This window comes from Sceloporus occidentalis, unplaced genomic scaffold (genome assembly GCF_023333645.1).
Source record: "Sceloporus occidentalis isolate IW3139 unplaced genomic scaffold, rSceOcc1.0.p SCAF_1, whole genome shotgun sequence".
NCBI classification, from domain to species: Eukaryota; Metazoa; Chordata; class Lepidosauria; order Squamata; family Phrynosomatidae; genus Sceloporus; species Sceloporus occidentalis.
In genome coordinates this window covers 17,038,449-17,100,475 of record NW_028316981.1, presented here as the reverse complement: position 1 = coordinate 17,100,475, position 62,027 = coordinate 17,038,449, and the positions used below count along the sequence as shown (strand labels likewise).

Genomic DNA, 62,027 nt, shown 5'->3' with positions numbered 1-62,027 from the left:
CAGGATCACCGTATGTCAGAGGTCCAAAACACACTGCAGAAATAATCCCGTTTGATACCACTTTAACTGCCCTGGCTCAGTGCTCTAGGATTCTGGGACCTGTAGTTTTGTGAAACATTTAGCCTTCTCTGTCAGAGAGCTCTGATGCCCACAATAAACTACACTTCCCCGGATTCCCTAGCACTGAAGCATGGCAGTTAAAACGGTCTCAAACTGGATTATTTCTGCAGTGTCTTTAGTACCTATAGCTGCATCCGCACTGTTGAAATAATCCGGTTTGACACTGCTTTAACTGCCATGGCTCCATGCTATGGAATTCTGGGATTTGTAGTTCCCATGATTTATTTTATTTCTATGCCGCCTTTCTCCCCAAAAAGGGACCCAAGGCGGCTCACAATATAGAAACAGATTTTATATAAACAATTTAAACAGATTTTTATATAAACAATTAAAATAATCTAATTAGAACCCTACAAAGGTAAAATTTAAAACATCTAGAAGTTAAAAGACAATCTAAAACAACAACACCCCCCCAAAAAAATAAAACCAGGATTGCATGATTTTTTTTAAAAGCCCATAGCATTGAGCCATGGCAGTTAAAGTGGTGTCGAAGTGGATTATTTCTGCAGTGCGGATGCAGCCCTGGTCTCATATTCTGTGCTGAAAATAGGAATGCAGTAGCTATGGTTCTGAAAGCTGAGAAGCAGTGGCACCTATTGGGGGAATAGTGATAAATTTGTTCTGCAATTTAACCTGAATTTCAAAGATATCCAAGGAGCTAAACCTATTAGGATAGGGCTTCAGCGCCTTGGATACTTACTTGAAAGCTTCAATTAAATCCTGGAATAAATCCTTGATTGATATGGAAGCTACTCCCTCAGAGATTAGAGCTGGGGCAAAATGGGAAAATACTATTTTCCTATACTTATTTGGACAGACCAACCCATACCAAATACCATTAGACTTGTATTTGGCATCAATGCCTAGTTAGAGGAGGAGGACTTTCTAGAAAGAGCTCCTTGGTCAGAGCCTTTGTTAACTGAAGCATGTATTTCAGATTTCTTTGTATGGTTGTGGAAAGCAGCACAGAGGCAAAAGCTGGCAGGAAAATAATCCGCTAATTTGAAATGTGGTGCTAAAGGAGAGTTCTGCAGATAACACAGACTGCCAAAAAGGCAGAAAAGAACATCAAGCCGGAACTCTCCTTGGAAGCCAAAATGATTAAACTGAGACTTCTGTATTGTAAAGACAATAATACTCAGGAAACTGGAAGGCAGTAGGAAAAGAGCAGTTATATGTGCATTATAGCTGGATAAACAACCACAGCCCTGAATTTGCAAAACTACTGTATATACTCATGTGTAAGTCTAGACATTTTGGTTAAAAAAATTGACCCAAAAAAAACCCCTGAGTCAATGTAAGTACTGTATTTTAATCATATATATCATAATATATCATATAATTATCACATACATACATACATACATATGATGAAAGGCAAGAGTTTAATGTGCCCTGGAAGCACTGATCCTCTTTTACTTTCTCATCCATCCAGCCTTTAGTATGAGCACATATAGTTATGCCTGCTGGAAATTTGTAAGTTCTTTGCTTTGTTTTCCTTTGCTTCATCCGTTACATCCTCCATTGCATGCGCTTAAGTTTTACCCTCGACTAATCCATAGGCCATATAAAAATCCATAATTTTGGCCCCAAAATCTGCCCTCGACTTGTATACAATGTGCCTGCATTATAAGTGGGCGCAGATTTGAGCATATGCTCAACTCTGCATGGAGCTGTGTGGAAGCATGTGGGACACAAGAGGCGTCGCATTCCATTCTAATGAATGGGATGCATGCCCATGGCGCGCATGTACCGCTGCGCCACTGCGCTACCATGCCACCACCGCGTGCACAAGCCCCATTCAAGTGAATGCGGCTTGAGCATACAGAGTATTTGGCTTACGCAGGGGGATCCGGATCCTCCGCGTAAGCCAAGGGACCACTGTATGAGGACTTATAGTCAAGTATATACGGTTATCAGGGCTGATAATAACAGGGCAACTTTGGAAGTCGCTCAATCGGTCAAAGTTGACTTGATGGTTTGATTAACAGCAACTCTCCTATAAAAAGCAGTTCAGCTTCTGGGTACTTTCTTTAGTGGTCAAAGATAACATTGCTGAATAACAAGTTGGTATTTTTTTTCCAACTGGGAGAGAGCAAGTGTTTTCTCCTACCTTCCTGGAAATCTGCAGAGACAGACTCACAGCTTCGTGTGCAATATGATTTCTTGTTAGAGCAATGGAAGGTTATTGATTCTTGTGGGCCCTCTGATGTTTGGAAAGGCAAGACTTCTGACTAAAAACACTTCCCACAATCTGAGCATTTATATGGTTTCTCTCTTAAGTGTGTTCTCTGATGCCTCCCAAGATCTGAATGATGACGAAAACACTTTTGACATTCCAAGCACTTGTGGGGTTTCTCTCCTGTGTGGATTGCCTGATGCTTTCAAAAGGGGAATGGATCAGCAAACCCCTTCCCGCGCTCCAAACATTTATAAGGTTTTTCTCCTGTGTGGACTCTTTGGTGTTTTCCAAATGTCAATGAATGAGCAAAACATTTCTCTCACACTGGTGGCTGGGAAATCAACGTCCTTGTTTCCATTTTTGTCCATCTCCTGGAAGCTATGGAGCAGGACTGGGAACATGGTGAGTCTGGCACACAAATAGGATGGGGGGGGGGGCACCTCTGTGCATTCAGTGGAGGGACTGAACAGGGGGACAAGGGGACCCTGCCTATGCCACAGCGTGTTTCGGTCCACATCTGTCTCCTAAACTCCCGTTTCCCTTGTTTTTTCCCTTTCATATCACACAATGGAACAGAGAATGGTGGCCATGGAGGGCTAGATGTTCCAATTGCAGGACACTGTCCAGGCCCTCCTATAACACCTTGATCCCCGTCAGTCCTGCACCCCCACCTGCACCTCCCCCTTGTACATTCCCCCAAACCACCAACCCCCACCCCTTTGCCCAAAACATGGCCAAATACATGTACGTAAATACTTATCTGTAAATACTTGTGCATAAAACTTGTTTATTTTTATTAAAATGACGCAGTTTTCATACATGCACATGGGATGGCAGGATAGCAAGTCATAGTAGTGTAAGAGGTCAGGGAGGTGGGCATTTTGGGGATATATAGGGATAGGCTAGTGTGTGGCAGGGGAAGATGCTTGCAGTGACATTGGTGGTGGCTCTGGGTGGTGACAGCCATGTCATTGAGGATGGGTGCTGGGTCGCCTGCCTCCTCTAGCTGCCCTCCTTCGCCGGGAACTTCGCCTTCTCACTTGGGGTTGGGAAGGGGGTTCTGCCATTACCAGTCTGCTTCGGAGTCTGACAGATTCCTTGGGTGGAGGATCCTGGGTGTCTACCTCCACAGTGGCTCCCTGCTCCTGTACTGCAGGGATGCCCCTTCTCCCTGTCCCCTGCCCTACAACTCCCATGCCACCCTGGGCCGACTTCATGGCTTCCACGAGGGTGGCCAGCAGAGCAGTCTGGGCCTCCAGGGTGGCACTGAGGCGTTCCTGCTGCTGAAGGGATCTCTCGTCCACCACCTTCTGGAACTCTACCTCCCTCTCCAGATGTGCCAGGAGGCCCCTCATATGTTCTGAGTTCTGTTCCATGAGGCGATCCATGGCACTATTGAGTGTCACCTCCGCTGACTGCCGCACTCTTTTCCCTTGGATCTCGGCCAGGCAGGCCACTGAGGTCATTCTGGCTGTGCAGTTGGGTGCTTCTTGGTCTGTGGGACATAGCACAGGGCACTGGTGAACTACTTAACACATTCTCCAGGATCCAGTGAGAAAGGTAACAGCAAGGGAGGATTGTTTAGGGGGTCTGGATCCATGCAAGTGGTATTCATGCAACAATGAACCCCCATGAACACTACCCCTGGAGGCCCCTGAGCATAGCAGGAAACAATGGTGGCATGCGGTTAATAGCAGAACCTGCCCAGAAGTGCATAACACATCAAACCCCCGCTATATGCCAACTACAACTACAAGCTTCCATGTGCACATGCAATGCAGTGTAATGCAGTTGTATTTTGAGGGGAGGGTGTGTACCATGTGTAATCACAACTGCATGTCACAGCAGCTCAAAACTGCCATCACCTGCCCCCTCTTTGCCCTGGCTGTCATCACTAGCTGTTGTAGCAGCCTGTAGGACAGGCAAACCGTCACAGTGATTACTGGCCATGGAGGACATGGAGGTCCCCTCCTCACAATGGGATGATCTCATGGGCCCTTATCACGTGTACGTCCTATGTGCTTCCATCCCAAAAATGGTTAAAGTGGTGGCGTCCCAGAAAAGCAATCCCATTTGCTATTGGTTATCACACACAGAGCGCAACAACAGGTTAAAAGCACATTAAAGTGGGCCCAATGCGAATTTGGCTATGAAAAGGAGACAGACAAATCCTCATTGCCTGCTTAGAAATACCTCCTCTGAGCATGCTCAAAACTGTCATTTCCACAAGTGCACACACACACGGTCCGGGGAGGGGAATCCTCTTTGCCACAGAAGCCCCAAAAGGTGTTTCAGAGTGAGGCTGCCCTTTGCAAACTCCTAAAACCACACACAAAGACACACACATGCACATATAAGAGAGTGAAGGAAAGGAGGAGGCTGGGGCCATAAGCCTGCCTGATTCCATGTCCTCCTTTTTCAAGGCATGTCCTCCATTTCTCCCTCCTGTCCAGGAGGATTTCCAAAACTCTTTCTCTCTGCCTTCTCCCACGAGCTCTTTCCTTAATTACAGACTGCAAAGAAGAGGAAAACAGAAAAGAGGAGGAAAGCAAGGGAAGCGTGTGTCCCTTTAAAATTCTCCCTCTTTGGCAAAAAAAAAAAAAAAAAAGGCATCCTGGAAAATGAAGTCATTAGAGGCTTGCTTTCCACATGGCTGGCATTACATGAAAGGAGTAAATTTGCAAGCAAAATGGACTTGTAAATCCGGTAGTTTTGCCAATTTACTTACTTCCTGATTGACCTCACATTCACCCTAGATTCATCCCAGATTGGGTGCGTCGTCATGTGAAAAGCAGCTGCAAATTTGTCCCTAAACCCTGAATGACCCTGCATTGGCCCCACTTTAAACTTCCAATTTTGCCACGTGTAATAATGTCCATGGAGGAGGTGTCCAAAGCTCTCTGATTGACAGAGGTTCCATCCAAGTCTAGGAGGTGTTCCTGGTCACCTGTGCAATGAGGGATCAGGTTCATGGCTGTCCCATGCCCACCCGGTGCCATGTCCTTCCACTGTGACCCCATACCATCCCTTCCCCAGGCCCTGAGCCGTGTTACCTGGAGTGGCCTTGAAAAGCTCCTGGGAGCAGTCTTCCTGCGGGGAGGCCTCCCCAACTTTGGCTTTGGCTGGCTTGCTGCCTGGGAACTGAACGATTTCGGCACTGGTGCCCACTCTGCTGGGTCGTATGCTGCAATCCCGACAAAGGAACGCGTGGAGCTCCTTATAAAAGGGCATGGTGGAAGCATTCTGGCCGCTGCGCAGATTGTGCTTTCTCACTTTGTGGTATTTTTCTTTGAGACCTTTGCACTTTCTGCGACACTCCTCACCCGTGCGTTGATGGCCTTTGGCCCTCATGGCTTCTGCCACCTCATTGTATGTCTCAATATTCCGGTGGGATTGCTCCAGTTGTTCCAGCACACTGGGTTGTCTCCATATGGCTATGAGGTCAGCTATCTCCACATAGGACCAGTTCACCCCTCTCCATATTTTCTGCTGGCTCATTGATATCTCTGCCATTATGCCCCCTCTGGGTGACAAGGGTTGATAGCGCACAGGACAACGGTGCTCACATGCGGTGTTGTGAGCGATGGCGCCACAATGTGCATGGACATCCAGCTTGGAAATGAAAGTGATAATTTATAATTCCTCATCACTGGAACATCCAGTACAAAAAGTTTCAGTGTCCTGTGACACACACGACACATGCTCCTATGAAGGGCTGTCCCTTTTAGAAGGGCTCCTGTGTCGGTGTGTTTACATGCAGGATTAGGGTTAAGGTTAGGATACATCAGTCCCCTGGGACCACTCTGGCATCTGACTGTTTATATGTGGGATCAAAGGTGCGCAGTTTCAGGGCTATGTCTGATTATCCTGGGTAATTTTTAGTCTGGCATTTCCCAGTTTAGTACGGCTGCGGTGCAGTTTCTGGCCACTTTGGGGGCATGTGTCATGTAAACGCCACACTCCCAAAGCATCCAAAAACCACTTTATTTGGCACACATTTATCAGGCCTTTGACTTCTGAATAATAGGTCCCACACATAGGGTGCTAGCGTGCTTTTTCTCATCAAGATCCACTGGGATAAAGAGCAAACAGAAACAATGGCTACTTTGAATGACAGGAGAAGGACATTTACAGAACAGGTGACATTTTGAATTCTAGCCATTAAAGCATTGAAACCACTGAGGCAGAACAAGAAGAAATGTATAGATTCTATAAAGGAGTATAAGAAGAATTGACAACACACCAATACAGGATATCAAGTTGATCATTGGAGACCGGAACACAAAAGTTGGAATCAAAAAGAATAAAGAACAGTAGGCATATTTGGACTAAGCAAAAGAAATGAAGCAGGTGAGCATCTGATAGATTTTTGTGAACTATTCATAGGTTTGGTCTGAGGCCAGGGACATAATAAAAGAGGAATGCACAAAGACACTTCCAACAGACAAAAGGAAAGTGAAGAAACCATGTATAAAACACTACAAGCAATAAAGAAGAGAAACAAAACAAAAAGGAGATAGGAATATATTAAGAACCATGAACACAACAGTGCAACGGCTAGTGCACAAAGATAAGCAAAATTACTACAATGAACAACACAGAGAAATTGAAGACAACAACAAAAGAGAAACCTATTCCACAAGATTCAAGAAATCAAAGTAAAGTTCAAACCAAGGACCGAGACACTAATAAAAATAACATAATTCAAGACCAGGAAGGAATAAAAATATGTTGGATGCAGTACACAGAAGAGTTATAAAAAAGAGATGACAACATGAAGGACACATGGAATGAAGAGATCAAGACAACAAAGTGTTAGCCGAAACCAGAAACAAAACAGTATGAATAAACAGAAAGGTCTAGGGGAAAAAATGTTCACAGAGTAAAACATAAAAATAATTTTAATGTCTAAAATATTCTGATGATGCAATGACAAAGAATTCCCTTACATCAAAATAAACAGTGTATAAACAGGGCAATACACTGTGCTAAAATGCATAAAAGACAAGGAGTATCTAAACTTCCTAAATGCATTAAAAGTAAAAAGTATCAAAATATCCAAATGGGTTTTGACAAGAGTCTTCCTCAGTGGTAAGCAAAGCTAAAAAATGGGAATATAGTAGAGTTAGTATATAATTCACATATAGACACACCATATTGTAAAATAATAATCAGACAAATGTACCTGTAGTAGCAGCAAAATAATTATCCTATTGCCAAAGAGTCATCCAGTATAAGTGATAGATCAGGCTTACAATAATTCCTGTAAAAAACATATAGAAAACATATATAAATATATATGTTTAAAACTTGGAGAAATATTCTAAATTATTTGAAAATGTTACTTCCCCCTACTTAGTGTATCCTGGATGCTCAAACAAATTGCAAGGCTATTGTAGATGTTTCCAAATGGAGGACTTTGTCTTCCCTCCTGATTTACAATCTACACCACGTGTTACAGAGTAATTAAAGTTGCTTTGCAGGGTGTGCAAAGCATTGCACATGCTTAAGCCACAATGCTACCAAAAAGATAATATATAGCTGAGGGAGAGGGAAAGGGGGGGGGGGCTTGTAAAGTGAAAATCCAGAAAAGCTCTCTTCTTTTCAGGTTCTCTCCAGTTCCAGTCAATTTCTCAACTGTCCAAAATGTCCCTCTTTGTATGTTTATGTTGTAGAAAATGCTGGCCCATAGGTGCAGTGGTTCTGTGATTTAATATACAGCTTTTGTGTTCATGGATCCTCATTTTTACTTTCCTAATGGTCATTCCAACATATAGAAATTTACATAGACATTGGATTGCTTATGACACCCTTTGTATCACAAATATACATGTTATTCATAAAATAGATTTTATAAGAAATTCCGTGGTCTTAACATAATTTCTGCAAACGCTACAATTATAACATGGATAGTTCCCTTCGGTTTCTTTAACATAATACATGACTGAGCCTTCTGCATGTTACATTTACTATGGACCAGGATATCCTTTATACAAATAAAGGTTTTTCTTAACAACCAACAATGCCCTGAAGTAAATCCCAATATTTAAGGACAGTTGCCTGAATGGATCTTGTATGTCTGTTAAACGTCACAAGTAATCAATGTTTAGTTCAAATTTTATAGTGATGTGTACATTGTTTAGATATGTATGGAATTCAAATAAATCAGTATCTGTACCACTCCATATGTTAAAAATATCATCCAGAAATCTTTTGTATTCAAATATGTTGGCTTTGAAAATGTTATCTTGGTTCAATATATATTGATGTTCAAAGCCATCCATATATAAGTTTGCTAATTCGGGGCACCCCATTGCAATACCAGACACCTGCCAGAAGTAATGATCCTGAAAAGAAAATTAATTTTGTTTCAAGGTAATCTCAGCCAATGTACACAAGAAATGTGTTGGTGGATATAAATAGTCATTTCTCTTATTGAGTGTAGACTCTGTCACTTCCATTGAGTCATCATGGACTATATTGGTTTAAAGAGATGCCACATCAAGGGTCACTAAAAGACACTCACTATTGGGTAATTTTATCTGTTCCAGAATATGTAGAAAGTGTCCCATCTTTAATATATGCTGATATTTGTGGGACAAAAGGCTTTACGTAGAAATCCACATATTCAGGGAGGGGTTCTAATATAGAGCTACATCTAGATATGATTGGTCTGCCGGGAACTGGGTTTATTCATATGAATTTTAGGTGACAAACAGAATACAGTTATTCTCTCTTCTGATTGTAATTTTAAACATCACGTATGCTTTTGTTAATGTATCCATCCAGAAATGCTTCATATACTATCCCGGAGACAGATTTCTTAATTTCTTTAGTTGGATCCTGACTGCATAGATCATAGTGTATGAAGTTGCCTAATTGTCTATGAACTTCAGCTAAATAATCCTTTGTATTCCCATACTACTATGGCTCCTCCCTGATCTACTGGTTTAAAAACCACATCTTGAAGTTGGCATAATTCCTTTAAAGCCAAATTCTCTTGTCGTGTTAAATTATGCCACACTGGAAGGGATAGATCCTGGGCTAATTTTAATCCTTTGAGAATCATATCTTCAAATAATATTATAATGTGTAGTTACTAGATTAAAAAAGGATTTGGACCTAAAGTTGCCTTCTTCTCTTTCCTTATAAGGCTGATTAGTTTTGAAAAAATCTACAATCTTGATTTTTCTAAATAATTCTTGCACCTCAATCATTATTTGGAAGCTATTTCTTTGAGGATTAGGGACAAATGATAAACCTTTTTAATACCTGGAGTTGGTGGGGGTAAATCCTCTTGCAGATAGATTAACTACCTCCTGGTCTTTAAAATTATTTTGCACGGGAACCTGGTGGAGATTGTATCCTGTCTTCTTCTCGTATTGTATGTGTGTGTCTGGTAGAGGAATGATTTCTATTCTGTAAACTTCTATATGTTGGAATGACCACTAGGAAAGTAAAAATGAGGATCTGTGAATCCACTACTGTCCAGAGCTGCCTCTACCTTGTTGTAACAATTATTTAATATTTAATTGTATTTTATTGTGGATGGGTGGGTTTGGGAGGGTTGGGATATAATGATGATAACTGATTTATTGTGTTTTAAGGGTGTTTTATTATTGTTAGCCGCCTCGATCTGCTTGAAGAGGTGGGATACCTATTATTATTATTATCATTAGAAATCACAGAACCACTGCACCTATGGTCCAGCATTTTCTACAAGATAAACATACAGAGAAGGACATTAAATTTTGGACAATGTGAACACTTTTTTCCTAGACCTTTTTGTTTGTTACACATGGAATGAAGAGCCATATGAAGATGAAACCCAGATTCTAAAAACAGGTGGAAGCTGCAATAAAAGAAATGCAAAAAACAAGTCTATTCCAACAGAACTGTTGCAATCCACATTGACAGAGTCAATTCTGGTGCTAACCAACATATGTCAACAGATATGGAAAACAAAACGATGGCCAACAAATTGGAAAAGATCAACATACATCCTCATCCACGAAAAAGGAGACACAAGAGACTGCAGCAACAATAGAATCAAAGCACTAATCTCCCATGCGAGCAAAATCATGCTCAAAATTCTGCAACATAGGCTCCAACCATACATGGAGAGAGAAGTCCAAGGAGGATTCAAGAAACGAAGAGGCACAAGGGATCACATTGCAAATGTACGATGGCTAATGGAGTGTAGCAGGGAGTTCCAAAAGAAAATCAGCATGTGCTTTATAGACTATAGCAAAGCCTTTGACTGCACAGATCATGAAAGGCTATGGAACCCCCTTAAAGACATGGGAGTGCCAACACATCTGATAGTCCTGATGAGGAATCTATGCTCAGGAAAGAGGCCACTGTCAGAACAGAACATGGAGAAACAGAATGGTTCCCAACTGGCAAAGGAGTCAGACAAAGCTGCATCCTATCACCCTATCTATTCAACTTATATGCAGAATATATTGTAAGAAAAGCAGGCTTGGACATGGAAGAGGGAGGTGTGAAAATAGGGGGAAGAAACATCAACAATCTGAGATATGCTCATGACACCATTGTAGCCAAAAATCTATATAGGGGGATTTTACTTCAGCTCAGAGTGGGCTAGGCAGCAATAACCAAGAGGAGTTGGACCAGAGGAATTGTGCAGAGGCAGAATTCTTATAATCAAATTTTTCTTTTATTGGGGGAAAATCACACAGCAAATCACTAACACACACACACATTCATACAAGGCTCAGTAAATAAGAGAGGAGGTTTGAACAGATGGAGATACTGTACTTACACAAGCCAAGACTTGCTTCAGGATCCAATTGGTTGAGTTGGCATGGGACTCCGTCACTGAGTGCAGGACCAGGTCAGAACTAATTCAGAGAGCATAGTGACAAAGTGTCTCTATGAACTCCAAACTAGCACACTAAGCAAGGACTTCAGGGACCTTATAGAAGCCAAATCTAGCCTCTGGGCAAAAGTGATTCCACATCTATGGGTGGTCTGGCAGTATTCAAGGTGGGAATGGGTCCTTGATTAAGCCCATCAGGCTCATCCTCCTCCTGATAATGAAGGTGTTAATGTCCCATTTAGCAGTTCCCAAACTACCTGCTGGGCCTGTCCTAGGCGTATTGTTCCCAAAAGGCCCCATTAGGCTGACCTCACCTGGGTAGTGTGTACATGTTCCCTTGCCTTGGGGATTATGGTGGACTGCATTGCAGGGTGCATCTGGGGTCATGTGGAAAATTATACACTCCAAAAATCAGAATTATTCCATTTGTGGTAATCCCATAATACCAGCAGAGAACCTCACAGATCTGGAACTACTACTAAGGAAGATCAAAGAAGAAAGTGCAAAGGCAGGCTTACTGATGTTGTGTATTGTTGATTTGCTGTTGTTCTCCACCTCGATCCATGGAAGAGATGGGTAAGAATTATTATATTACCCCATTCTTGCTTACAATGGCACACACATACCCTAGGCTAAAACAGGAACACAAATTGTGAGGCCTGCAAAGTCCATGCAACTGGGGGCAGTTTTGATGCAGTCCTTGGTCCCTATCTTTCAACCACCACCCAGAACCCCAACATTATATTAGAAAAAATGGGTTGAAAATATTGTGTTTGGTCTGAAAAACAGAGTACTAGCTTTTCTCAATCCCATCCCCAAAACAGCAGGAAACGCTTATCTGGAAGTGACCAGATGTGATTTCCAGCTGACTGAAATGTCACTTCTGGTCACCACTGAGCATCCCAAACATCTGGAGGAAATGCCTTTTGGCATTTACTCATACCTGAAGTAAATGGACTCATTCCAGTGAGGCCAATAGAAGCATATTATTATTATTATTATTATTATTATTATTATTATTTTGCCCTAAGAGAAACAGGTCTGGGAGCTGGGTATGTTTGGCCTTGAGAAGAGAAGTTTGTTTTCTGCTACTCCAAAGACTGGGACTTGGAACAGTGGATTCAAACTACATACCTAGTTTACATCCCATATTGGAGCCAGATAGGAAGATTACCTGGAGCAACTGGCTTCAAGGAATTATGGGTTACAGTGTGTGTTCTCTCTTGCTCTCCTTTTACTTTATTCCTTGCAACAGCAACAACACCCTCCCTAGCTGGGCTTTATAAAAGTACAGAGCGCACACATTAAATATATCTTGGGCTTCTGTCAGCCTAGGTTGCCACTGACTGTATTGTGGATCAGAAATAATACAAATGAGATCATCCTGATCTGTCATGCAAGAACAAGAAGCGATGGACAGAAGAACTCAAGACATTAATAAATAAAATATCATTACAAGAATTGAAGAAATTGGGTACATGTAACAACAGACAAGAGCATGGCTGCATTTGCACTGCAGAATGAATGCAGTCTGACACAGCTTTAACTGCCATGACTCAGTGCCGTGTGATCCTGGGATTTGTAGTTTGTTGTGGCACCAGCGCTCTCCAACAGAGAAGGCTACATATCCCACAAAACTACAAATGGGTTCCTTTCCCATTTCCATCCATGTTCCTCTCTTTCTTTCTCTCTCCTGTTATGTGTTCCACCTAAAGAGAGTCAACAGTCGAACACACTCCCTCAGAGTGTGTTGGAGTCTCCTTCTTTGCAAATCTCTTTGGATGGTCAACTGCGGGGGGTGCTTTGATGCTGTGTTCCTGCATGGCAGAAGGGGGTTGGACTGGATGGCCCTTGGAAGTCTCTTCCAAGTCTATGATTCTTCCTATGCAGTCCCCCCATTCCAAAGGGCAAAGAAAAAGCCAATAAGCAGCCATTTGCTTCCTCGACTCGCAAATAATTAATGTTCATTATAAATGTTGTTGTTTTGTGCCTTCAAGGCGTTTGCAACATATGGAGACCTTAAGGCAGCCCTGTCATAGGGTTTTATTGACAGGATTTGCTCAAAGGTAGTTTGCAATGGCCTTCCCCTGAGGCTGAGAGAGTGTGACTTGCCCAAGGTCAACCACTGGGTTTCATGGCCAAGCTGGGATCAAACCCTGGTCTCCAGATGGTAGGGATGACTATCTGCAGGCTGGCACCTCCCCCTTTGGGCATGCAGTCACTGGCAGATTTTCAAAGTCAAGGAAATTTAATGTCCATTCGCAACTCAAAGAAGATGTTTCCTTGGAATCCAGCAGGTCTCCTTCCTTTGTCAAGCCACAGGCTCCTATGTAGGTGGAAAACACTGAGTTTCTTAAGAAGCCTTCATGTTTTGCATCAGGAAAACTTTAGGTGATGTAGGGGCAAAGCGTGCCAAACAGTCACAATATTAGAAAAATTGCTTTACCTTTGTTGGAGGCAGAAGCCTCAGATGGCAAGGTTCCATTACACCGGCTCTTTCCACTGGATTCCCCTGTCACGGCTAAAATTCAGTATCTTGAAATCCAAAAAGACATCTAGGGGTAGCCGTGTTGGCCACTGGTAGGGGAGGGCTATCTGCAGGGTGGCGCCTCCCCCCTTTTTTGGCCATGTGGTCATTGAGAGATTTTCAAAGTCAAGGAAATTTAATGTCCATTTGCAACTCAAAAATGTTTCCTTGGAACCCAGCAGATTCCAGGTTCCAGAATCCAGGTAGTCCTCTCTACTATCTGAACTAAGACCAGAAACATAATGCAGGCCAGTGACTAATATCTTCAATTTCTTTCTCCTGTTTGTCTGAGGAAGAAGCCAGTGTGACTTTGAAGGCTTGCAACATGTAATTGTGCATTTTGGTTGGCCCAATGAAGGTAGCATTGTTTGGATGTTATTGGATTTGCTATATGGCCAACACGGCTACCCCTAGATGTGTTTCCTGGTCTCCAGAGTCATAGTCCAACACTCAAAGTACTCTACCACTCTGGCTCTCTTAATAAATACTCTAAGCACTACCACTATATGAAACTCTGTACTGTAAAAATTATACTCATTACACTTATAATGGTCAAAAGGAAGAGCATGTTCAGGGCTTTGCATACCATTTGGATCAACTTGGATCTCAAGAGAAGCATTTGCTTTTGTCTTGCTAAGAATCCTTTAGTACCCACATTGCCAAAAGGAAGAGGGGTCAGCCTATATGAATGCCCTTCCAAAAAACCAAAAACAAAACCTGAACTGAGAACAGAAACATCTTCAAAATGCAGCCTTGTGACTAACATTGTCATTTTCCTCCTCCTGTGTGATTTTGAAACCAGTGGAACTTCCAAAGCTTGGAGCAAGGATTTTGTGGATTTTGGTTGGCCAATAAAGGTATCCCTCTTTTGGGGATTTTGAATGTCATTGTATTTTGCTACATGGCCAACAACATGAACAACAACATGGCCAACACGCCTCCCCCCTGGATATGCATTCCTCTCCATGACACTTTCCTAAATGATAGGATGAAATCAAGGCTTGGGAAAGTGGTTTTTAGGACGATTCCTAGGCATCATCCCACCCAACCAGGAAATTTAAAGTCGATTTGCATCTCAACAAGGACTCATTTTGCAATCCAATGTCTCCATTCCTGTGAGGCCACAGGCCTCTTTGTAGGCAGAGGACAATGGATTCCTCAAGAAGTCACCATGTTTTTGTATCAGGAACATTTTGGTAGGTGTAGAGGTAAAATATGCCAATCTGGTCCAAATTTGAGAAGAAAAAAAATTGTTTTACCTTGGTTCACTCTTCAGGGTTCCCCTGCTGCAGCTACAATGTGGCATCTCACAATCCAGAAAATGTGCCGAGGTAGCTGTGTTGGCCATTTAGTAAATTCAAACAAAAATCCACCAAACAGCGATAGCTTTATTGGGCAACCGAGAAATGCACAACATACTTTTTGAAAACTTTTGAAGCTCCACTGGCTACTTCATCGGGTCTGGTTCCTTGCATTTTACTTCATATTTCAAGCAGAACTTTGCCTGATATTACAGAATATACTTCTAAGTTAAATATATAAAAATTATCATGTGCAGACACAAAATAACTCGAGAAGCCCCATCCTATCAGTGTATCAGGGGTGTTTGTACTATAATGGGCAAAATCATTTCTCCTCAAGAGATGAATCCTTGGAGACTTTGTTGGACAATGTAGTTTCTCATTGCAGGCGTTTTGTTTCTTCACCTAACATCAGAAGCTTTGAAAGTCTGTGTTGCATTATCAAACAGGGACAAATAATGAATTATTGTGGCACGTGATAGGAACTAATTAAAATCAATTAAGTCCTCAATTTTTCTAACAAAAAGTATTTTTTTCAGCTGTATTGACTGGCTGCTTTCATCATTAACTTAATTCCAGATCAAGTTATTAACTGATGGCACAGCAGATACTGTTGAATTCAAGATATCACAACAGGTTCTTAAAATACAAATAGCTACAGGAAGATTTATTTTCATGATTAGAATATAGTTGTTTAGATCATTTCAAAGGTTAAAAATTTTTTAAATGAGTGTGGTTATTTTCATGCAGGCAGTCCTCCTGCATTGCCACCAAATATATGTTTCTCATTGATCCCGTGAAACTGAATTTTGAAGCTCTTCTTCATGGGACCTTTTCAGGGATCCTCAAAGGAATCGGTGACTTTGTAAAAGGCAGAGGTTAAGGTGATGAGATTATAGGGGGATGAGAAAAAGAAACCAAGGGAAGAGCTGTTGGTGTGGTGGACAAGAAATGAGGTTTTCAAAACTCAATCCAGCTGTTTCCTTGTCTCCCAAACTCAAGGCAGGATGAGTAAAATCACCAACAGCATTTTATAACTTAATTCTGGTAAGTCTGTTAGTGCAGATTGTTAACTTATGTACTTTTGAAAACCTTGGTGTTCTCCAATGTGGACAGTACCAGGGCTCCTGAGAATTGACACTAGAATAAGGTGGGGAGAGATGCATTATCAGCTCCCTCAAGACAGTGGCAAACTTAGCAAGTAATTTATGGGGTGTGTGAATTCTACAACCTTCTTTGGGAAGCCAGCAAGCTGCTTTCTCTCTTTTTGCCATCTCGCCATGATTCTATGATCATTGTGAGCGGATCAGGCCCTGTTTGCTTTTCTTCTCTGTTGGAAGTCCCTGACCATCCTGAAGCAACATCTCAAGAGGCCAAATGTGAGCTTGTTCTTTTCAGAACTTGGAAATGTTACTTTGTTGGGGTTTCTGTCACCAAAAATCCCCCAGACAGCATGGTCACTGGGTATCAATGAGAGCAGAGTATCAAAACAAAAACAAAAAAAATTGCATGTCCAAAGTCAAGGTCTAATGCTATTTCCTACAAAGACTGTAAAGCAATACCCATGCCACAAACCTTAAGAGGACTACCACCCCAGTCCCCAAAGCATCAACAGAACCCAATACACACCAGTCATATTCACTTTAAAAACTACGTCTGTTAGGAGGTGCAGGTATACTGCAATTTGTGTCCAATTGAATCAGGGCTGTGAAGTTGAATGCAAGCAGAACTGCAAAATGTACCGACTCTGGCTTCAAAATAAAAACTTATATTGTTGTAACAGTATATGGCAAATATATCACTTTATACCTGTATTTTACCTTTTCAGAAAAAGATTTTTTTTTTGCATATTTAACTTTCACAAGAAGTTAGGAATGTTTCTTTGTTCAAAAAAGTTAAACAAATACATTTTACATTCTATGAGTAGTCTGGTGATTTGGGTGGTAGTGATGTCTTATGCTACCCTTTTATTAAAATAAAATTGTTATTACAGATTGAGTCTCCCTTATCTGAAATGCACAATTCTGGATTTTTTGGGATTTGGAATGTTTGCAAATAGATGATATACTGGAAATGGGAACCAAATCTAAACATGAAATTCATTTATATTTAGTATACACCTTATACACACAGCCTGAAGGTGTATTTCAACCCACCATGTGGACAATTTTGGAGTATTTCAGATATTCAAATTTTGGTAAGGGATACTCAACCTCTACTAAATAATATACATTTGTCATTTACGAAGACAATAGAAAAACAGAGTTGGAGTCAAACATCTGGTGTACCGACTCCACAACCCTGACCAACAGGATTTATTGACAAACGGGGAGATAGAAGAAGCATGACAATGGAACACCTTAATTTTTTATTATTATTATTTTATAGTGCTCAGTTTTACCACATTGCATAGCAAATGGAGCATGCTACATGTTTGGTTTTATTTAAATATTTTATACATAGCCTGTGCATGCATTAAACAGGGCTTACTATTTTACACAGGAATCTTTAACAAATACAGAATAAAGTGAAACTGAATTCAGTGAGGTGATTTAGAACAGTTAATGTTTCAGTACAGTCAGCCATCAGGTTAGTTAGCATGAAGACCTGCAAATCCACATTTGCAAGTTGGATCATAACTTGCAAAAGGTAAAGGTTTCCCCTTGGCATGAATGTCTAGTTAGAATAATAGAATCACAGAGTTGGAAAAGACCGCAAGGGCCATCCAGTCCAACCCCCTGCCATGCAGGAACTCTCAATCAATCCCCGACAGATGGCCATCCAACCTCTGTTTAAAGACCTCCAAGGAGGGAGATTCCACCACTCTCTGAGGGAGTGAGCTCCACTGTTGAAAAGCCCTTACTCTCAGGAAGTTCCTCCTAACGTTGAGGTGGAATCTCTTTTCCTGGAGCTTGCATTCATTGTTCCAGGTCCTATGAGCTGGAGCAGCAGAAAACAAGCTTGCTCCCTCCTCAATATGACATCCCTTCAAATATTTAAACATATCACCTCTTAACCTTCTCTTCTCCAGGCAAAATATACCCAGCTCCCTAAGGTATTCCTCATAGGGCATGGTTTCCAAACCCTTCACCATTTTAGTTGCCCTTCTTTGGACATGCTCCAGTTTCTCAACATCTTTTTTTAATTGTGCCCAGAACTGGACGCAATCTTCCAGGTGGGGCCTGACCAAAGCAGAATAGAGTGGCGACCCAGTGGGTCAACCAATGGGTTTCACGTTCAAGCTGGAATTGAATCCTGGCCTCCAGAGGTGCAATCCAATGATGCTATAAACACCTCCATTTATGTCACAAGCTAGCCAATCACAGAAGACTAAAGCTCCCTACTCCTCTCCCTTTGGTACACAAGGCACATGGTATACAGGAGTATCATTAGGGGGGTGCAGAGGGTGTGGACTGCATTGGGTGACACCCCAGAAGCAACTGTACATCCAGTGGGGTGGCACATCCAGTGGGACTAACACAGCTGCTAGGTGGGTGAGAAAAGGTGTCACCTCCCTTTCTCACTTACCCAGCAGCCATTTAAACATTTTATGATGAGTTTAACGGATTCACTTTGTAAGATGCTTTAGATCCCATTCTGGGATAAATAAGGTCTCTTGCCTCACCTACACAACCCTCACCTTCTCTCTCACAGGGTGGTGGAGCCATGAATCCGTCACTGGTGCAATAGCAGAGACATCTTAGGATGACAAGGAGAGTATTTTGCCTCATATAGAACTGGTTTTATGCAGTTTAAAACCTCAAATTATGAGGGTTCTTCTCTAAATATCCCTCCTGCCAAATCTTTTAGTGACTCCCCAGTCTGGTGTTTGTAGTCCAACCACCCCCTGTCTCAACTCACATTTTCACCTTTCTGGACATCTTTCTGATCTAGGTGGATTCATTAGTGACATGGGCCTAAATCCAAATGCTAGACTCATTGAATCAATGTAATTTAGAATAGTGTTGATTTATCAACCAGCAGTTGGTTCAATTATTCTACTTTAGTTGGCACTACAAACTGTGTTAGGTCTAAGTATTTTTTTAATAGTGACAAAAAAATTTACTAACTGTATTTAAAAAAGAATCAACTTACCTGTATACTCTTTTTGCTGTTACAGTATGTGTCATTTCCTACCGTATGGGGAAAGGTTTGAAGACTTTAAAGGATTTCCCATCCACATGGATTGTCTGGTGTCTTATAAAGGATGAGGTATAAGCAAAACACTTCCCACATTTCAAGCATTTATGGGGTTTCTCGCCTGTGTGAATTCTCTGATGCTTTGCAAAGGATGACGTATGTGCAAAACACTTCCCACACACCAAGCATTTGTAAGGTTTCTCCCCTGTGTGGACTCTCTGATGGTCCTCAAGATTTGATTTAGAAGAAAAACATTTCCCACATTCCAAGCATTTATGTGGTTTCTCCCCAGTATGGGTTCTTTGATGCCTTGTAAGGTTGGAACGAAGAGCAAAACACTGCTGACATTTTAAACATTTGTAGGGTTTCTCTCCTGTGTGGACTTTTTGGTGGGTGACAAGATACAGTTTGCGTGTAAAACATTTCCCACACTGCAAGCATCTATGAGGTCTCTCCCCTGTGTGGGTTCTCTGATGTCTCATGAGACCTGATTTTTTAGAAAAACACTTCCCACATTCCAAACAACTATGGGGTTTCTCTCCTGTGTGGGTCCTCTGGTGGCTTGTGAGACTTGATTTTACAGAAAAACCTTTCCCACATTCCAGGCATTTATATGGCCGTTCCTTTGTGTGGATTCTCTGGTGTATCATCAATTGTGACCTATAAGCAAAATACTGCTGACAGTGCAAGCATCTATAAGATATCTTTCCTGCGTGAAGTCTCTGGTGGGTCTTAAGATTTAACTTATGAGCAAAACACATTCCACACTCCAAGCATTTATGGGTTCTCTCTCTTGTATGGACTCTTTGATGCTCTGCAAAAGATGTGTTATCAGCAAAACATTTCCCACACACCAAGCAAGTACAGAATTTCTCTGTTGTGTGGATTTTCTGGTGGCTTGTCAGATTTGATTTCTGAGCAAAGCGTTTTCCACATTCCAAGCATTTGTATGGTTTCTCCCCTGTGTGGACTCTCTGGTGGACAATGAGACTCGTCTTGACAGAAAAACAACTTCCACACTCCAAACACTTATATGGCTTCTCCCCTGTGTGGGTTCTCTGATGATTTACAAGGTTTGAACGATGGCGAAAACACTGCTGACATATCAAGCATCTGTGGGGTTTCTCTCCTGTGTGGATTTTCTGGTGGATCATGAGATTCGCCTTTTGAGCAAAACATTTCCCACACTCTAAGCATTTAAATGGTTTTCCTCCTGCATGGATAGTCTGATGCCTCCTAAGGTATGAATGATAAACAAAACCTTTCTGACACTTCAAACATTTGTAGGCTTTTTCTCCTGTGTAGATCTTTTGATGACTCACAGGATGCAGCTTCTTGCTAGAGTGGACATGCTGATGATGGTCAGGAAGTCTTGATTTCTGAGACAAATGCTTCCCACTCATAAGGCGTGAGTGCTTTTTCCTATACTCACCTGCTGGGATAAAGAACAAAAAGAATAACATTTTATTCTGGAGAATGGGAGAGAAAGAAACCTAAAAAGCAGGGTGAAGGAAGAACAGAAACAATGAGCTCAGTGGAAGTGGGTTAAAAATTATACAGAAATATCTCAAACCCCCCACTCCTTTCAGGTTTTCATATATCACCCCAACAACGCAAGTGCTGATTTAACTCATAATTTACCATTTAAAAATAAAAACATCAATCAAACAAAAAGTGGAGGAAATAGTTTTGAAAATGTGATAAAAGCCAAAAGGCAGGATATCTGATAACAATTGGACTTGATTTTGAAATGTTTATGAAACGATGGCTGAAGGACATCTTTCCTTGCTGCCCTCTGAAAGGAAGGACCAAAGTATCAGAAGGGATCCCAGCCTTTTATCACAAACGGATCCACATTCACCTAGAGCCCTCACCTGAGTGGGCATTTGAGTTTTCCATTCTGACCCATGGTTCTTCCCCATGTTCCAGCTGGGAGATGAGTTGAGGCTTGGCAACTGTGATTCCTTCCCAGGAAAGAAGAAAACAAGGAAGGTCAAAAGGTGCTCAAAGCATCACAGTATCCAATTTATGCCATGCTATATCCTCACAAGAAATCTCAAGAACATAAGATCCCAAAAAAAATTTGGAGCATGAATTATTGACAAACATGGAAAGGATGGTAAACAAGCATCTCTTGAGAGATGCTGCTTAAAATCTTGGAAGAGCTCGAACCAGTTCTCTGGACTGATATTGGTCAGTGATATGTCTGCTAGATTCACAAACAAAGCAAAGGCAGAAGTGTTTGGATTTTCAGATTAAAAGGAACATGCAGGAAAGAGGCACCAAACATTTCCATCCTATATTGTTCCCTCCATGTTTCAATCCATTGGACTACATTCTTTGGGGGCCACATGTCACTAGTGGATAATCATCTGCCAAAAGTCAATTAAGCAAAAATGTAATGGCATGGAGTCATTCCTCCCCATAGCCAGCTTTCTTACACACATACCCTCAAGCATAGCATTCATCCATTCATTCTTTCACATCATGCACATACAATTTTTTTGCATCACCTAGGGTGGCTCCATAAATTATGACTTCAAGATGGTCAACAAGATAGATATTAACCATCCTGTTCCTCCCTCCACACACATTGTAAAAAGGATCACAAATAACATACACTGGGAGATCAGGGTTCAAATCTTCACTAGGCCATGAAGACCCACTGTGTGACCCTAGGCAAGTCATACCCTCTCAGCCTCAGAGGAAGACAAAGACAAACCTCCTCTGAACAAAACTTGCCAAGAAAACCCTGTGATAGGTTCACCTCAGAAACATAACAACAAGGGCAGATGTATGAAGAAAGGTTCTCTCAATTTTAGGTCTTTCCTTTCTTCAAATTAGCCCACTAGAAATTTGGAGACTTGAACCCTGGTCTCCCAGCGTCCTAGTCTGTTGCTTGTCACCCTTTTTGCATTACATGTGGCAGGAGGAACAGGAAGCTTAACATCTATCTCCTAAACTATGAACCATTCTGAAGTCATCACTTATGGAGGCACTCTAGGTGTTGCAAACAGCAAATAGCAATAGTAAGTACATTTCTATAGTAAGTACATTTCTATACCACTTATCAGTGCACTTAAGCACTCCCTAAGCTGTTTACAAAGTGCCCCCAACAATCTGGGTACTAATTTTAGCGACCTTGGAAAGATGCAAGCCTGAATCAAGCTGCAGCCCTTTTGCTAGTATTGAACTCGCAGTCTTATGGTTTGTGAGTGAGTGGCTGCAGTACAGGCATTTAACCACTGCGCCACCAAGGCTGTACAAATGCATGCGAAAAGTATTCACATTTTGTGCATGCACAATGTGACAGAACAAATGGATGTGGTTGGGAAGAGAAATTCGGGTCACCATGATTTCTTGGGTTAGGGTGAAAAGATGGCAACTGAATGAATAAAAATGTTAATAAACTAAGAGTGCCATCATTTCAAAAACACAGCAATGATCAAGCAGGACATCAAGACTTCCAGACTCTTACCAGATGAAGAACCAAGTTCTTCAGCCAAAGAGGCCACATTCTCATAATTCTCCATCATGACTTCCTTGTACAAGGCCCTTTGATCTGGGCCCAGCAGAGCTCCCTGGCTCTCTGTGAAATACACAGCCACATCTTCAAACATCACCAGCCCCTGAAAAAAAAAGAGTGTAAGGGAGCCCATCTCATTCTCTGTGGCATCCCCTGGAAAGCCCAGGGGGTGCACCCCCTCCCAGGATAGCAATGTCTACCGAGAATAGGATGTGATGGCCTCGCTGGCAAACCACGAGGTCATGACTCACCTTCTGGTTGACAATGCTTTATCCATAATTGGATAAGCCCATGTTGATTCGGCTGAGACAGTGTATACATCCTGTTCCCTTTGCTAATTAGAATTCTCCTGAACACACATTGGTCCCTAATTCCGTAAATTGCCTTCTGATTTACGATGAGATACTGTAAACCTAATGTAACCCTGATGTGAATAAAAGGGGCTGGCCAAGACCTGGCCAGCTAAGAAGCTTTGCACCCCTATTCCTGTCTCTGCGTCTTTCTGCCGCGACAGCTGGTGACCCCGACGTGATACGGAGAAGGTGGCTATGGCCCAGCTCACTCGACTGGAATAGTCTGCGCGCACATCCTCAAAGGATCCCGTGAGTATGGGAGGAACGTTGACCGCCAAGCAAAGGTCTCACGCTAGGAAGTTATAGTTAAGCGGTTGTCAGGGGATAAACAAATCACCCGGAGAGACATTAAAAATTTAGTCGCAGAGATCTCATGCCAGTGTCCCTGGTACCCAGAGAGGGGAATACTCTCTGCGGAGGAATGGGAGAAGATAGGCAATCATCTAAAGGTTGAACCTCGTGCTGCGGCACCCCACTTGATTGCCTGGCAGGTGGTAAACACGGCCGTGGGACGGCTAAGCCAATCCACGGCCCCCAAAATCCTGCCCACAGCCCCCCGCTCCTCTAGCCACATTAGCTCCTCCAGGAGATCCACCTGGTTACCCCGTTCCAGTGGTTGCTCCTCCCTTGTCGCCTGTAAGGCCCCGGCTGGGAGCAGTAGAAGCAGGAATAGCTGAAGCAAAGACAAATCCTAAAGTCAGAACACTAGAAGTGGCCTGGCTTTAAACTCTACCTGAGTTGAAAGGTGGAGGGAATGCCAATAAATCCCTAAAGGTCTTGGCCAATTTTGGTTTAGAGCAAGTGGTTTTAACCCAGACTCTTCACTTGACAAACCTTTTAAGGTATCCACCAACTTTGGCTAAAAATTGGGTCTAAACTCTAAGCCAATCACGTCTAAGAGGCTTTACAGCTTCATGACAGACTTGGAGGACATTCTTCCAAGGAAAGGAACAGTAAGTTTTCTCAGCTTTTCTGCCCTTCATCCTCCCACTGGAGGATAAGACTCAGATAAGCTCCCAAAATTGCTAGGGCTTTCCCCAATAAAATGAAGAAAGAGATTAAAGAATTGATAGCCCAAGTCAACCTCCTCAAGGAGGAAAATTCCATTTTGGCAGCCAAGGTTCAAAAATGGGAAGCAACATCAAATCAAGAACAAACCCATTTCTCCATCGCAGAAGCATGTATAATGGCAGATTTGTTAGGTCCCTTAAATCAGGAAACGAGCATAAAATGGATGATTCGGGCTGCAAATAGTTATCCATATGCTGCAGGATTTCATCTGGCACAGTTGGCTAGGCTGTGCATGTCCTCTGTGGACAAGGACAACCTGGAAGCAGCAGTGATGTGTCGAAACCTTTTGTCCCAAGATATGTACTCCTGGATGGGACATATCTTGAGCCTATTGTGGCCAGGACAACTGGCCGAGGATTTATACTATGCACAAGAGAAAAAAACAAATGAGGGTCCAGAAACATACATGGCTAGGAAAATGTTGCTTGCAAGAATAGCTCGCCCCTCCAAAGCTATGAATAAAGAGTTCATGGGTGAAATATATAGAGGGCTTCATCCCAAAAGCAAGGAGTCTCTGGGATGCCAAATCAAAGAGTCAGAGCTATTTGCGGGTTGGGAAACCTTTTCTCAGCACCTAAGGCAGCTCTCTTCAAAATTTCATCTGATGATAGCACAGAGACAAGAAAAGTCCCTAGCCCTAAAGAAGAAAGCTAGGGAAAATTCCCTTAAAAAACGCTTTTTAGATCCATCTAAAAGCCCTACTCAGCCTTCTCTCATTCCCCAAAGAGAGATGGAAACACCCGAAGGCCTGCCTCACCATAGCAAGCAGAAATTGCCAGAGACCCCCAAGGGACTCCATTCCAAGAGCCCCTATATTACTAGTTGCTCTGTAAATCTCAGGAAAGCAAGCCCCCCTTGCCCAAATGGAAAGAAAAATGTCTCACTTTCTTTTGGAGACACCTCTGCTACTGTTCGGACTACAGTCTACAAACAGAGAGATCAGAACCATACCCTAAATAAGCACTTCGAGGCCAAGAGGGTCAAAACCCCAGAAAACAGGGCATGGACTCAACCACAAAACCCCAAGCTTTGGAAACCTTTCCAGCCAGACATGCCAGAGAAAGGGAACCTCAGAGGTCATATTTCCCATTCCTGTGGTTCAGATTGGAGTGGCACTGGGAGATGTGTTTCCTGGAAGAGGCAAAAGCCCAGCTCCCTGGGAAAAACAGTGAAAATGTATGACACTGTCTCAGCTTCAACCCAGCTCCTTGAGCAAGAGGTGAGGCACACTGTTTCAGCCTCAGCTCCCAGAACAAAGACCTCAGAAGGTAGTTCTCGGAAAGGAATCGTAGAAACTGCTCTTTGAGAAACATAAAACCCTACAGGCATTTTAAACATTGCAGAGAACTTTTGTAAGTGTTGGGATCTTAAAAGATAGGAAGTTTTCCTTCCCCTCAGTAAGTCCAGTTTATTCAGTAGTCTGTGTTTTTTGTATTTCTGCATTTTCCTTTGTGCCCATGAGGCAAGTGGATAAGATCATTCAGTAGGAAATTCCAAATTGAGTAAGGACCCCCCTTCTTCTGCTCCTACTTTACAAAATTGAGATTGAGAAATGTCTCACTATTTTCTGTTGCTGGCACTCTACATGTGCTCAGGCAGAGTGACACTGTCTCAACTTTTTGTCTCTACATTCTGTTTTCAGAGGATTCTGTATGCCTTTAGTTTGTTCTCTCCTATTTAATTGTGGAAATTGTAAAGGGACAGGAGTTTCTAGGTTTTCCACCCCACTCAAATCTGTGTTAATTTTGCGTTTTTGGTTGTGATAAAGCATAATTGAAATTCTCTTTGGACGCACAAATCTTACAGACAAAGAGAACATACCATTTTATGGAATAAAATCAGTACTTAGAGTGTGCTTGGAAAACTATGTCTCATTCTTCTAGTAGTCAGCTTGGCTTGCGCTCTGTCTCCTTTATGTGTTTGATTTGCCCAGGCTTGGCTGGAGAATTGCAACAACTAAAGGTTGTTGTGGATCTTATTAATTGTTGCTTGTATCTGTTAATTTGCTTGTTTGTTTGGCTGTTTGTGATTTGCAAATCTGAAGACAGCTCCCTTCCTTTAGTCCAAAGGTCTTTGCTGCATTGGTTTTTTGATAGGGATTAATTCCTGTTCTCAAGAGTCTTTTTCCTTGCTGTTAAGCCTCACTCTGGTCAGCATAGTCTATCTGTAAAAACTGTCTTGGCTAAAGTAGGAAAAAGGTTTTGTCTAGATTGCTTTATATTCTCATGGCTAAAGGACTACATATCCCATCTACCTAAATTGTGGTACATGTTTAGAAACAGATTCTAGTCCTCTTGCACCTAGAAATTGTTCATTTGTCTGTCTGCTAATGTGTTTGGATTTGTGCTACACTTTTGCAATACATAAGTCTGAATTTCTTGTACTCTTCCTCCATTTGTGTTGTTTTGCTTCCTTCTTTTATACATTGTTTCCTAGAGAGAGAGCTTCTCTTAACAGCACAGTCTATCTGTCTCTCTTACTCTTCATCTGGGTTAGCTATAGTGGGATTACTGGGGGGGGGGGGGAGAACCCCCTCCTTCTCCCCTGCCTCGTCCTTTTTGTTTTGGAGTTTAATCTTGTACTCCATAGGTCTGCTTGCAGAAAAGGATTTGCTAATATAGATTTCCTCATTTTTGCTAAAATTGGTATCCTACCTTCTTTACTATAGCCTCACTATTGCCCTTTGTCTTGTCTAAGGTGTTGTTTCCTCTGCTTCTGTCTCTTCATACTCTTCACATGCTCAGAGAACAATGCAAGTTCAGTTTGTTTGCAATGCCATCTGTCTTTTCTGAGCTCTCCAGTCATCAAAGTAAAAGGCACAATGCCTTACCTTTTCCTTTCAATCTCAGAGGTGGTACACCTTCTCAATTAAAATGGTGCAAATATCCCAAATTTCTTTAGTGAATTTTGCCTATGCCCAGAAGTTAAAGGGACATAAAATCCACTCTTTCTCCTTTTTAATGACCCCAATAGCCTTCTTCTATAAAAACAAAAAAAGGGGGAATGCACCTCCCCATCAACACAAAAAGGTTGTGAACCGGGTCATATCTGTTATATTTGATTTGCCTGGAATAATTTAATTGCACTGTCTGATTATTTATTTCCAACACAGAAACATTTTTCTTCATTTTCCCTGCTGCTGTGACCCTTGGTGTGATATTGACAGTTGCCAGAGACAGCGGAAAGGACCAGCAACCCCCGTCATTTGGGGAAGAGGTTGTGCAGCAGTGTCAACCCCAATAGGCACAGTATGGACATCAGCCAAGTATCTTAAACCCGCAGAACCTAATATTTCAACCCAATCAACAATTTCACATGATGCTAAATCATGAACAACATGAACTTAGAAATGCCACTCTGGACAATGGAGCAGCCATAGACTATTTACTTTTGCTATGTGAAGAAATCAAAAATATGTGCTGTATTAACCCATAATTCTATGTTAACTGTTATACTTGGTTTATTATGTTTGACCAGTGGAGCCCCTTCAGCCCAGTGGTATCAAAGGGGAGATCAAAATGTTTGGGAAAAGAGATTTCATTTATATATATATCCATGTTTTGTTGCCACCTGGATAGTCTTTTAATTGTAACTGTCAAGCTTATAATTCTATACCTGCCAATGTGTCTGATGGCACACAGTGCTGTCTGAGTAGGCTTGTTTCTGTTCTCCAACACCCTTCTATCTTGGATGTTTCCAGGGTTCAAAGAGCAGTAACACTCACCTCTGACTACAATATACCTCCATAGCCCAACTGAATACTTTTGCTGTGTGAAGATGTCAAGATATGTGTTGTGTCAAATTGTCAGATAACTTTTGTTCCATTAATAATTTGATTGAAGAACTACTTGATTTACCTGACTCAGGTCCACCAGAACATTGGATATTCTGAATTATGAAACTGATTGATTTACTATTTGCCAGACCTTCCTTGGCTGAAAAGACTTCTTGTATATGGCATTATCATTTTTGTATTATGATCCTATTTTGTTGTCTCCTCCAATGTGTTCCTGCTTTGTGTTCTAGGCTTTTACAAAGGACAATGACAACCACGGAAAAGCAGCTGGTCGCAGGATATGTACACCAGCTCATAAAAAACAAAAAAGAGGGAGATGTGGCATCCCCTGGAAAGCCCAGGGGGTGCACCCCCTCCCAGGATAGCAATGTCTACCGAGAATAGGATGTGATGGCCTCACTGGCAAACCACGAGGTCATGACTCACCTTCTGGTTGACAATGCTTTATCCATAATTGGATAAGCCCATGTTGATTCGGCTGAGACAGTGTACACATCCTGTTCCCTTTGCTAATTAGAATTCTCCTGAACACACATTGGTCCCTAATTCCGTAAATTGCCTTCTGATGTACGATGAGATACTGTAAACCTAATGTAACCCTGATGTGAATAAAAGGGGCTGGCCAAGACCTGGCCAGCTAAGAAGCTTTGCACCCCCATTCCTGTCTCTGCGTCTCTCTGCTGCGACAATTCTCCACAAGAGTGAAAACGTGATTTGTAAGTCCCAGATGCAGACAGGGGCAAGATATGAGCCCTCCCAGTAGAAACTCAACCAAGATGTCATTCTGCAAAGCTCTGGTGCCGCAACCAACTACAATTCCCAGAATTCCATAGGACTGAGACAGGGCAGTTAAGGTGGTGTCAAATTAGATTATTTCTGCAATGTAAACGAGGCGTTAATCTCTATTTCCCTCCCTATCCATGCAGTCCTGGCTTGGCTCTACTGGAGTTTCTTGGCTTGGCTCTACCAGTCTCTTACCTGGCTTGGATCTCCTGGAGTTTCTCGCCTTGTTCTGGAAGGATGGGTCCATCTCTGTTGAAACTTGGATGCCATTCTTTACTCTCTGGGGGCCAAGATCAAAACGTTCTGCTCCCAAACCTGAAAAACGAAAAGATTGTTTGTTACTTTCCTCAGAAAGAAAGAAAGAAAGAAAGAAAGAAAGAAAGAAAGAAATTCTTAATCATCTCTGCAATTACTGTATATACTTATGTATAAGTCTAGAAATTTAGGTCAAAAAATTGCCCCCAAAAACCAGAGTCAACTTACCCACAGGTCAATATAAGTACTGTACTTTAACTCTTATTTACAAAAAAAGGAACCATCCCTTGGTGAAAGGCAAGAATGTAATCTGTACCAGAAGCAATAACCCCTCTCTATTCTCTCATCTATCCAGCCTTTAGAGTGAGTTATGTCTGATGCAATTTTCTACGTTCTTTGGCATCGTTTTGGATCGCTTGTTACATGCCCCTAAGTTTTACCCTCAACTTATCCATGAGTCATATCAAAATCCTTAATTTTGACCCCAAAACCTGCCCTCGACTTATACATGAGGTCAAAATATAGTTGAGTATATATGGTAGGTCTTAAGAAGCTGCTTCATGCTGAGCAAGCACTTGGTCCCATTAGCCATAGAAATTCTCCATAGCTCTGAATATTCCCGATACTGCTGCTACTAGTTTGGATGGTCATTGTGGGAACAGCATGATGGGCTTACACAGTGAGATCCTACATCAAGTGGGCAGCATAATGCTCTGTCTGTGCAGTTGCAACTCAGGGAGGACCACCCTGTTGCTGCTGGAAAATGGGAAGAAGATGGGAGTAAGGAGGCAGTTCATATGATGATGGAGCAGCTGATCTCAGCTTGAGGAAAATGAAACAAAGGTGCCTTCACAGATGGAATGCATCCTCCTTTTCCTTCTGCTGGGAGCCTACAGCAGTGGCATCTTTATAGCCTGAGAGCCAGCATGGCCTAGTGGTTTTGTGTTCAACCAGGACTCCGGAGACCAGGATTCGATTCCCAGCTCAGCCATGAAACCCACTGTGTGACCTTGGGCAAGTCACATTTTCTCAGCCTCAGGGGGAGACACTGGCAAAAAGTGTTGCCATAAGTCTGAAACGCCTTGAAAGCAAACAACACACATGCAATGCCCATCAGTTCTTACAGACACAGCCAGTTGTGAGTGATGATCACAGCTGCAGTCCTACAACTTGCCTAGAGACTGACCTCATTGAATAATAATAAACAATTAATGTACTTCAACACTCATCAGCTCTTACCAACACAGCCAGTCGTGAGTGATGATGGGAGCTGCAGTCCTGCAACTTGCCCAGAAATTGAAATTATTGAATAATAATCACTGAACTGCAACACCCATCAATTCTTACTAACACTGCCAGTCATGAATGATGATGGGAGCTGCAGTCCTGCAACTTGCCCAGAAATTGAAATTATTGAATAATAATCACTGTACAGCAACATCCATCAGTTCTTACTAGCACTACCAGTCGTGAATGATGATGGGAGCAGCAGTCCTGCAACTTGCCCAGAGATTAACCTTATTGAATAATAATCACTGTACTGCAACACCTATCACCTCTCTTACCCCCACTGCCAGTAGTGAGTGATGATGGGAGTTGCTGTCTTACAACTTGCCATGAGACTAGCCTTATTGAATAATAATCACTGTACTGCAACACCCATCAACTCTTACCAACCCTGCCACTTGTGAGGGATGATGGAATCTGTAGTCCACCAACTTCACCCCAGACTGGGCATTTTTTGCTACACTGTCCCACCTGCCTTCCCCCATTTTAAGAGATTGCAATTCTTTCCTTCCCAAACCTATAGTAGGCTCCAAGGGGCAGCCATTTCTTTGTCCAGTTCTACATATAATGTGGAATGGAGGCACTGGAGCAAACCAAGGAGGAAGGATACCCTTCAGCCCTGGCTGGGAAGCATTACAATGAAAACTCCCAGTCCAGTGAAACAGTGCCCTTCTGCAGCCCATTCATTCCCCTTTCTTTACCTCCTGCAGCTTCTGGCTCCTCGTCCTCATCATCACTAGCTTTGTCCTTTCCCCCCATTTCCCCACTGAGCCAATCACACAGCTGCTGGGTGTTTACTCCCCCCTTCCTGTCAGCCAACCAGATGCTGGGATTTTCCCAGGCGCTGCTGGGAATTGTAGTCCATGAGAGAAGGCATGCATCTCTCTCTCTCTCTCTCCTTTGGGCTGCACATTGTCAAGTTTTATCTTATGTATTGTATTGCCTTCAGGTCATTTCTGACCCTAAGGCTCTAACCTATCAAGGGGTTTTCTGGGCAAGATTTATTCAGAGAGGTGTCCGGATGTCCTCCATTTCCAGCTCCTTCTCCTGTCCAGGAGGAATTCCAAAATTTCCTCCATAGAAGCATGGATTAGTGTTGTTAGCTTTTATTTTTTGCCCTAACGTTCTCCATTTTCAGCATGCTTTAGGGCCATCTAATCCAACCTCATTCTGCCATGCAGGAACTCTCGATCAAAGCATCCAGAAGGCCATCCAGCCTCTGTTTAAAGACCTCCAAGGAAGGAGACTCCACCACTCTCCAAGGAAAGAGTGTGCTCAGGAAGTTCCTCCCAATGTTGAGCTGGAAACTCTTTTCCTGGAGCTTGCATCCATTGCTCTGGGTCTTAGTCTCTGGAGCAGCAGAAAACAAGCTTGCTCCCTCCTCAATATGACATCCCTTCAAATATTTAAACAGGGCTATCATATCACCTCTTAACCTTCTTTTCTCCAGGCTAAATATCCCCAGCTCCTTGAGTCGTTCCTCATAGGACATGGTTTCCAGACGCTTCACCATTTTAGTTGCCCTCCTTTGGACACGTTCCAGTTTTTCAACATCCTTTTTATATTATGGTGCCCAGACACAATATTCCAGGTGGGGCCTGACCGTTTGTAATGTTCATTTTATATTGTTTTAATTCGAGGATTTTGACTGTTTTTAAATTTGTACTGTAAAGTTTTTTTTAATGTTTATCTTGTGAGCCATCTTAGGTCCCTTTCTGGGAGAAAGGCGGCATAAAAATGAAATAAATGAATAAATAAATAGAGGGGGGGTGGGTAGATGGATATCTCTGAGACTGGCAGAAAGTAGGTCAGTCCCCCCCTAGAACCCTAAACATTTTTGCTTTTCTCTGCTTCCAAACCTGAAACTACTAACAGACCAAAGCGAAGCAATGTACTATAGAGTCCTGACCCTTGGAAAACAACCTTGAACAGGGAAACTGACAGAGATACAGGGCCCGTACAGACAAGCCAAAATAAAGCTGCTTCGGGTCACTTTAGAGTATGCTGTTTGCAGCTTAAGAGGCCAGAAGCTGTGCCAAAGCCACGCTCCAGTCCTTAGTACTGGAACATGGCTTTGGCGTGGCTTCTGGCCTCTTAGGACACATGCAGCATTTAAACAGCATGCCTCCCAAGTGACCCGAAGCAGCTTTATTTTGACCTGTCTGTTCAGTCCCACAGTTACAGCTGCAGGACTCCTGAAGACTGCATTTCCCAGGTTGAAATTCATCTCTTTGATATGTTTGAGGAACATGGGCTAAGAGAAAATGAACCCTAAATGCATCTGAGCAAGTGGACTGAAGGCTAAGAAAGTTCCTGCTGCTATCTTCTTTCTTTCAGTTCGTCTCAAAGGTGCTGCAAGATCTCTCTACATACTGAATGCTCAATGGTTGATGGATAAAAACTAACACCAAGGAGACACATGCGCCAAATGAAGTCATGTGAATCTGAGCAATATACACATGAATTTTTAGTCCTCATAATGTCACCTTGCAAGCTAATAAATGTTGGAATCCTATCAATACAGTTGTTCTTCTTTGCTCCTGGTAGAGACTGCTGGGCTGTTCTGTTCTGTTCTGGTGGGGAAGCGAATCTCCTTGATCAAGGATAACAATCCTAAATGCATCTGAGGAAGTAGACCTAAGTCTAGGAAAGCTCATGCTGCCAACTTCTTTGTTTCAGTTAAAAGTGGTACAAGATTTCTCTACGTACCGATTCTACAGACTAACACAGCTATATCTTTGATTCAGGTTCGAAACCCACAATCCACATACTCTTGGGGTGGATGTGGTTGGGGCTGATATCTCAATTCTTTCCCCCTACTTATAATTATAAATTCCGAAAGTAAAAAGGTGGTTTTTCCTCTGGTTTAACTTTGGTTTAACTTTGCGACGTTTCACTTTAGCTGCAATTCAGTGTGATAAACTTCCCAAATTTGCAGGTTCTGTTTAAATTCAAATTTAATTTAAATCCAGTTTCTCCGGGGAGCTCACTGGTGTGATAAACTCCATAGTGTAGTAGTTTTACCTTGGATTAGGACTCTGGAGACCAGGGTTTGATTCCCAGCTCACCAGGAAACCCACTGGGTGACCTTGGGCAAGTCACTCTCTCTCAGCCTCAGGGGAAGGCCCTCTGAGCAAATCTTGCCAAGAAAAAAACACAATTACGGTCACTGTAAATTAGAAATGGCCTCAAGGCACACAACAACAAAGCAACCCCTGATCTGCAGAACGAACTTCTGTTATCTACATTTCTTGCACATAGGATAATTTCAGAAAGCAAATGGAAATGTCATAAGGCTCAAAGTCATAAACCATCAGTATTATGGTAAGGCACCAGATCACTTGCCAGATTTGTGAGGCTGAAATGTAGAGTCTATACGTGTTTTTTTCCTAGAAACATAATGGCTATGCATTTCATTTATTCATAATCAGTTGTCCCTCCATATTCGCTAGGGTTAGGGGAACAAGATCCCCATGAATATGGAAAAACCGCAAACAAAAAAAACACTGTTTTTACCTGAGAGGACACCTCTCTAGGAATCTCTAGGTCCTCCACTGCAACTCTGTGGTCAATGTCCAACATACACTTGTCAGGGATGATGGGAGTTGTAGCTCTTCACCTCTGGCTCTTACTCACCACCTTGTTATGCAGCAGAGCTGACCAGCTTTGGCCAGTGGTTAATGCTTTTCTTCAAAGCAGCAGAGTTTCAGAGAATAGGCTGAAGACCCTGACAAACTCTCCAAGCCTTCTCACTCTTCTTCCTCAGATGTCTCCAAACTTCTCCAGGATCCTGCTGGCTCTTGTATCTTCACTCAAGACACCAGACAACTCAGTAGTCTTATATAAAAGATCTACTTTATTCTACTACATACAAATACTATATGCCCTACAAATCACAATCTCTACAATCTCCAATACTCCACAATATCTCCAAACTACTCCAACTACCCACACAATACATTGGCAAACATTGCAATTATTATAGCCATTGTTAATCACCACCCACTAGTCAGTTTCCACCCAGTGGGTGTGTACACTCATTTTGATTGGTTCACATAGTTCAACCCACACTTAAGACCAACCCAAGTATTTCATCATTTTACCTTGTACACTTAATGAATCTCAGGTGTTTCCAATTGTTCATTCTATAACTCTGTCCTTGACTTTCAAGACTTCTAAATTACATTAGCTTTTTCACCTGTGTAGCTTCTTAATTGCTCCTGCTTAGTCATTGTGACTTTCACATACATATTTTATTTCTATTACTGTATGTCCCATGTTGCATTTTCCTTAACAACACTGACCATAGAATGGCACTGGAGTAGCTACAAATGGTCTTTCAGTGCAACTTTTAGTTAAAGTTGACCACATAGTTGCACTGGAGGACCTAGACGGTCCTAGAGAGAACATATTAATGAAATCCGTGAATAATCAAATCTACAAATATCAAAGCCGCAAATATGGAGGAATGACTGTATGTAAATAAAACTCTCCCACTTCATTTCCCAGAATATGTTCTCCATTGGAAAAAACAGACTATGGTCCAAAACACACTGCCGAAATAATCCAGTTTGTGACCACTTTACCTGCCCCTTGCTCAGTGCTAGGGAATCCTGTGGATTGTAGTTTAATGTGGCACTAAAGCTCTCTGACAGCGAAAGTTAAATGTCACACAAAACTAGTTCCCAGAATTCCCTAGCATTGAGTCAGGGCAGTTAAAGCAAGCTCAGAGGGATGTTTTTTGAACCCTTATCTCTCTTAATTAAATTAAGCTGGACCAAAAGCTAGAAGTCAGTATTGCACTCAGTTCAGTAGAATTGCAGCAAAGAATCAAGGGAGTAAACTTTGTAGCGCAGACACAGAGGCCTGTGCAATGTGGGCAAAGAAAGAGAAAAATATTCTACAGCTAGCCATTGAGCGGCAGGAATACCTTCCTGGGTGAAAAATTGTGTCCCCCTCCCATGCATTATGCCCAAAGTCTTGGCAAAAAGCTACAGAAAGGAAGCAAAGAGCAAGAAACCATTTGATTTCTTTCTCTTTTTCTAGACTGGCCTGCCCTTTGTATAGACAAGACCGAGTGACCAGATGCCCTCCATTCCCAGGACATGTCCTATTTTTTAATCTTCTGTCCAGGAGAAATACCAAAATGTCCTCCATTTTGAGCATGATTAAGAAGCCCATGCAATAACACCATGTTTGCTGTTCCCCTTCAAGAAATGTTTCTACTCAGCAGCCTGTCCTCATTGCAAATACAGAGATAGGATGGATCCTTCTAGTCCTTTTTTCCTAGGAGCAGCAGCAGACAAGACTTGCACCCAAAGCTCGGGGCACGTTTGTTTCTTGGAGGAGAAAAGGACAGCAAACAGGTTAGGCAAGGGGCTGCTTCAGGACACAATGCAAATGTTGACAGGGTTTCCACCCTTCATTTCAGCCCCATGGACAAATGAAAGGAATCATTTCAGTGTAGGTTTGTTGGTAGTAAAGTACCATTTTAAGCATTTGTCTTGCTCCAAGTTCTAAAAGTATCCTCCAAGCCAACAAGGTATTTTAATGCAGGTAGGTTCATCAGAAAAATATGGTTGAATACATAATAAAACACAATGTATGTAATATAACTGTAAATCAAACATGAAATAAATGCATAATAGAGCTTTTAGCAGTTATTTTGCAATGTCCTACACTTTCTTTGAGTGCCCTCCATATTACAGTGCTTTGTCCTCCTGAGACAATGGACACCTTAATTCCTTGCCCATGTCATGGAAATTAAATTAATGAAGGTCCAAAACACGATGCAGAAATAATCCAGCTTGAGACAGCTTTAACTGCTCTGGCTCATTCCTAGGGAATCCTGGGAAATATAGTTTAATGTGGCACCAGACCTCTCTGACAGAAAAGGCTGAATGTCTCACAAAACTACAGTGGATTATTCCTGCAGTATTTTTGGACCTTAGTTAATTAAAACATAAATATTATTTTAAAACAAATATTACGTACGAGTCGATTAGCTACATCCAACATCAAATTTCTATCCAAACTGTGGCAAATTATTTTTTCAATTGTTTGCCTCTCTTTAATGATCTTTCATTAAAATAACCATCTCCCGAACAGAGTCGACTAAAAAATCTGAATGTTTATTTCCAAACTCAAAACATTTTATGTAATTCTACAGAGAGAGCATATAAAATTGATTTTGATCTGGATTTCTGTTGAGCAAGATTCTTGTCTACAGCTGGGCAGTTTTATAGTACAGTGGACCCTTGTTATACACTGGGGTTTGGTTCCACAATCCCCCGTGGATAACAAAATCCGTTGATGCTCATTAAATAAAATGATATAGCAAAATTGTGTCCCTTATAAAAAATGGAAAATCAAGGTCTGATATTTGAAAATTATACTTTTTTTGAACATTCTCAAACTGGATGCTTGAATCTGTATATTAAAAAAAAAAAGTGTATAAGAAGGACCAACTATACTCTAAAGCATGAAAATAAAGTAAAACTAAAAAAACTAATACTTTAATAATGTTGAATAATGTTGACCCTCTTGTTCAATATAAACCAGATAATCTTTGTTATTAAGTGCTTAAAAATGGAATTCTGCTTGGATTTTAGTTTTAACTATAACATCCCAGAACTTCCCTACTTCCCAGGTCCGAATGTAGATATTTTGTAAGCTGCCATGTAAGTCTTCTCCAACTACAGCTCTGGTTATAATTCAGTTAAAATATCAAACATCACCTCCTACAAATCTCATAACTCCATATGTTCCTCCACCACCTGAATTCTGATTTCTTATTTTTCAAGTCGCTCTATTCTCATTTGCGAGTCAATGTGAGTTTTTAGTGTGGCAATTGACACTAGAGCTTCATACTAAGGACCAATGCCTTGGCTGCTGTACCGCTAGTATTGGTAAAGTTAATGAGATTTCACCAGCTTTAAGCTTTATCATGTTGCTGAGTTCCTGCTGCATTCACTTTTAAGTAGCTATATCCAGCAATGAGTGAAGATTCTCCATTCACGGTTCTGATTTATGCTGAAGTTTCTCTCTTAATCAAGCAGAATTATTGCAGCTACATGATTCTTGATATATTCTGTAGAGATAAAGTCCTGTCCAACATGGATGCTTTTGTGGCTTGTCAAGGATGAAGAAGATGCAAATCACTTTCCACTCTCCTCCTGGTTCTTCTTCTTGTGTCTCAGTCTCTTGTGCTCTGATAGGCTATGACCATGTGCAAAATATTTTCCGCATTGTAAGCAGTGATACAATTTCTCTCCTGTGTGGTGCATCTGATGTCTTGCAAAGATTGCGGCTCGGAAAAAACTCTTCCCACACTCCAAGCATTTATACGGTTTCTCACCCGTATGTGTTCTTTCGTGGATAATGAGATTTTCACTCCGAGTGTAAGTGTTCCCACACTCCCTACATTTAAATGGCTTGGCTCCTGTGTGGCGTTCCTGGTGCCTCACAAGATGGGATTTCCAGGCAAAACTACTTCCGCACTCTGAGCATTTATAAGGTTTCTCTCCTGTGTGGATTCTCTGGTGCCTCTTGAGCTCTGACTTCCAAGGGAAGAACTTCCCACATTCCAAACACTGACAAGGGTTGTCTCCCTCATGGACTTTCTGGTGACGAACGAGATTTATTTTCTGAGGAAAACACTCCCCACATTCCTCACATTCATAAGATTTCTTTCTTCTGTGGACTTTCTTGTGGGACATGAGATGGGCTTTATGAGTGAAACATTTCTGGCACTCCGAGCATTGATAGGATTTCTCTCCTGTGTATTCACCTGCTGGGATAAGAGGCAAAGCAAATCATTGTTTTACTTTGGATGACAAGAAAGAAAGGAGGGAGGAGGAGGAGGAGGATGAACAGAAAGGAGGCCATGAACACTGTTGTTCAGAAATAAAGAGGCAGATGTAAATATCATTCCATTCCCACATATGCAGATGCATGTAGACCCACACACACATTTTACCCAATAACCCCTAAACACAAACTCAACTGGTATAAAACCATCAGTCAAAAACCAAGCAGAGCAAAATATGTTTTACATTAAATTAAAAAGCGATCTGTTAATTTTCTGAATTGCACTGATTGTGCCAGGAGTTTCTAGATCAGTTCTATGACAATGGATGGTATGGGGTGAAAGGAGGAGCAACTATGGGAGAAAGGAAAAAGTGAGCATGTTTGATTTCATGGGCCAACGAGATTATCAACCCACTAAAAATTGAATTACTGTCTGCTTAAATAATGGTGTGTTAACACTGGATTTTCAGTCCTGACAACATACATCTACTGGACACATCGTTGGTTTCTGAATAAGGTTTTCTGGTTCACTACTGAAGTTTGAATTTTTAAATTAAAATAATCCTGTACATGGCAAGGACCTGCATCCTGGCCATCAGGTTTTCATCCCATGAGAGGATACAAAACAGAAAAAGTATAAAAGAATTTGAAAAGTATACAGCAATGCAAATATTAAAGTAAATAGGAATTAATGAGAGAATAATCTATACTTGAATGTTACATTTTCAAATGTGGCAAAAGAGAAAGGTGGGGATTGGGGTGAATACTTTGGAGGGGGGATCAGGCAAGTAAGGGAGACTGCCCAAGGGGTGAAATAAAAAAATTCCATCTTCAACCAATAAGAAATTATAATGGTAATGGGACAAATGTAGACAAATCAGAACAGAGAGATATCAGTGGGCTGCCAAGAGTGTAAGAATTTAAGCTGAGCATTTTAGCCTGTGTCCAAGGGGGAATGAAAAACCAAAGGATGTAGAGTAACAAGAGTGAAATCTGGGCAAAAAGGGTCAAAGGTAAGAATGAAGGAAAGAAGGACACACTGATAAGAGAATTCAGAATTAAAAGAAATGAAATCAGTAACTGAACAAAGAATCCAGCAAGAGATTTGCAGTAGGAAAGAAATAGTTCCATATTAGCTACCGTGACTGCATACTCACACACACACACACACATTATAAAGTGAGAGGCAGATGATTTCGAGCCTTGTGAAAAGGCAACATATTTCTCATGATTTTGTTTCTGGGAGTTATATTTCCACTACCTGAGGGGGATGGGGGGAAAGACACTTTTGATATTTTGTGCCCCATGGGACAAAAACATGAACCACTTCAGTGCCCAAGGAAAACAAATTAAATCCAACTAGTTATTTACTAATTCATTTCTCCTTTCCTACTATGCAGGTTAAATTGTAGTCATTATTACAATGCACTATTACAGGTGCAGGTGTGGAAATGGACGTGGAAAACACTCACGTCCAATCCTTATTTCTCTCTCTTCATTACAGAATCATAGATTTAGAAGAGGCCTCATGGGTCATTGAGACTATGACTTCCCTTAACTTGGAAACTATGCTTCTATTAATGCAGGGTAAAATAGTATTCACTTTCTTTTCTACAGCATCACAGTGCTGGGTTATGTTCCCAGGTCCTTTTTCCACACTCTCTTTCTGAACCATATATCCCTCATCCTATAGCTGTCCATAGCTGTTTTTGTGGCCCAAATATAGAATTTTGCATTTGACTCTACTGAATTATGTTTGATTAATTTCTGCCCAATTTTCTAGTTTTTCTAGGTCCTTTTAAAATCTCTTCCTATCTTCTATTGTGTTAGACATCTCTTTCGGTTCTGCATCATCTGCAAGCTTGATAAAGGGTTCCATCCACCCCATCATCTAAGTCACTGATAAAAAGGTTGAAGAGTTATGACCCTGGGACAGAGTCCTGAGGCACTCCAGACCTCTTTCTGGTCTGAAGTATACCCACTGATGGTGACACCTTGAGCACAGTTTTTCAACCCATTATGGATCCATCTCACCGTGTTCTCATCTATTCCACATTAAATCAATTTGCTAGCCAAAATATTATGGGGAGCCTTGATCCAGTCAGCTAAGTTCTTTCTTTTTCACTGAAATTCTTACTGCACCTGTGTGGATCAGCTTCATGAAGACTGGGTACCATACACATCTCAGGCAGCAGCTTCCTGCTATTGTAATTATATAATGAACATGTTGATGTGAGTTTCCTATTCACTTTGAGAGAGAAGAAGCCAGTGCAGGGATTAGTAACTGTGTGTATGGGGGTGTCAGTCACCCCTTGACCCAGCTGCAGGCACCTCAATGTTAGGAGGAACTTCCTCACAGTAAGGGCTGTTCAACAGTGGAACACACTCGGAGGTGATGAGTCTCCCTCCTTGGAGGTCTTTAAACAGAGGCTGGGTGGCCATCTGTCGGAGGTGCTTTTGGATGGCCATCTCTCGGAGATGCTTTGACTGAGCGTTCCTGTACGGCAGGGGGTTGGACTGGATGGCCCTTGTGGTCTGTTCCAACTCTATGATTCTATTATTCAAACCAAATACCTGTTTTCTGGAGTCCATTTCAAACCGGTACAAGAAGTGACAACACAACACTTCCTTTGGTCATTGTGAGGAACCACAGAGGAAAATGGTTGTATTTGGGTGCAGTATAGCATTCTAGGGTACTAATGCAGGGAGGGATTTGAGTTTTCTTCATGATTTGGGAGCACAAATGCCCAAATATCACAAAACCATGGAATTAATACTTCAGCACTCTTCTATCCAGCTTCCCCAAAAAATAAAGCAGAAACTTTTTCTAAAGTGTTGCTGTCCTCACTGTCATCCTGATGGGTTGACAAAGATGGTGGCATCCGTGAAGGGAGTAGTAAGGCACAGTCTGCTCAGAGCCTCTAGATTATGTCTGCCTACCCTCACCACTACTGTGTTATTGACCTTGGAAAATAATGCAGATGCTAGCCCAGTGCACCAACAGGAATTTGGCCCAGCGTAAATTCCACTTAGATCCTTATGCTGGCTTTTTTCCTTCGCTGGTTACACAATGCACCTTGAGAGCACCAGGGTGCATTCCTATAGCCTGGAGGTGAGAGGAACTTTTATGCAAAGTTACCATAACTAATTGCCAAGAAACATAACTAATTCCACCACCTCTCCTAATTTTTAAAAGAAAATGAATTTGTTTCCTCACTTCTAATGACCATCATTACCAAACTGATTTTTAAAGGTTCTGTATTCTGACCAGCTTTGGTTACTACAAGCTTCCCTCCGGATTCGAGGGGGGTTAGGGGCAGAGGATCCTCACTAATATGAAAAAACTGTGAATAATGGGCAGAGACTAGCATGTGTTTGCGCACTCATGCGCACATGCCCATTCCTCCTCCAAAACCTCAAACAGCTCTAGAATGCTCTTTGAGGTGCTGGAAGGGCATGGGAGTGCATGCTAGTGGCTTCTCCCTTCCCTCCGAAGGCTTGAGAAGCATCCAGGGACCTCTCTCAGGCCTTGGGGAGGAAGGAAGGAGGGCGCTTTGGCTGTGTCCCCTTCCATCTCAAGGCATGAGAGAAGCCCGGGGACCTCTCTCAGACCATGGGAAGCAAGAGAATAGGGCGCTTTGGCAGTGTCCACTTCTGTCTCGAGGCTTGAGAGAGGTCCGGGGACCTGTCTCAGACATTGGGAAGCAAGGGAACAGTGCGCTTGGGCCACATCCCCCTTCTCTGCCAAGGCTTGAGAGAAGTCCAGGGACCCCTCACAAACCTTGGGAGGGAAGGAAGGAGGGCACACCTGCCGCTTCCTCCTTCAGTCCAAGGCTTCAGAAAGCTCAATTATTTGCAAGTCCCTTGCTGCGCGTTTGCACCCTCACCTTTTCCCTCACTCACAGGGAAAAAGCCTGGGAGGATGAAAAGGGAGGAGTATACAAGTGCACAGCTAGGGATTCACAAATAATCAAATCTGTGAACCCCAAAGCTGTGAATCCGGAGGGACAACTGTAGTTCTTAATTTGCAGAGATTATATTTGCTGTTCCACCATAGGCAGAAAAATGTCTTGAGCCTACCAGCCTTGGAGACAGATGCCCCCAAAAGAGAAGTCAGCAGCAGAAAGATGCCTTTTAATAGCATGGGGAGGCTCTTGTAGAAACAGCTAAGAGGTATAGTATGTGCAGGACAATACTGCCTCTTCTGAAGGAAGGAAGTGAAACATAAAAGGTGATCCCAACATTCTGAAAAAGGAAGGATCAGAATTCCTAACAGCCTTTTGTGAGGTGGTTCACCTAAATCTCTCACCTGAGTAGGTGCTGGAGTTCTCCATTCCATCCAAGTCCTGCAAATCTTGTACCCATGGCTTTTTCCCTTCTTCCAGCTGAGTGATCAGTTCAGGTTTGGGGACTGGCATGTCTTCTTAGAAAATAATAGAGAAAAGAATAATAAGAGACATAGTCAATTTGCTAAATTCATTCTATGCACCTCCAAGAAAACTTTGGGTGTGGAGGGAGAGGAAGCCCCACGAAATTTCTTTCAGAATATAAAAGCTCATCAAAACTCTGGTTAGGAGGAGATTCTGAATATCCAGTTACCACAATCTCAGCTGAAGTTTTTTTAAAAGTGATCAGCATAAACATTCTTAATTTTAATCAGCTCCAGTGTGTAAGAAATCTTTGCTTGAAGCTTCATTTGAGACATAGTACCAATATTCACAAAATTATTTCCAGAGGAAATAAGATGGAAAGGGAAGGAAAATGTAGGCCACCTGCAGTTCTTCAGATGTTGTGAAATGAGAACTTTCATCACAGCTGACCATGGGATTACGGACTTTGGCTGATGGACATTGATGTCCTGCAACATTAGGAAGGCTACATGTTCTCCATTCCTGTTGGAGGCCCCCTCACTGGCCATGTAATGGGCATGTGAAAGACAGAAGGCAAACAGGTTTGAATGCTGGTCTTGGGAGATCTGAGTTCAAGTCTCTGAAGAGTTAAAAATCTCCCTGGGAGATTCCTGGCCAGTCACAAGCAAACAAGAAGTGAGTGTGTAAAGATTTTAGAATGCAAAGATTTTAGCTCCAGAGTAAGAACAGCATCTTCCACCCATTCCAATTCCATGTGGATAGGCATCAGGTATTTTTTTCATGGACTGTATTTTCAGGAGTGAAACTTTGGAGACCACATTTCAGTAGTGGGTAGTCCTCATGGCAAAACGCAAGTAGGTCTAAATAAATTATTCATCCATTAATTCACATATGCAGACACCCAAGAGCGCATGCTCACAAATCTCTCTCTCTCTCTCTCTCTCTTTCTCTCTCTCTCTCTCTCTCACACACACAGGCAACTAAAAACAAAGAGGCAATTTCAAGTGTAACTGCAGCTCTCAGGCTGTGTGAGATGATTTGGAGAGCTGGTTCCACCTCAAAAGAGATTTCATTTACTCTGTCAAGAGCGTGTATATAGAGTAATTCTCACTCACTGTGGAAAGAGACAGACATAAACATGCACAATGTGAAACTATTTCATGCCAAACTACAGATGGTGGGATATGTAATATGGAAGAAAAACACTGTTCCAGAGGGATGTGATAATTTCCAAACCCTGTACTCCATACCCAAACAGACACATTACTTGGGGAATCCTGGAAGAAGTCCCTAAAGAGCTAGGACAATGAGAGAAGACCAAAGGGAGAGGAGGTACATACTGGATGGAAAACAATTTCTCCAATATCCCCCACAATTCTCCACTTTATCCATGAAATGGGGAAGATGCATGAGGGATCATTCCCTCAGATTTCCTGCCCTGAAATTCCTTCCATCCCAGACAACGGTTATGAGAAGGTATTCAGGACAGCTTGCTGATGAAATCAACATGTTATTAAACAATAATGAACATATAATACAAATATAACAAAATGTATACCTACAACTCCAACATCATTTTTTTTCTCCTGTATGATTTTTAATACCTTTGCCTGATGAAGCAGCCAGTGGAAAACCACTGAAAGCTTGCATCATGTATTTTGTGCATTTTAGTTGGCCAATAAAGGTGTTGCTGTTTTGTCGATTTAGTACATTATTGTACTAAAACACATTCATGGACAGGAGGACACCATGACTTCTAGAAAGCTACCAAATGAGTAGCCAGGCTCCATACCCAAAGCAGACACATTTGCATAGTTCTCCATCATGACCTCTTTGTACAACGCTCTCTGATCTGGGCCCAGCAAGGCTCCCTGGTCCTCCGTGAAATACACAGCCACATCTTCAAAACTCATTGGCCCCTGTAAGACAAGAAATAGGCCATCTTAGCCTCGAGAATGATAGATATACTTCCACCCCACACCCACAGAGTTGTAGCCCTCTGCAACTTGACACACCACATTTTTTTCTAGCAAAACTAAAAAGATTATTCCACAGGAAAGTGAGATTATCCAATTCACTTCTTTTTCAAGTGAATCGCTTTAGACTGCAGATTAAGTACGCAGGTATTAGAATTTATAAGAAACAATGATCCTACTGTGATTCTAGCCTGAACTGCTCTTTATGGAATCTTTTTCTGTGATTAAGGAGATCAACCAATAGCGGAGCCACAGTTTTTCCACAGAGCCCTACTACTAGCAGAGACAGCTTCAGGTGACCCACATGCAGAAAAGAGGTTTGCCCTGTGAGGGGCATGCCTTCTGCAGATGGCCTAGTGGGGTGAAGATACTCATGGAAAAGAGAAGACATAGGGGCCCAAGCATCCCCAACACTAGGTTGGGAATGTTGAGCCCTCCTGAAAAATCTGGCAAAATGTAAACACCAAGATTTCTATGTTGTTGAGCATACTTAATTATCAACTGGAAGAAAACTAAATGATCAATCGCTTAAAAAAATAACCAATCACCTTATTTATATCCCTTCTTTTCTACAGGAATGGGACGCCAAATGGCAAGATAGCTTGATATTAAAACAGTTAATGCCTTTTAGCACTCCTAGGAATAATAAAGACTTTGTTGTTGCTGCTGTGTGCTTTCATTTCCATCTTACAGTAACCCTAAAACCCTATCATGGGCGGGTTACAGACCGCCCATTTGGGGCGGGCTGTACCCAACCCTTTCCCTGGTGTATCGGGGCCTCAGCTGCTAGAACGGCAGCCGCTGAGGCTCCAATCCACCGTTTTTCAGGCTGCGGGGAAGCGGCAAAACGCCGCTTCCCCGCAGCCTGAAAAGGGGTGTCCTTGGGGCTTCAAGCCCCAAGGACCCCCCCCCTGCGACGGGGAGGAGAAAGGGGTCGCTTGGCCCCTTTCCCTCTTGCTTCGCTGGGCGCAGCTGTCTGAAGGCTGCGCCCAGCGACGCAAAGCTTCGCCGCAAACCAGGAAGGAGCTCCGAAACGGAGCTCCTTCCTGGTTCGCGGAAAGGGCGTACTAAGCGCCCTGGCGTGGACCGACGACGTCACGTCCGCACCGCCCCGTATAGAGGCTGCGCGGTCGTGACGTCGTCATGGCGGCCCCCATGTGGAAGGGGAGCCGCCATTTTGTACGGACTCAGTCCGTACTAGGGTTAGGGGGGTGCGGAAGCACTGCACCTTCCTAACCCTAGTACGGACTGACTCCGTACTTTCATGGCGGTGTGTAACCCGCCATGGTGTTTCTTGGCAAGATTTATTTAGGGGGAGTTTCTTTGCATTCCTCTGAGACTGAAAGAGTGTGACTTGCTCAAAATCACCTAGTGTTTTTCAACAGCCAAGTGAGGATACAAACTTTGGTCTCTGGAGTCGTGGTCCAATGCTCAAACCATTGCACAATGCTGGCTCCTACCATCTATCCTATGTACATGTACTTCAGAGTAAGTTACACTAACTATATGGATGACACATCTAAGTAGATACTGTGCTGTAATAGACTTCATATTTAAGGATATTTAATGGATAGGAAAAGAAATTTGTCTTCTTCTGCAAGTAGGCAAAATAATTAACAATCTGCCAGCCAATGGTGAAATCATGCCCCAACCCTGCCACCATCTTAACAACTATTTTAGGATTGTTCAAGAGACATGTTCTTGTATATCTTGCAACATGGAGGAGAATACAAAATTTCCATCCTTTGTCTTGGGCTCACCCATCTATCGATCTGGAAGGCCAACTCCTCTATAGCAACTTGTGATGTTATGGACTTTTGTTAAAATGTTGTGTTTACTGGAGAAATCATGGTATGTTATATAGTACAGGTAATATGGTAAATGATCTGTTGGGAGGGGATGACAGTATGGGATGTTGGGAGTGACTGGTGAAGGTAGAATGTTGGAAAGGATGCTTAAAAGGTGAGGTGGAAATTGGATAGAGTCAGAGCGTGAGAGATAGGAGGGTCAAAGTGAGGAATATATGGAGAGATGTGAGATTGTTCATTAGGGTCCGTCAGGTTTTAGAGGTTTTACGTAAGTAATTTTTAAGTGTAAGTTGAACTTGTTTTTAAAAAATTAATTTTTGTATTACACACTTGTGCCTCTGAGAACACCACCAAAAAGTTACTGGAATGCTTGAGTTCAGACACCCAGTGCCTCTGGTGGCAGAAGTTATTCAAAGACAGTGGTGTCCAAGGGTAAGATTAGATGAATAAAAGCTCACACAGGAACCAAGAGGGCATTTACAAAGTCCCCATATTTGAGCTGTGACGATGGCTACTACACAATCTGTGAAACCATTAATGAGAGGTAAGTCAAAGAAATGCGACCCCTGAGTACTGGGTGCTGCAGATCAAGAAGGGGGGGAGATCTATAGCTGTCATGCCTGGTTTGTAGGCTTGCTATACCAGATGGAGCTTTTATTCTGGTTTGATGCCATTGTGGTGGGATAGGAGGAGATCCTCACATTTGGTGGGACACGTGGAAGTCCTCACACATCTCACAGATGCAATTTGTGTTGATCATCACTAGACAGTCTGTGAGACCATTCATGGCAAGTGAGTAAAAACCAACAACAATGAAATGGACCTGTGAGTATTGGATACTGCAGATCAAGAAGAAAGAAGGAGAGCTATAACTTGTCATGCCTGGTTTGTAGGCTTGCTAGACCAGATAGAGCTTTTATTTTGATCCAAGAGTAGGAGAAGGGAAGGGAAGGGAAGGGAAGGGCGGACAGACAGACGGAAGGAAGGAAGGAAGGAAGGGAAAGTGCAATTTGTTCTCTTCTGTTTCCTTTCACAAGTTCTGCTTCTTTATCCATCTCTATCCCCCTCCCTATAAGCCTCTGGAGGACTTCCTACCTGGCTTGGCTTGGCTGCAGCCTGTTTCTTTATCCTGGAAGAACGACGCAATTTCGGTTGAGACTCAGACATAGCTCTTCTCTGTCTGAAGACAAAGGAAAAGGAAACATTTCAGAAATAGAAAACTCCTCAAAACACCAGGGCAGAGAAGCTGTTTGTTGGTTGCTTTTCTCAGCAGATGTCATAATAGGAGGAAGGACACTTGTTTGTAGTATGACAGTACTGTATAAAGATTATTTTAATCATTGCATTAACCTTTGAATAATCTAGGGGAGTTAAACAACAACAACATTTATTTATATCCCCCCTTTTACCCAAAACTAGGACTCAGGACATCTTACAATATTAAAATCCAGTTATTTAAAAAATAACATAAGAGAATCCTAATCAGGTATTGTGAAAGCAATGTTTCTTTCCTTGTTTTTCAGATGCAGAAAATTACTGTGAATTTGTTTGTTTGTAGTTGTTTTAATAAGAATACTATACAAAAAATAATAGGAGGAAAGGAAGAGACAATACCCGCAAGCATCTCAACACCTATATCTCTAGGAAAAGCTGCTTTACGCTGAGTCCAACCACTGGTCCAGAAAGCATGATTAAGCTGGTACTGGCTATCCTAGGTTTTTGAAGGGGGGGGGGGTCCTTTCCTGCAAAACTACAAATTCCATAATTCCATAGCACTGAGCCATAATACTTGGGCCTGTTACAGACTGCCAAAATAAAGCTGCTTCGGGTCTCTACAGGTATGTTATTTAAATGATGCATGGGTCCCAAGAGTCTGGAGGTCTGGGGACCTGTAGGACTCTGGGGATCTGTAGTTTGGTGAGACATTTAGCCTTCTCTGTCCAGAGAGCTCTGGTGCCCACAGCAAACTACAATTCCCAGGATTCCATAGCATGGAGCCAGGGCAGTGAAAGGGGTTTCAAACCGGGTTATTTCTGCAGTGTGGATGCAGTGGAGGGGGATTCAAGCAACCCCAAGCAAGGGACCATCCCCTTCTTGCTCCTAGTCCTGGGAAACCCTCCTCTGGGGACCCTGCAGCCCTTCACCTCTGAACGTCTGAATGGAGAAGACCCCCGGGTTCCTGCAGCCTCTTTCCTGCTCTTCCCCTTCTTCCAGCAAACACACCAGTTCCCTGCTTCTGCTGGAACTCTGATTTCCCGACCTCAGCCAATCACTGGCGTCCTTACGTCCCAGGCTCCCCTCCTTCAGCCAATCAGGGATCAGGATGTTTAAAAACCCAGCTGTGGAAGCTCAGGGGCTTCTGGGAATTGTAGCCTCACTGCCTCCATTTTCTCCTTCTCCAACATCCCTCCCAGTAGTTTTCATGGGAGACTTTCCAGCAGAGAGTAGGAGTAAGGAGTAAAGGAGAAAGAGGGTTTGACAGGAGTGGGAAGAAAGAGTAGCAAAACATATTGGTTCCTCCTTATTCCTCTCATTATATTGTACATGCAAACATCCAAAATTTTATTATATTGCACTGGGGAAGTTAATAAAATATTCTATGTTTTTCTGAGGAGTAAAATAGGAGTAACATTAAGGGGAAACACCTTACTTCTGAGTAGGACAAGGAGTAACCCCAAAAGCACCACTACTCCCTAGGCCTGAACTGCAATCCATTTGCTGCTTTACCCCTTTTCCTTTTCCTTCTTTTCCTTTCCCTTTTAGTTGCACAAAGGTATCAGACAGAGGCCCCCAAACTGTACTCTTTTAAAGACTTTTGGACTTCAGCTCCCAGAATCCCAGACTATTGGCCAAGATGGCTGAGGCTTCTGGGAGCTGAAGTCCACAAGCTCTTAAAGGGGCCCATATAGATGGGGACCACTGAGTTACAGGATCATTTTAAAGCACTGATTCCCAAACTTCTAGTCCCCCAGAAGCCTCAGCCACCTTGGCTTGGAATTCTGGGAGCTGAAGCCCAAAACACCTGGAAGACTAAAGTTTGGGAATCACTGATTTCAGAGTATGATTAAGAAGCGTGATTTTGCATTTATGTGTACATTTTAAATGATTTTTAAAAAGCTTTTGATATGAGGGCATGTAATCTGTCTTAATTGTTGTGGCAATTTAATTCTATTTTATTGTACTGTTTTTGTATGTTTTTAATTGTATTGTGGTTTTAATGTTGTAAGCCGCCCTGAGTCCCAGTCCTGGGAAAAAGGAAGGGTATAAATATAATAATAATAATAATAATAATAATAATAACAACAACAACAATAATAATAATAATAATAATAATAATAACAACAATAAGGAAAAGGGGTAAAGCAGCAAATGGATTGCAGTTCAGGCCTAGGGAGTAGTGGTGGTTTTGGGGTTACTCCTTGTCCTACTCTGAAGTAAGGTGTTTTCCCTTACTGTTACTCCTATTTTGCTCCTCAATAAAACGTAGAATATGTTATTATATTGCACTGGGGAAGTTAATAACATTGGTTTTTGGATGTTTGCATGTACAATATAATGAGAGGAATAAGGAGGAACCAATATGTTTTGCTACTCCTTCTTCCTACTCCTGTCAAGACTTCTTTCTCATTTACTCCTTAACTCCTACTCTCTGCTAGAAAGTCTCCCATGAAAACTACTGGGAGGGATGTTGGAGAAGGAGAAAATGGAGGCCGTGAGGCTACAATTCCCAGAAGCCCCTGGGCTTCCCCAGCTGGGTTTTTAAACATCCTGATCCCTGATTGGCTGAAGGAGAAGAGCCTGGAACTTAAGGGCGCCAGTGATTGGCTGAGGTGGGGAAATGGGCGTGGCGGAGTTAGAGGCCCAGCAGAAGCAGGGAATTGTGTTTGTTGGAAGAAGAAGAGCAGGAGAGAGGCTGCAGGAACCCGGGAGCCTTCTCCATTCAGACGTTCCCAGGTGAAGGGCTGCAGGGTCCCCAGGAGGAACAAGATTGCTTGAATCCCCCTCCACTGCATCCACACTGCAGAAATAACCCGGTTTGAAACCCCATTAACTGCCCTGGCTCCATGCTATGGAATCCTGGGAATTGTAGTTTGCTGTGGGCACCAGAGCTCTCTGGACAGAGAAGGCTAAATGTCTCACCAAACTACAGATCCCCAGAGTCCTATAGCATTGGGCCAGGGCAACTGAAAGCAGTCTCAATCTGGGTTATTTCTGCAGTGCAGATGAGGCCAAGACCTTTTAAAACAGGAGAAGACTCAAGGGATGCATCCACACTGCAGAAACAATGCAGTTTGACACCACTTTAAAACTGCCATGGCTCCATTTTTGGGCATCCTGGGATTTGTGGTTTGCCAAGATCCTTAGCTGCCTTTGACAGAGAGTGCTGGTGGTGATGCCTCGCAAAAAACTACAAATCCCAGGATTCAATAAAGTGGAGCCATGGCAGTTTTAAAGTGGTGCCAAACCTGCGTTATGCGTTATTTCTGCAGTGTAGATGCACCCATCTCCTCTGCTCTGTGGTCTTCCTTCCCCAGTAACAAAAAAGCTAACAGGTAACTGGAACCAGTAACAGAATGGATGCTCAGATAAAACATAATGGAAGTGCTATCATCTGTAGGTGATTTGCCTCTTTGCCCTGAGTCCCAATAGCCACTCTGAGTCCCGGTTTTGGGGGGAAAGCGGAATATAATAATAATAGTAATATAAAATGTAATGATGATGATAATGTTAAAACAGACCTGGGATGTGTCTACAAGTGTAGAAATACAGTGGGTCCTTGGTATCCGCTGGGGTTTGGTTCCAGGACCCCTTTGGATAACAAAATCTGTGGATGCTCAAGTGCCAGTCCCATGAAATATAATGGCACAGTAAAGCAGTGTCCCTTGTATAAAATGGCAAAATCAAGCTTTGCTTTTTGAAGCTTAATATTTTCAAACCGTGGATGCTTCAATCTGTGGATAAACAATCCATGGATAAGGAGGGACAACTGTAATGCACTTTGACTCCAAGTGTAGCTCCAGCCTATGAAGTTCGTGGATTTGTTGTTTTACGAGGTCCTTAGCCTTCTCTGCTACAAAGTGCTGGCGATGTCTCATAAAGACTACGAACCCCAGGATTTGGTAGGATGGAGCCACGGCAGTTAAAAGTGGTGTCAAACTTTATTATTTCTACAGTGTAGATGCACCCGAGGACATATGACACCAGTGTAGTTATTTCAGCGGATGAGTAGTTTCTACTTCTCCAGAAGTTTTCGACATGGTTTGAAAAAACAAAACAAAACGGGGGCTAATCTACACTGCAGAAATCATGCAGTTTAATAAGGCTTTATGATCTGTTACAGACTGCCAAAATAAAGCTGCTTCGGGTCTCTTTGGAGGTATGCATGTATCCTAAGAATCCGGAAGCTGCACCAAAGCTGCACTCCAGTGCTTAGGAATGGAGTGTGGCTTTGGCACGACCTCCAGACTCTTGGGACCCATGCATCATTTAAATAACATACCTGTAGAGACCCGAAGCAGCTTTATTTTGGCAGTCTGTAACAGGCCCAAGTATTATGGCTCAATGCTATGGAATTATGGAATTTGTAGTTTTGCAGGAAAGGACCCCCCCCCCCCCTTCAAAAACTTAGGATAGCCAGTACCAGCTTAATCATGCTTTCTGGACCAGTGGTTGGACTCAGCGTAAAGCAGCTTTTCCTAGAGATATAGGTGTTGAGATGCTTGCGGGTATTGTCTCTTCCTTTCCTCCTATTATTTTTTGTATATTATTTTTATTAAAACAACTACAAACAGACAAATTCACAGTAATTTTCTGCATCTGAAAAACAAGGAAAGAAACATTGCTTTCACAATACCTGATTAGGATTCTTTTAAAGTGTTTTATTTAATAACTGGATTTTAATATTATAAGATGCCCTGAGTCCCAGTTTTGGGTAAAAAGTGGGATATAAATAAATGTTGTTGTTTGTTATTTATCTAACTCCCCTAGGTTATTCAAAGGTTAATGCAATGATTAAAATAATATTTAAATCATATTATCACACTACAAACATGTGTCCCTCCTATTATGGCATCTGATGGAAAAGCAACAAACAGTTTCTCTGCCCTAGGGTTTTGGGTAATTTTCTGAAATATTTCCCTCTTCGTTTTGCTTCAGACAGAGAAGAAGAATGTCTGAGTCTATGCCAAAATTGTGTCGTTCTTCCAGGATAAAGAAACAGGCTGGAGCAGAGCCAAGCCAGGTAGGAAGTCCTCCAGAGGCTTATAAGGAGGTAGATAGAGATGGATAAAGAGGCAGAACTTGTGAAAGGAAACAAAGGCCTGTTGCAGACTGCCAAAATAAAGCTGCTTCGGGTCTCTTTGGAGGTATGCTGTTTAAATGATGCATACCTCCTAAGAATCTGGAATCTGCACCAAAGCTGCACTCCGATGCTTAGGAATGGAGTGTGGCTTTGGTGCGACCTCTGGACTCTTAGGACCCATGCATCATTTAAATAGCATACTTCCAAAGAGACCCGAAGCAGCTTTATTTTGGCAGTCTGTAACAGGCCAAATTGCACCTTCCTTCCCTGCCTGCCTGCCTTCTTTCCTTTCATTTCCTTCCTTCCTTCCTTCCTTCTCTTGGATCAAAATAAAAGCTCTATCTGGTCTAGCAAGCCTACAAACCAGGCACAACAAGCTATAGATCTCCTCCTTTCTTTTTGATCTGCAGCATCCAATACTCACAGGTCCATTTCATTATGTTTCTTGAACTTACCTGCTATGAATAGTCTCACAGACTGTCTAGTGATGATCAACACAAATTGCATCTGTGAGATGTGTGAGGACTTCCACCTGTCCCACCAAATGTGAGGATCTCCTCCTATCCCACCACAATTGCATCAAACCAGAATAAAAGCTCCATCTGGTATAGCAAGCCTACAAACCAGGCATGACAGCTATAGATCTCCCCCCTTCTTGATCTGCAGCACCCAGTACTCAGGGGTCGCATTTCTTTGACTTACCTCTCATTAATGGTTTCACAGATTGTGTAGTAGCCATCGTCACAGCTCAAATATGGGGACTTTGTAAATGCCCTCATGGTTCCTGTGTGAGCTTTTATTCATCTAATCTTACCCTTGGACACCACTGTCTTTGAATAACTTCTGCCACCAGAGGCACTGGGTGTCTGAACTCAAGCATTCCAGTAACTTTTTGGTGGTGTTCTCAGAGGCACAAGTGTGTAATACCAAAATTAATTTTTTAAAAACAAGTTCAACTTACACTTAAAAATTACTTACGTAAAACCTCTAAAACCTGACGGACCCTAATGAACAATCTCACATCTCTCCATATATTCCTCGCTTTGACCCTCCTATCTCTCACGCTCTGACTCTATCCAATTTCCACCTCACCTTTTAAGCATCCCTTCCAACATTCTGCCTTCACCAGTCACTCCCAACATCCCATACTGTCATCCCCTCCCAACAGATCATTTACCATATTACCTGTACTATATAACATACCATGATTTCTCCAGTAAACACAACATTTTAACAAAAGTCCATAACATCACACGTTGCTATAGAGGAGCTGGCCTGCCAGATCGATAGATGGGTGAGCCCAAGACAAAGGATGGAAATTCTGGCATCTCCTCCATGTTGCAAGATATACAAGAACATGTCTCTTGAACAATCCTAGAATACTTGTTAAGATGGTGGCAGGGTTGGGGCAGGATTTCACCATTGGCTGGCAGATTGTTAATTATTTTGCCTACTTGCAGAGGAAGACAAATTTCTTTTCCTATTCATTAAATATCCTTAAATATGAAGTCTATTACAGCACAGTATCTACTTAGATGTGTCATCCATATAGTTAGTGTAACTTACTCTGAAGTACATGTACATAGGATAGATGGTAGGAGCCAGCATTGTGCAATGGTTTGAGCATTGGACCACGACTCCATAGACCAGAGTTTGTATCCTCACTTGGCTGTTGAAAAACACTAGGTGATTTTGAGCAAGTCACACTCTTTCAGTCTCAGAGGAATGCAAAGAAACTCCCCCTAAATAAATCTTGCCAAGAAAGACCATGATAGGGTTTTAGGGTTGCCGTAAGATGGAAATGAAAGCACACAGCAGCAACAACAAAGTCTTTATTATTCCTAGGAGTGCTAAAAGGCATTAACTGTTTTAATATTAAGCTATCTTGCCATTTGGCATCCCATTCCTGTGGAAAAGAAGGGATATAAATAAGGTGATTGGTTATTTTTTTAAGCGATTGATCATTTAGTTTTCTTCCAGTTGATAATTAAGTATGCTCAACAACATAGAAATCTTGGTGTTTATATTTTGCCAGATTTTTCAGGAGGGCTCAACATCCCCAACCTAGTGTTGGGGATGCTTGGGCCCCTATGTCTTCTCTTTTCCATGAGTATCTTCACCCCACTAGGCCATCTGCAGAAGGCATGCCCCTCACAGGGCAAACCTCTTTTCTGCATGTGGGTCACCTGAAGCTGTCTCTGCTAGTAGTAGGGCTCTGTGGAAAAACTGTGGCTCCGCTATTGGTTGATCTCCTTAATCACAGAAAAAGATTCCATAAAGAGCAGTTCAGGCTAGAATCACAGTAGGATCATTGTTTCTTATAAATTCTAATACCTGCGTACTTAATCTGCAGTCTAAAGCGATTCACTTGAAAAAGAAGTGAATTGGATAATCTCACTTTCCTGTGGAATAATCTTTTTAGTTTTGCTAGAAAAAAATGTGGTGTGTCAAGTTGCAGAGGGCTACAAATCTGTGGGTGTGGGGTGGAAGTATATCTATCATTCTCGAGGCTAAGATGGCCTATTTCTTGTCTTACAGGGGTCAATGAGTTTTGAAGATGTGGCTGTGTATTTCACGAAGGGCCAGGGAGCCTTGCTGGGCCCAGATCAGAGAGCGTTGTACAAAGAGGTCATGATGGAGAACTATGCAAATGTGTCTGCTTTGGGTAAAAAGCCTGGCTATCCATTTGGTAGTTTTCTAAAGTCTTGGTGTCCTCCTGTCCATGATTGTTTTTTAGAAATTACAATGTTCGTTATTGTACAATCAGTACAAAATCGACAAAACACAATACCTTTATTTGCCAACACAAATGCACAAAATATATGAGGCAAGCTTTAGATGGCTTTCCACTGCCTTCTTGATCAGGCAAAAATGTACAGGAGAAAGAAAAAAAATGATGATGTTGGGGTTGTAGGTATACATTTTGTTGTATTCGTATTATATGTTCATTATTGTTTAATAATGTGTTGATTTCATCAGTAAGTTTCTTTTTAGTCTTGCCAAAAATATCATGATCCACTGTCCTGAATACTTTCTCATAACCATTGTCTGTGATCGAAGAAATCTTAGGGCAGGAAATCTGAGGGAATGATCCCTCATACATCTTCCCCTTTTCATGGATAAAGTGGAAAATTGTGGGGTTGTATTGGAGAAATTATTTTCCATCCAGTCTTGTACCGCCTCTCCCTTTGGTCCTCACTCATTGTACCTGCTCTTTAGGGACTTCTTTCATGATTCCTCAAGTCATGTGTCTGTTTGGGTATGGAGTGCAGTGTTGGGAAAGGGGAGGATTATCACATCTCTCTGGAACAGTGATCATCTTTCATATCACATAACCCACCATCTGCAGTTTGGTAGGAAATAGTTTCACATTGTGTGTGTTAATGTCTGTCTTTTTCCACAATGTGTGAGAATTACTCTGTATTCCCACTCCTGACAGATTTGGATGACCTATCATGTTCTGAAAGAAATTTGTAGGGCTTTCTCTCCCTTCATACCTTTGATTTTCTTGGAGGTGCATAGAATGAATTTAGCAAATTGACTACATATCTTATTATTCTTTGTTCTCTTCTTTCCTAAGAAGACATTCCAGTTCCCAAACCTGAACTGATCATGCAGCTAGAAGAAGGGATAGAGCCATGGGTACAAGATTTGCAGGACTTTGATGGAATGGAGAACTCCATCACCTACTCAGGTGAGAGATTTGTGAGCCACCTCACAAAAGGCTGTTAGGAACTCTGATTCATCTTTTTTCAAAATGTTGTGATCACCTTTTATGTTTCAATTGCTTCCTTCAGAAGGTGGTATTGCCCTGCACATATTATACCTCATAGCTGTTCTACAAAAGTTTCCTCAAACTTAGTTGTTATTTGATTTGTTTTGCTGATGCTGATTTCTCTTTGGGAGCATCTGTCTGCAAGATTGGTAGGCTTAAGACATTTCCCTGCTTAAGGTGCAATAGCAAATATAATCTCTGCAAGCTTGTAAAATGTGGTCTAGACAAGGTAACTGTTAGATGGATTTGTAATTGGTTGTCCGGCCGAACCTAAAGGGTGCTCAACAATGGCTTCTTTTCATCCTGGAGAGAAGTGACCAGTGGGTTCCTATAGGGTTCTGTCCTGGGGCCAGTGTTATTCAACATCTTTATCAATGACTTGGATTACAGAATTGGGGGCATACTTATCAAATTTGCAGAGAGGTTCCCTGCCTCTCTAACATAGATACATCTGTTGTTGGAATGTGAATGCACAACCTTTTGTCAAAAGTACTCAGGAGGTAATCGCCAAGTGACTTGGAGCTGTCTGACTGTTCAGGAATCTCCACCTTCCCTCTGATGCTGATAAAAACATGCTTAAGCAAGCTTATCTATAAAGAGGCTCTTTAATCATTCAGTTGCAATAAATACAATTTGAAATCTCCAAAGCTACACATCCACCACCAACCAACCAACCAAAAACCTACACTGTACAATGATGCTTGGGCTTTATATTGTGTTTCGCCATGCTGCCATCAAGTCCTACCTTTTCCTGCTGTGTCACCTTTATTCTTGTCCCCCAATCAAGATGACCATGCATATTTACAACAGTGTTTCAATGCTTCCCAGTGCTTTCTGGCACATGATGAGTCCTTTCCACTGCTTTCCAGCACAGATACATCACATGTCCTGACTCAGCTGTAAACAATTCCCTGGTTATCAGACTGCGAGTGACCCATAGTTACCTTTGTCACTTTTTCACATTTTATATCTGGCCTTATTCTCCAACATCTATGTCTGTGTGTCCCTTTGTAATTAGCACTGTCAGAATTTGTAAAACAATGTATTAATCCCTTAGGAGAAATGGTGTCCTGTGGGAAACCAAAGCCATACTACGTATAAGGGGTATGTGCCCATGGAGATGGGATGCCATCCCAGCCCTGCTCCTGGCCTGTGGCACCACAGGTTATAATCGCGGTCCAAGGAGGCCCAAGATCCAGGGCAAATGTCTCCTGCAAGAAAATTAATAAGGAGAAGACAGAGGGTTACACCACTTTAACTGGTAGTGGTATACTGAGATGGAGGTGGAGAGGAAACATGCTCCCTGAAACAGTCTTTATAGGGGAAAAAGCTGACAATTAATTCACACAGCTGGGCCATGTTCTTAGGTACTTATTGAGTCCCAGAGCTCTCAGGGATAACATACCTCAATGCTGATAAAATATGATGTCATCCCAATACAGAGTGTATCAATCATCCCAGATATGTCTTCAGCGGCCTATCTATATGTCTGACATCTCTCTATCTACCTGATCAACACTTTGCCCATCTCTTCTTCAGGCAGGAAAAAAAACCTATTTACTTAAAAGCCGCATCCATAGATTTATTATCTGTAGATAAAGGGAGGGAGTGATAGTACCATGAATTGTGCTTTGGTCAGGCCTTGCCTGAAATTCTGTGTCCAGTTGTGGACTCCTTATTTCAACAAGGGATGTTGAGAAATTGGAGCTTGACGAATGACACTATTGACTCATGTTTAACTTCTGGTATACAAGAACTCCGAGATCCCTTTTACATGTATACGTGTCTTTCTGGCACCCTAAGTGTTGCACATTATATTTCTCTGTGAGGAGGTTACTTTACAGCTCGGTATTAGACCAGAAGCTGGTAAGTTGTTTTTCTTGTGTGTTCTTAGCACAACTTTTCTTTTAAAGAGCACATACATGCTGTTCTTTTAAAAAAAGGAAGAACATGTATTCAGCATTTTTCTCTCTTTCTGTAACCTAGCAGTAACATTTCTCTATCACTCCTGTACACATTTATTCTCAGTCAACTCTCTCGCTATCTAGCCACATGCCTCTTTCTCTCTATCTCTAAGTACTTGCCTATCTATTACTGCCTACTTTCTTTCTATCTGTCATCCCATGCACATATGGAGTTTTCTCCCCTGATTCTAACTAACTTGCTGATCTCTTGCTCTCTTTTTCTATCTCTCCCACTGCCCATTCACCAACCTTGGGCTTGCATTGCTCTATCTGTGTTTCTAGCTATCTAAACCTTAAGCTGGGGATGTCCCGAAACCACCATATAGAGGATGGGTGGTGTTCCACCCCACCCCGTGATATAGGTTTCATTAACTGATGCAGGGCCCACTAACAGAGCTGAGCAGACAAGCTACAAGATAGTGATGCCTATCCACTATATAGTGATGTGAATGTCGCCTTCCATGTGGCCATACTGCTGGTCCTCCCTTGTACACTCGCTTTTCACAGTGAAATGACTTAAAAGCATAATGTGGAAGGAGAGGTAATGTGCAGAGATCTCTTGCATTTTGACCCACGGAGATTTTTTCCTGTCTCTAGTATTTAGTATACACAATTTAAATTCTTAATATCACTTCAACACATGTAAACTCTAGCAAGTGTACAGTGGGTTTCAAGCCTTGGAGTGGGTTCACCTCAATGGTCCTTTTTTAATCTTCCTATTGCACATCCTGTATGCATAATTGGGAAAGAAATAGGGAGCTAGTGTTTATATTTCGGAAGAACATTTCACCACACCTTCTCCACTGTTGTGTTGCTCCTCTGGTTCCTGGATGCCCAGCATGTCCACAGGAACAAGCTCCTCCTCCAAGACAGCGTATAGCTCCAGGAAAACCTCTTCCTCTCCTAGGGCACAGGGAAAGAAGAGACTAATACTATGCACCCGCAGCTTTCAGCATATGTTGAAAGCCGCGTGTGGAGCACAAAGGCTGGCGCATCCCGTTAAGATTTATGGGGCACGCTCCCATGGCGCGCCCGCGCTGTCACCACCACTGCACTGCTGCCACACATGCACTAGCCCCATTACTTTCAATGGTGCTCGAGCATACATGCTTTTTTTATGCAGGGGGTCTGAATGGATCCCCCATGTAAAAAAAGGGCGCACTATATTAATAAATATGTAAGACATGGATGACAGAATAGAGAGCATCTTTATGAAATTTGCACATGACACCAAATCATAAGAAATAGGTAATTCTCCAGGGTACAGGAACAAAAATCAAAATGATCAGAATGGACCAGAAAGATGGACAAAAGCTAAATAATAGAAATTGGTGAGCAAATCAGGGAAAGGATCACAGTATTTTACCCAGTGTAAGAATGGAATTGTAGGATGGTTACCAGATCTCAAACAACCCCTTGTAAAGTATCAGAATCTAAAATCCTGAGGACCAAAACGTGTCTGCAGTGTAACTAATCTAAAACAGTTACAAATGGAAAACAGGCACTGCAAGAATTACAGGATCTGATGGATACAAGTTCAAGTCCATAAAAATGTTAGTCCAGAGCCAGACCCACTTCAGTGTTTAGTTGTGAAGATAGAAGGGGAAATAGAGATGGAGATAGAGGGCAGGAATTTTTTTTACTCCTTCGACTGATTGGATAACATTTGGGATAGAAAGGTCACTGGTATATAACAGCATTCCCTTTTGTCTTGGGGCCAGGCACTGGCCATCTGAAAGAAATGGATGCAAACATGCCTGTATAAAAGTCATGGGCTTGAGATCATAAGGCGACAATAACTATAATTCACCGAATTATGTTTCTATGATCCTATGAACTGGGCATTTGACATAGCACAGCAACTGAAATCACTGTGAATGAGGTTTTCAATACTTACAGGGAAAGGGTGAGTTTGAGATAATGTAGAAGACTGAGGTGAAAAACATCACAAAAAGAGACAATGCCTGCACATACATACCTGTAGGGATGCTATTTCTGGGCACTTCCTGGGCTTCTGTTTCCTTGCCTGTAGCTGGAGGATGGTTGATGTCCTCCTGGATTTCCTCAGAGGCCTGTTTGGTGACCTGATCTTCCTGCCTTTCCCAATTGATGCTCTTGCTTACTTTCTTGGGCTGGAAAGTACATCTGCCATGCATAAACCTGTCCACCTTGAATTTCCGTTGGTTGCGTTGTGTCAGCAAACTTGCTGGTCGTTCTGCTTCAAACTTTTACATTTTGTGCCGCATTCTTTGGGCATTCAATTGTGTCCCTCGTTTGCATTCGGTCGGCAATTATTTTATATATATATATATAGAGAGAGAGAGAGAGAGAGAGAGAGAGAGAGAGCGCAAGGTTTCAGTGGTTTGAATTGAGGTGCCTCTGTATCTCTTCATCCCTCCAATACAGCAAATCCAAAATTTCCGAATGTTCTCACAAAATTCCTCTTCCCTGCTTCCTTTTCTTGTCGCTGCTCTGGGAGGATTATTAGAGTTTGGGCAGCAAAAGAAAAGCAAGTTCAGAAAAAAACCAAAGCGGAGCGTTAATGTGATCACATGAATAACATTCTTTTCAGCACTGAAATTACTTTCATGTTATAAAGTGAAAATTTTGGGTGGGAACCCATTAATGGTGCCTTTCCCCCCCTGTCTGCCTGGACCTCCTAGGATGCAGACTTTGCAGACTATAAATGTCCTTGGGAAAGAGTCCTCGTGCAGCAAAACAGGCAACAGTGTAATCCCCAGGGGTTCCCCAGGTCCCTATTTCCCTTTACCGTTTCCAGAGGTAAATTCTTATATTCACACTAAAACGTGAAAAGCAGAGAGAACCACCTGTGTGTTCTGTTGTCTTGTGCCCCCTCCATTTCCTTTTCCAAAGGCGGCTGCCAGACCTGCTTTGTATTTTCACGCAGTAACATGAAATATAGAAGGTAAACGGTCCCAGTCTCCTTTCTCTTTGCAAGCGACATGCAGAATGGCTGTTCCTTTATTGCGTGAACAGCAAGTAAGCCAGCAGTCCAGCATGCATGCGCAAACACTTCCTAGAGTGCCATCTGCTGGCCAGCAAAAAGTTTAACTGGGCAAGACCAAAACTTCTCAAACCATGTGTTTTTGGGCCTTTGGGAGTTTTGGGCCTTTCCTCTCCATAATGCCCAGAGGGAGAACCTGTGGACTGATGGGAGGTCCAGTACCTCTTCCACTGCCTGGAGGGAGATGTGGACCTCAATGTCATCATGGGGTCCACATCCCACCCCAACAAGGCAATATATTAAAGTCTGGCCAGGAAGCTCCAGAGGCAGGGATTTGAGCGCTCCCTAATCCAGGTGGACTCAAAGGTCAAGTTCATGCACATCTCTTTTTGCTGCGCCATGCACACGCATGGCGACTGCCCCTCCCCACACAGCAAACCTCAATATTTTGAGTAGATGTGGCATCTTTGGATGCTTGCAGGTAGTCTGAGAATGGACTGGAATTCAGCAGCCAATGAGTGTCGCATTCTTGTTCACATTACCTGTACTGGACTGTTATGAGTTGCCTTCAGGCACCTGAGCTCATTTCTGCACTTGTGTCTCCTCTTCTTCTACACAGCATGCTGGAGGAGGCATTCCAGGTCGCCCCTCAACAATCAGTCTCGTCAGAAGGAAGAGGGCAGTCCACCTCATCCCCCAGAAGGTATGCTTATGGAAATAAATACATATAAACATGTAATTGCTTACATATGTAGAAAAAAGCACACATGCACACACACACACACACACACACATATATATATATATACACACACACACACTGTATTTTCTGGCATTTACATCTTATACACTGGGTGTATAAGATGACCCACAACT

At 42.3% G+C, this 62,027-nt stretch overlaps 4 protein-coding genes across 8 annotated transcripts in view; 1 reads left to right on the top strand and 3 right to left on the bottom strand.

Annotated features, from left to right (window-relative positions):
- Positions 1 to 19,071: 19,071 nt before the first annotated feature.
- Positions 19,072 to 30,909, bottom strand: LOC149320974 (uncharacterized). Its single transcript, XM_089477131.1, has 5 exons — positions 30,885 to 30,909; positions 28,837 to 28,956; positions 22,591 to 22,741; positions 20,987 to 21,076; positions 19,072 to 20,544 (listed from the first exon to the last, which is right to left on the bottom strand). Exons 2-5 carry the CDS (start codon positions 28,909 to 28,911, stop codon positions 19,106 to 19,108), a joined length of 1,755 nt encoding a protein of 584 aa, XP_089333257.1. The 5' UTR covers positions 28,912 to 28,956; positions 30,885 to 30,909; the 3' UTR covers positions 19,072 to 19,105.
- Positions 30,910 to 34,051: 3,142 nt separating this feature from the next.
- Positions 34,052 to 48,460, bottom strand: LOC149320973 (uncharacterized). 3 transcript variants are annotated; one of them, XM_089514429.1, is made up of 5 exons: positions 48,291 to 48,460; positions 47,242 to 47,326; positions 44,155 to 44,281; positions 42,302 to 42,415; positions 34,052 to 37,975 (listed from the first exon to the last, which is right to left on the bottom strand). In XM_089514429.1, exons 2-5 carry the CDS (start codon positions 47,311 to 47,313, stop codon positions 37,341 to 37,343), a joined length of 948 nt encoding a protein of 315 aa, XP_089370555.1. In that variant the 5' UTR covers positions 47,314 to 47,326; positions 48,291 to 48,460; the 3' UTR covers positions 34,052 to 37,340. The 3 variants fall into 3 exon arrangements, with proteins under 3 accessions (XP_089370555.1, XP_089370570.1, XP_089370565.1); XM_089514444.1 differs by having other exon boundaries at positions 42,302 to 42,412; XM_089514439.1 differs by having other exon boundaries at positions 34,053 to 37,972.
- Positions 48,461 to 49,946: 1,486 nt separating this feature from the next.
- Positions 49,947 to 62,027, top strand: part of LOC149320971 (uncharacterized) — a 17,368-nt gene continuing 5,287 nt past the window's right edge. The window contains exons 1-5 of one of the 3 annotated variants that reach the window (XM_089514361.1): positions 49,947 to 50,100; positions 52,303 to 52,387; positions 54,986 to 55,112; positions 56,031 to 56,141; positions 61,771 to 61,854. In XM_089514361.1, coding sequence (XP_089370487.1) covers positions 49,985 to 50,100; positions 52,303 to 52,387; positions 54,986 to 55,112; positions 56,031 to 56,141; positions 61,771 to 61,854 — 523 coding nt within the window. In that variant the 5' untranslated portion in view covers positions 49,947 to 49,984. Of the gene's footprint in view, positions 50,101 to 52,300; positions 52,388 to 54,985; positions 55,113 to 56,027; positions 56,142 to 61,770; positions 61,855 to 62,027 lie in introns of those variants that run through there. The other 2 variants (XM_089514351.1, XM_089514370.1) reach the window with 2 other exon arrangements.
- LOC149320972 (uncharacterized) lies at positions 56,832 to 60,469 on the bottom strand. The gene is made up of 3 exons (XM_089514481.1): positions 60,165 to 60,469; positions 58,982 to 59,089; positions 56,832 to 57,433 (listed from the first exon to the last, which is right to left on the bottom strand). Exons 1-3 carry the CDS (start codon positions 60,340 to 60,342, stop codon positions 57,276 to 57,278), a joined length of 444 nt encoding a protein of 147 aa, XP_089370607.1. The 5' UTR covers positions 60,343 to 60,469; the 3' UTR covers positions 56,832 to 57,275.

Excerpts from the sequence above, each read along its gene's own strand:
- LOC149320974 (XM_089477131.1), bottom strand. The coding sequence starts at position 28,911 with ATGGCATCCAAGTTTCAACAGAGATGGACCCATCCTTCCAGAACAAGG. Across the intron at positions 22,742-28,836 it reads CTCCAGGAGATCCAAGCCAG|GGGCTGGTGATGTTTGAAGA; the intron begins GTAAGAGACTGG and ends TTTTTTTTTCAG. Across the intron at positions 21,077-22,590 it reads AGAACTTGGTTCTTCATCTG|GAATCACAGTTGCCAAGCCT; the intron begins GTAAGAGTCTGG and ends TTTCCTGGGAAG.
- LOC149320973 (XM_089514429.1), bottom strand. The coding sequence starts at position 47,313 with ATGTCTGAGTCTCAACCGAAATTGCGTCGTTCTTCCAGGATAAAGAAA. Across the intron at positions 42,416-44,154 it reads TGCAAATGTGTCTGCTTTGG|AAGACATGCCAGTCCCCAAA; the intron begins GTATGGAGCCTG and ends TTATTTTCTAAG. Across the intron at positions 37,976-42,301 it reads GAACTCCAGCACCTACTCAG|CAGGTGAATACACAGGAGAG; the intron begins GTGAGAGATTTA and ends CTCTTATCCCAG.
- LOC149320972 (XM_089514481.1), bottom strand. The coding sequence starts at position 60,342 with ATGCATGGCAGATGTACTTTCCAGCCCAAGAAAGTAAGCAAGAGCATC. Across the intron at positions 59,090-60,164 it reads CAGAAATAGCATCCCTACAG|GAGAGGAAGAGGTTTTCCTG; the intron begins GTATGTATGTGC and ends CCTGTGCCCTAG. Across the intron at positions 57,434-58,981 it reads GCAACACAACAGTGGAGAAG|GAGACATTTGCCCTGGATCT; the intron begins GTGTGGTGAAAT and ends ATTTTCTTGCAG.